Here is a 72,089-nt window from a genome sequence, read left to right on the forward strand (position 1 = left end):
ACACATGCCTATGAAGCCTAAAGACCCTGGTTCGATTCTCCAGGTCCCACATAAGCCAGATGCACATGGTGGCACATGCATCTGGAGTTCGTTTGCAGTGGCTAGAAGCCTGGTATGCCCACTCTCTCCCTCTTTCTTTCTTTCTCTCTCTCTCTCTCTCTCTCTCTCTCTCTCTCTCTCTCTCCCCTTTTCTCTGTCTCTAATAAATAAATAAAATCTTTTTTAAAAAGTGTTTTAGAGGTAATTACCATGGGATTTTTTTTATAATCATGGAAAATGTTAATAAAAATTAAAATTTTTTTAAAAATCAGCCAGAAAATAAATAAATAAATAAAAAGTGTTTTAAGGGGCCGGGCATAGTGGCACACACCTTTACTCCCAGCACTCAGGAGACAGAGGTAGGAGGATCACCATGGGTTCAAGGCCACCCTGAGAATGCAGAGTGAATTCCAGGTCAGCCTGAGCTATAGTGAGACCCTACCTTGAAAAAAAAAAAAAGTTTTTAAGGGCTGGAGAGGTAGCTCAGCAGTTAACATGCTTGCCTTCAGAGCCTAGGATCTGGGTTCTATTTCCTAGTACCCACAAAAAGCCAAATATATAAGGTTGAGCATATGTCTAGAGTATGTTTGCAGTGGCTGGAGGCCCTGGTATGTCCATCCTTTCTCTTTTTCTCTCTCTCTCTCTCTCTTTCTTACTCACTGTTTTCCCTCTCTCTCAAATAAATAAATAAAATATTTTTAAAGTTTTTTAAGGCTCCCCCAAGCTTCATTTTAAGTAGCTCCCCAGGTGATTCTTAGACACATGGAAGTTTGAGAAACAACCTCTACTAGATAAAGGAACGAGGACCCAGCCTTTTCAATTTGGCTGATAAGAACACTGGGTTTCTATATGAAAGAGCAGAACTCTACTCACTGTTGACAATAGATTTGGTATCACAGTATTCATAGTCATCTAAATATCATTGATGTGTTTTATTAAACCCTTGGCATAGAGATTGTTAAAACAGTCTCACTTTTTAACTTTTTATCAAACCTTTTTACATATTCAATAGGAAAATTACTAATGCCAAAAAGATATCAAATACCATTCACCCATTAAATTTGAGTTTACGTGATTCATGTCTTTTTCCAAAACCTTCTCCCTAGCACCACCTATTTCTTCCTTACTTATTCAACTATAACATTCTTTACATTTTTTTTTCACAGACTAACTCTCCAGAAGAAGTGTTACCCTACTTGATATTCAGTATATATTTTCTGGTGACAGCTTTATGGTACAATTAAATTTCATACATTTTTTCAGCCTTCCTGAATATGTATTAGAAAGCCAACTATCATAATTCTAAACCGATTGGCTTGATTTTCCTAGTTAAGCCCACATCCCACAGCCAGCAACAGTTCTGTACGTGCCATCCCCTTGCACATGCCAGGCCCTTGCCCACTCACTAATTTTGATACCAGTGGAGGAAGCCATGGGCCCTGGGTACTCAAAATATAATTTCCACTAGGAAGTACTCTGAAATATTCTGAATTTTAACATGCCACACCACTGCAATATGGGTTTAAACCAGGTCATAGAGGAAACTGAAAACTGATTGTAAACAGCAGATTGAACTCTGTATTACCAGAGTTTAGCATATAAGAAATTGTTATAGCAACTTAGCATAGGAGGAAAAAAAAACCTGATGTTTAGATGGACTAAGTAACTTAATAAGGCTCATTTGGATGCAAAAATAAATGAGCATCCAGTTAACATGAACTTTTAATGCTTGCCATTTTATGTTAATTCATATTTTTAAATTATGGTTGATTCTTTGCAATCAGTCTCTGGCTAATTATATCTCCAACATGTAAATATGATGAAGTACTGGGACCACAGAACAACAACAAAAAATATCCAACAAAGACCTTGGATACTCAGAACCGTTACTGATAACTGATAAAACCCCAGTCTACAGGGAAAACCAGGCTCCACACAACTGTCACCATTCCCTCTGAGTGATCAAAGCTGGTTTTGCTTAACTGTGGAAACCATATTGATGCATCCTGTTTGCAGGTGCTCCTCCTGGTATTTTTCTTTGTAAATGGACCTACCTACCCTAATACTTGAGATCTATGTGTTAGCCAGACACAGGCTGGATTTTTTGGAAACCTCCAAACAGAGAACATCTAAATAAGAAATGTGGAGTTAAATACTTTCTCCCACCAACGTTGAATCCCTGGGCTCTTCAATGACATCCAGGCCCAACTCTACTAATGAGGAGATGTTCTAAGTGCTTAAATAAAAAATAACACATACCATTAATGAGGGTCCTCCCTCAGCCAGGTACTTTGAAAATGCTGTTCATCTCACTTACTTGCCATAATAACCTCTCATGAGAAAACTGAAAGCCACTGACTAAAATAGTCAAGTTAGAAAATGGCCAAAGCAGAGTTTGGCTTGATAGTTTGGAAGATGTAGGTTGTTCAAATCCAGACACATTTAACAAATACTTATGTGTCCAGTAAACACTAGCTGTAAGACTCCATGTTCTGTGTTTCCCTTGTGCAAACACTGAAATCCACAGAAGGCAAACACTTTATCAAAGTCAATGCAGCCAACTAGTTGAAAATGCAAAAGCAGAGTGCAGATCCTGGGCTCCTGTCTGCTATGCGAGGATCTATCCTCCACATGAGAGCAACAGAGCTTAAAAAAGTACAATGACTCTTCTATGATCTTTTGACCCTGCAGGCCTCTAAGTCAGTATCTCTGAGAGGGGCCTGAGAGTCAGCCTTAAACCTGTGGAGCCCAAAAGCCAATGAAGCACACCACACTGCCACCATCACTAGTAGAAATAAGAAGCCTGGAGAAATTTATCAGGTCAGTTCAATTCAAAGACATACTGTTCATTTGCCAGCAAGGTGACCAACTCCCCTGGCTGGCCCAAGACTTTTCCAGTTTATACACTGAAAACCCACATTCCAGGATATTTCTCAAGTCCTGGACAAATTGGGACAGTTGCTGTATGTCAACGCCTTTGTATACCACAGGATAATAGTGTTAAGTGTAAAAGAAAAGTATGTGCAGTGTGGGTGAGGTAGACAGAGGCAAAGAGCCCAAGAGCTTCTGAGAGAGACAGCATGGCTGGCTTCACCAGCTGCGCCTGCCCAGTTACATAGGGACCAATACTCAGAAGCCTCACACTTTCCTTGATGCCCTTCTGTCAGTCACTATCTGGAAAGTCTGAATTTTTGTTGTCCTTTTGAGATCAGGTCTTATGAGGTAGCCCAGGTTAAGTTCAAACTTGTCATGTAGCTGGGGATGCTGCCTTGCCCTCCCAAGTGCTGGGATTATACTATCACACCCACCCTTAATAATTTTTATGAATATATAATTCATATACCATAAAATCTTTTAAAGTGCATAATTCTTTTTGGTATATTCAAAAATTATATAGCCATCACTACTCTCTAATTCCATAAAATTTTTACCACCACAGCTAAACCCAGTATCCATTAACTGCCACTTCCATTCTCCCCTTCCAGACCCTAGCAATCACTCATGATGTGCTCTTGGTCTCTATGAATTTACCAATTCTGGGCAATTTACATAAACAGAATCCTAGATATATAGTTGTTTGTGTCTGGTTTCTCTCACTTAGCACAAGATTTTTAAGGCTTATCCATATTGTAGCATATATAAGTTTTCCATTAGTTTTTATCACTGAATAATATTCTACTATCTGGATAACTGTGCACAACATATCTACTGCATTGGATTTGTTTATTCATTCATCAGAAAATATGATTCTTTCTACTTTTGGCTATTATGAATGATGCTACTATGAATGTCTCATACACAAGTTGTTATCTGGACAAATATTTGCCATTCTCTCAAAGCAATGCCTAAGAGTGGAAGGACTGGATTATTTGGCAGCTCCAAGTTCAACTTACTGTTTCTGAGAGTGACTGAATCACTTTGCATTCACACCAGCAGTATATAAGGGCATGAAATCCTTTAGTATCTTTGAATATTCCCATTATTTTTTTTTAACTCATGAACCTTCTATCTCAGCTTCCCAAGTACCAGAATCACAGATGTGTCTTCACACCTTGCTTATTAATATAATTTTAATTTTACTCAACACAGCAAATTAGAGCTGAGCTTAACTAGGACAAAATAAGTAAGAGGAAGTTCCAGCAGGTTCCACCTATGCCCCCAGGACCCACACTACCCCCTACTTGTTTTCTGCAGAGACACAAACCCCTGTGATATGGGAGAGAAACTCATTCATTGCTGACAGACTCATCAGGCACTCCGGAGCCAAATCTGGTTTCCTCAGAATAGTCCTACACAGATTTCAGTTCATTATTCCATATCCTCTCTCCTTCTTCCTTATACCATCCTCCTCCTTGCATTAGGTTTTCTTCATGCAGTACCACAAGCCAAATCTGACTCACTGAAGTGGAGTTGATTATTCACCTGTCAGGCACTGAGCTAGGTCCTCCAAAAATGCTCAAAGCTCTAAAAGACTGGAATTAAAAAGCAGCGTGGAATTTCCATGTCAATCGAAGTTCATTTACCTTAAATTAACATTCTGTCAATTAATCAACAAATATAAATGATATGAAACCAGTTTCTATTAAAGGAGAAAGGGGTAAGAGGACACATGGTTCTTCAGTAGGGGCAAGAGCTTTCTTCTAAAGAGAAATAGAAAATGGGAGGTGGAGAAACAGAACTTTGAACTATTTTAATGACTTGCCCAAGGAAGCTATTTGTCTACATCTGGGAAGGACAGAGGACCACACTGCTCAAAAGGGTTTTGGGTTTTTGTTTGGTTGGTTTTTTTTGTCCTACAAATGTCTGGAGGGAGTTCTGCCTAGCTTGATTTATGAAAGAGATTGAAGCTTTTTTTTTTTTTTGACACTGCCTCTTTCCCCGAGGATTTGTTAATTGAGGTATCACCTCTCAAGAATCATTGAGTAAAACGAATATATTACATTGCGTGCTTCTGATTTCCACCAGGGCAATTATTTTGCAATGTGTACAAGAAGGAAGTCCACACTCTTGAGAACATCAAATGGGAAGTAGTTTATTCAGGACCAGACAGGAAGAGGTTGATTTCCCCTAATTTATGCACTGAAATTAGACTTTATTTCATTGCTTTATACTATTTCTGGAAATTAAATCATAAATTCCTCCTGGCGGGCTGGCACAGATTAGTTCTAAGTGCTCATAATTCAGTTATCTTGGCATCATCTGACCAGCAGTCAGCCAAAGTCCATCACACTGCTTTAAACACCCAAAGTTCTTCCCCCTTAACCATGTTTTAGGATAGCTATGATCTAGGTGGTTTATACAATGACCTGCCTATGCTACAGGGACACCTGGACTCCTAACACTCAGGGAAGGTGGAAATAGTGGCCCTGGAATCCTTTTATGTTTGTGAATGTCTACTGGAAATCAACTCATTCATCTGCACCAGCAATACAAGGAGAGTTCCTTGCTTCTGGCTGTAGCTGCACATTCACCTGACACTATGGTTCACAAGCATTTGCTGTTAGTTATGATGAATAAAAATGTGAGTCTATATTCACAGTCACTTTATACACAAAATACTTCAAAGCCTGGGTACATGAGAGAGGTATAAATTACTAAATGAGTCCTTGGTATTGAAAAGTCTGTGGAAACCTGAAAAACACTTTAAAATATCAGAAAATTCTATCCCTTTTGTTTTCCATTCTAGATTTTATGTACTTTTAAATATATTTTATTTAAAAAGCAATTTTAACTTCACAACCAAACTGAACAAAAAGTACAGAGATTTTCCATAGAAAATTCTCTTCCTATGGGGCTGGGGAGATAGCTCAGCAATTAAAGGCATGTGTTTGAAAATTCTGTTCCTGAAGCAACTACCGCTTCTTAGTAAGCAAGCTCTGCTGGCCAGCCTGACCAGAGGGTTTGACCTCATCCCCCTCACTCCACCTGTGACCTAGAATCTTCCCAAGCAGGTCCTGTAGGGGGCTACACAATCCAAATGACTTACACTGTGGGTATATTTTCTGAGCAACCATGGGTCAGGTTTCATCTTTGAATATTAACAACCAGTTTTCTCTCTGCTCACCTGAAGGGCTCTTGCTCAGCAAAGTCTAAATGGGCATGCCTGCTCTGGACTGTTTGAACACAGATGCCTCTGGTTAACATAACCGTCTCCATTAGAAAGCTGGAAGAAGCACCAGGTTAGCAAACCTTCTTGAGTTAGGTCTTTACCAATTGCTTTGTAGTATTGTTTGGCATAAAGAGTCTTATAAGACTTAAGTTTAAATGTGTCAATCAAAGTCACAGGGAAGCAGGTCACACAGGAAAGGGATGGTCACACTGAAGGCTAGTAAGCCTTTACCAAGTGTGGTAATAACAATGAGGCACAAAGGAGCTCATGACATCTGTCCCCACCCACCATAAATGCTTCACCAAAAGCTCCAGTTTTACATTACCATCCCCAACAAAGATTATCTGAAGGGGTCTGTGTGTTCCAGGTGGGTGAGGTGTTCAGCTCATTTGGTGCCTGTGCACCCACTACATGTCTAGAGCCCCACAGTTCCCCCTCCCCAACCGAGGCCTCCTGCACCAGCAGATCATTTGTACCTTGGGCACTTCCTCTGATGATGCCAAGTCTCCACTCACCAACATCCCTGCTGACTCTATGAACATAAACACTAACGTGGTTGGTGGAACCTGGTGCTCCACGCACCCCTCCCTAGCCTCATGCCCCTGCCCACAACTGCTGGCATCCACCTACCAATGTCCCTTTGGAACATTGCTTCTGCTCCAGACAGAAAACACAAGGATATTTGTCAACCACCCACCAAGGCTACCAGTGAGTCCCTTACACCCTGCTCAACCGGGTACAGTAGGAAGCACGGGAAAGTGCTAAGGCCCCTCAGCCCCACAGGCAGGGCATAGCTGTAATTAAGGGCAGAAGAGACTCCAGATCTCCAACCACAAGTTTTATCTGCCTCTGGTCCAGACGACATACAGGTACATCTGTGGATACAATGCCATCCCACTCCAGTCCTTTTCAAACCCAAAGTAAAACACTCAATGAAGATCCTACAAGGGCAAATACTTGTTTCTTCCTAATAAAACACATTTACCTGAGATGGGTAGACCCTAATGCAAGAAAAACACATGACACAACAAACTAAAAGATCATCACCAAGGTTGCCTAGTCCTACAATGAAAGTCTCCAGTGAAAACACAGAGGAGACAAAAGAAATTGAATCTTAAAATGAAAACACAGCAAGCTTATTTGCCTTGATCAAGCAAATGGCTGAACATACAGCAAAACATCAAACATGCAACAATTGCATAAATGAGATAGAGAGGAATCATCACAGCACCCAAAGCTTTCATCACAAGGCTTAACGAATTAAAGAAAACCATAGAGACCTCAAAAGAGAGCTAAATGAATTGGAGGTGAGTCAGTAAATAGAGGATCTCAATAACCAGCTGAGTAAGCTTAATGAAGACATGATTAAATGCAAGAATGAATTCCAGGGCTGGAGAGATGGCTTAGCGGTTAAACGCTTGCCTGTGAAGCCTAAGGACCCCGGTTTGAGGCTCGGTTCCCCAGGTCCCCCGTTAGCCAGATGCACAAGGGGGTGCACGCGTCTGGAGTTCGTTTGCAGAGGCTGGAAGCCCTGGCGCGCCCATTCTCTCTCTCTCCCTCTATCTGTCTTTCTCTCTGTGTCTGTCGCTCTCAAATAAATAAATAAATAAATAAAATAAAAAGAATGAATTTCAGTAAGCATCAAGAAAATCAAATGATGACCTGAAACTGGAAAGAGATAAAGGGATGGATATGATACAGAAAAATGCAACAGAAAACAAAAACCAAATAGAGCTTATAAAAGCCTTTCTAGAAAGCCTCACTAAAGGAGTTAATCATGTGGAGGACAGAATCTCAGATCTGGAAGACAAGACAGAAGAAATGGTTTGGGAGTCCAAAAACTTTGATAATTGCAAAAAATCATGCAAACAGAATATGAGGGAATTGTGAGATATTCTAATACAAACAAACATCTGAATCATGGTATACCAGAAGGAGAAATTCAGACCAAAGGCATAGAGAATATATTCAAAAAAATTATTGAAGAAAACTTACCCACTCTCTCAAAAGATATCCATCCAGATACAAGAAGCTCACAGAACACCAGACTAAACCAAGGAAGAAACTTTCCAAGGCACACCACAGTTAAAACTCTAAACACTGAAAACAAAGAGAGAGTGCTATAAGTAGCACAATAGAAACAGCTCATAACATACAAAGACAATTCCACTCAAATTATATCAGATGTTTTAATTAATCTGAGAAAGCCAGAACAGCTTGGAATGGAGCATTTCAAAGTCTAAAAAACTATTGTTTTCGGGCTGGAGAGATGGCGTAGCGGTTAAGCGCTTGCCTGTGAAGCCTAAGGACCCCAGTTCAAGGCTCGATTCCCCAGGTCCCACGTTAGCCAGATGCACAAGGGGGCGCACGCGTCTGGAGTTCGTTTGCAGAGGCTGGAAGCCCTGGCGCACCCATTCTCTCTCTCTCCCTCTACCTGTCTTTCTCTCTGTGTCTGTCGCTCTCAAATAAATAAATAAATAAATAATTTTTAAAAAATTGTTAAAAAAAAAAACTATTGTTTTCAACCCAAACTACAGTTCCCAGTGAAAATATTCCTCATAATAGATGGTGAAAGGAAAACCTTCCATGATAAAAGTCAGCTCTATGTTTATATGAACACAGAGCCAAACCTACAGAGAGTACTTCAGGGAATACTCCACACAGAAGAGTCAACCAACCAACCAACCTCAAAAGGCTACAACAGAAAGATCTCAATAACCAAAACTAGAGTGAGCATGAAAATGTCAAAACTCCAGGAAGCACCAAAACACATAAAGCCTCCAACATGGAAGGGATTAAATCAAACCTCACCATTTGGCATGATACACAGAGACATTTCCTCCTACCCATAACTGAGGGCTAGCCCCACAATGCATGACCCATATACCCCAACAAAGAGGGGCCAGGGAGAGGGGGAAGGACAAGGGAGAGGCTAACAATAGTACCAACTTGACCATATTCACTGAGTTCAAGATGAATTAAACATATATACATACATACATATATATATATATATATATATATATATATATATATATATATATATATATTAAACTGTGTGGTTGCAGAATAAAACTGTCAGTTGCATCAAACAGCTGTCTGTCTCTCATTTCAGGGTTAGAGTCTTCCAGGTCTCCAGAGAAAATATCTCTGGCAGTCATGTGCCTGCAAAGCCTAAGGACTCATGTTGGATTCTCACTCCAGATCCCACAGAAGCCAGACACACAAAAGATGAGGCAAGTGCAAGATTGTATATATATCTTGTATATATATCTTGCTTTCTCTAAAAAATAAAAATAATTTTTAGAAAAATCCCAGCATCACTGGGCATGGTGGCGCATGTCTTTAATCCCAACACTTGGAAGGCAGAGGTAGGAGGATCACCATGAGTTTGACCACCCTGAGAATACAATGAATTCCAGGTCAGCCTGGGCTGGAGTGAGACCTTACCTTGAAAAACTAAAGTTAATTAATTAATTAATTAATTAATTAAAATCCCAGCAGCATTCCTCAGAGACAGAAAAATAATCTCAAAATTCATATGGAATGGCAAAAGGCCCAAGATGTCCAAAAATATCCTCAGTAAAAGAAACATCTCTAGAGGTATCACCATACCCAATCTAAAACTATACTACAAAGTCACAGTAATAAAAACAGCATGGTGCTGGCATAAAGACCAACATATAGACCAATAGAACAGAATTGAAGACTTAGCCCTTAGTTCAAGCAACTACATCTGATCTTTGACAAATAAGCCAACAATGTACACTGGAAAAAAGACACATCTTCAACAAATAGTGCTGGGCAAATTGGTTGACCACATGTAGAAAAATGAAACCAAAATCTATCAACAGGACAAGAGTAAATAGCTGCTACCCTGGCAGGAGATGAACCACCACTCGCACAGCAGCAAGGGCCCAGGTGAAACCACATTTAATTATTTTTAATTTATCTTCATTAGTTATAGACATATTTAGTATGTAAACAATACATGTTGGCACCATCCTTTCCCATATCCCTGACCCTTTTCCAAAGGGCTCTCCTCATTGGAGATGCAGATCATCCCCATGGGCATCTTGGGTTGTGCAATACGGAGGCACCATTCAGTTATGGGGAAGAGACAATATCTCTGTGAATAATATCCCAACTTGTGGCTCTAACAATTTTCCCCCACCCTTCCACAAAATTCCCTGAGCCATGTTGGATAAATTTTAAGTATATTAAGTGATGAGCACTGAGGAGCCTCTGGATCTCAGGTTTGGTAGGTGTTGAGTGTCCTCAGTGTCTATGTCCTTCACCTTTGTGCTGATGTCAAGTTCACCGAGAAAGCAGCACTCTTGCTCACTTACCCGGTTCCTTTGTGGTTTCAGCTGGGGTTGGGGTGAAGTGGGCTGGGTCATTTTGCTCCTCAGCTCCCACTCCCTTCTGAAAAAGAGAAACATATTCTCCAATGGAGAGTGAAGTCAGCATAGGTTAAATGGGATAACCATTATTAATTTACAGAGAATGTAATGGGTGTAGACCTTCTTATAATCCAAGATTAATTGGAGCTTGATATTAGAAAACAAAATTGTTATCTAGATATGATTCTGACTTGTTTCCCAGTTCCAGGCATGGTTTCCTTTCCACTGAGTGGATCTGTTAGCCAATCCAAAAGCAGTTGGTTACCCACCATGGCTGTGTGCCACTATTGCACTTGTGTGAGCATCACATCAGGTTGTTTGCTTCTTGAGTTACTGGGACAGATGTTGGCCACTTTACCCTAGTAGTTCATATAGTGCCTTCCAACACTGGACAGGCTAACTGGGAACTGGCTCTCTTCTAGATTCTAGCCAGGTCTCTCCATGCTCCGTACTAACAGCATATGGTGTCTTCAGCAGCAGGGTCTTATCACTAACCTCTGTGGGTAACCAAGTGCTCTGACAAAATTCTGTCTTGTTTTGGAAGACCTTGTAGTTCTCTCTGATCAACAGCTCATCGTGAGTGTTAACTGCATCCTGGTACTGGGAATTACAGGCCAGTGCCAAGGGACAAGAAAAAAGAAAAAGAAAGAAAGAGAGAGAAACTAGAGAAATTTAAGGTTAGGCTTCATTGCACCCTCTCAAGGGTCCTTCAATTCAGGTGCGTCCTGTTGAGGGTTCAACATTTTAGTCTATCTTCCAGAACATAGGATTCTATGGTACCAGTGCAATGTGGGTTCAGTTTTGTGTACCCCTCACTCTTCCCCTGCCCCTAAGCCCTACCCTTCCTATTGTCTAGGCCTTGAGATGCTTATCAGGTAAGTCAGAAACTCAGACTAATTCAGTTTAGGAGCTGCACATGACTGAGACCATGATACGATTGTCCTTCTGTGAGTGTATGAGATTGTTGAGTATGATCTGTTCCAAGTTCAACCATTTTTCTACAAATGTCACTATTATTTTTCTTATTGCCAAGTAAAATTCCATTGTTTAGATATACCACATCTTGGTTCCATTTGTCCAATGATGGGCACATGGGTTGACTCCAGTTCTTAGCTATTATGAATTAAACAGCTATAAACATGGTTGAGCAAATATTTCTTAATTGAGGAATGGAGCTTTCAGGGTAAATGCCCAGTAAGGAAATAACTGGATCTGTTGCTAACTCTGTATTCATCCTTTTCAGGAGCCTCCATATTGATTTCCACAGTGGTTGTACCATCTTACATTACTACAGTGAATGATGGTGCCTATTTCTCCACATCCTTGCCAACATTTGTTTGCATTTGATATGTTAATGTTTTCTATCCTTACTAGAGTACGGAAGAATCGCATTGTTGTTTTAATTTGCATTTCCCTAATGGTTAGGAATGTTGAACATTTTCTTAAGTGTGTGTTAGCCATTTCTAATTCTTCCTCTGAGAACTCCCTATTCAGTTCACTGCCCCACTTTTGAAATGGGTTATTTAATTTTTTATTGCTTAGTTTTTGGAGTTCTTTGTAGATTCTACATATTAGGCTTTTGTCAGTGGTACAGCTGGCAAAGACTTTCTCCCATTCAGTGAGTAATCTATTGGCTCTGCTAATGGTGTGTTTGTCTGTGCAAAAGCTTTTTAGCTTCATGAGATTCCATTGGTTGAGTGATTGTTTAATTTCCTGGGCTACAGGGGTTTTGGTCAGGAAGTTTTTCCCCACTCCTATATCATGGAGCGTGCCTCCTATTTTTTCCTCCAGTAGTTTAATAGTTTCAGGTCTTGTGTTGAGGTCTTTAATCCATATGGACTTGATTTTTGTGTGTGGAGAGATGAGAGGGCCTAGTTTAATTTTTCTACACATGCTCATCAAATTTGTCCAGCACCATATGTTGAAGATGCTGTCTTTTCTCCAGTCTACATTATTGGCATGTGTGTCAAAGACCAAGTAGCTGTAGTTACTTGACCTAAGGTCTCGGTCTTCAATTCTGTTCCATTGGTCTATGTTTCTGTTCTTATGCCAGTACCATGCTGTTTTTGTTACTACGGCTTTGTAATATAGCTTTAGATCAGGTATAGTGATAACCCTGGAAGCATATCTTTAGATTACCCCAAATTCCAAGGTATTAGTCCAGATAGAAGAGTTAGGTTTAAGTAGAGGGCAAGAGGTATACATAATTAAGTAGTCCTGCTCAAGGTGTGGTCCCACCATTATCGCTAGGTGCCAGTATTTCCTGTAAGGTGGCCTGACAAGTTGTCAGTACTGTGTGTAATCCCTCTCTGTGGGAGGCAAGGTTCTCCTCTGACTGGAACCAGTCATTGACTGTTTTGCCTTATAACATGAAATTCCTTGGGAAACTGGGTTCATTGTTTCAATAATCTGAGAGCCAGCCTGTGTTGTTTTCAATTATCTTCCTTCCTACCAGGCTGGTTACATTATTTTAACCTAAACCTCCTGTGGATCCCCAAGATGGGCTTGGTGGGGCAAGAATCACTGGGTCTCTGTGTTTCTCTTCCTAATGTGACCACATTAAATAAATCTCCTTTTTCTGCTTTTTAATACTCATTTATTTTTTAACTAGCTTATTGAGGGTAAGTGGCCCAGCCTGGCATGTTAGGGCTGCCAGAGCACTGGCTCCAACACTAACTCTTGTACAGATGTGGTCCTGAAACCACCCAGCAAACAAAATCACCTGGGACCTCACCAGAAGTACAGCCTTCCTAGATTACCCTTCTTCCATTAACAAGCCCCTAAGCCAATCAGATAATGCAGCTAAGGACACAGCTCCAGCCCAGTGCAATTATACACACAATAGTATTCCTAGCTACTCAAGAGGCTGAGACAGAAGGATTGCTTGAGCCCAAGAGTTCAACACCAACAAAGGTGAACAATGTAGCAAGACACTGTCTGTGGTGGTTTGATTCAGGCATCCCACATAAACTTATGTATTCTGAATGCTAGGTCCCCAGCTGGTGGCAATTTGGGAATTGGAGCCTCCTGGAGGCATTGCATTGTTGGGGCAGGCTTAAGGGTGCTATAGCCAGCTTCCTCTCGCCAGTGTTTGGCACATTCTCCTAATGCTGTTGACCACCTGGTATTAGCCAGGAGGTGGTGTCCTAGTTCTGCTCATGCCATATTTCCCCTTCTGTCATGGAGCTTCTGCTTGAATCTGAAAGTCAAAATAAACCCTTTCCTCCCATAAACAGCTTTTGGTCAGGTACTTTCTGCCATCAACAAGAAGCTAACTGTAACACTGTGCCTATGAAATAGAAACAAAACACCCTGGAGCAAGAGTTCACATACCTGTAACTTCTGCCGTAAAATGAATCACTTGTCTGGTTTTGAGCAGAGCTGCTACCAGCACCCTTTTCAGACCATAGATAGAAGGAGAAATATATCAGACCAGCCAGCAGCAAGACCTTGCCTCCACCAGGGATGCTCCCTTAATAACTGACATACTGTACATACCTGCTGGTGCTCCAAGCCCAGTGCTTCAGTAGCCAGCCACTCCACCACAAACAGCAGAATCAGTGCAGTGAGGCTGACCATGAGGACTGAATCAGAGTTAGTTTGAACTGGAAAAGCACAGCCTTTGACATTTATACTACCAATGGCCTTCAATAACATCTAGAGTGCCTAACAACTGTCCTGGTGTTTAATACTTCAAGGCTCACCCAGTGTGTTTGATGCTTCACAGGATAGAGATTCCATATCATCCTTGTGTTCTTAAAGCATGCATTTACCTTGTCCTCACATGAGCACCAACTGCCTGCCCTGACTCACCCTGGAGCCCATCCTTAGGCTTTTGCCCTCTCCTTATAGGTTAGGTTCATATGGATTTCTATTATTAAAACTTCTCCTTAATTACTGGTATACATGCAATTCAAGTTACTTTCTTGCAATTATGTTATTCAGCAATAATTGGATTTCCAGTTTTAATTGGGCCCTAAATTAACAATAGCTTTCAAGAAAACCATTACAGTGATTTCTAACTAGTTTTTGCTTTTTGAGTACATTATATTTCAAACAGAATGATTCACCAGGAGAAAAAGTCACAGCTGTGGTGAACACTTATATGGGATCCCACTAATGAATAGAAGGTGGGAATGATTCTGTTGGAACTAAACATTTTGTTGCAAATACTGTCCATGGAGCATGCTGTGCCACAGGGGAGGCTGCTCCCTGTTTAGTTTGAGATAAAGATGCAGACATGTGGCCACATATTTAGCTCAGCCAAGTGGGGAAGAGAATTTATTTCTTACCCCCTGCTACTATTGATAAACATTTCCAAGGAATATAAAATACTAGAAAACCAAACTATTCTTAAAGCTACTGAAAGTAAAATTTGGTTGAACCTACAGAATGCATAATGCCACAATTGTCTTCCTTTCCTACGTGGACTGTTTACTCAAAGCAGGTCAACAAGTATCTGCTGAGTACTCACTATGGTAGTTATTGCAAAGGTATAAAACTACTCAGAGGCAGCGGAGCGACATGGTTCCAAGGAAGTACTTTGGAGTCAGATTGTCTAGACTAGAATCCCAGCTCAATTCATTCCAGGCTGTGCACTCAGACTAGTTATTGTTGCTGTGTGGTTGTATTTTTGTTTGTGGAGTGTACTGTGGGGTTCCCCAGAGGGGTCCCCGCTCAGGGCTGTCTACGCGACCCCAAGAACACTCACGCAGGATGCTCTCAATGCAAACCGCACGAGGTTTGTTGAATCTGATGCATCGGGGCTCAACACAGATTCCTCTAGCAGGAGGTGGGGGGTGAAGAGCCCCTAGCCAGGAGTTTGGTCAGCTTATAAAGGCTAAAACCACAGGTATGCAGAGTCATAGGGGCTTTTCAGCCGTGGCTCCCTCTGATTGGGTGGGGCCCACGGGGTGGGCTCATGTGGGTCCCTCTGATTGGGTAGGGCGTACAAAAGGTCAGGTCCTCATGGTATACTTTTTACAAAATGGAGGCGGTTGCATACTTTTTACAAAATGGAGGCAGTTGCAAAATGGCAGTTCTGTGATTCAGTGCAGCAGCAAGCAAGCCATATTACAGAAGCTTAAAAAGGCAGGTTAGCAGAGCAGCTAGAAAACAGGGCAGCAGAAATAGGGCAACTTTTATCCTTTCATTTCCCCCTTTTCTTTGTCATAATTCCAATCATGGAATTTCAGTTTCTGCAAGAGACTGGTACTGTTGTTTAAGTATCATGACTTGGACGGTGCTGATCCTTTCTCTAATAAAGGTAACTAATCTATTTATTATGCATGGACCAAAGGTGAAGAGGAGAATTAAGATGATAAGTGGCCCTAGCAAGGTGGAGATCAAAGTAGTCATCCAGGGGGACCTGGTGAACCAAGATTCATACCAAGACTGGTTCTGTTGTCTCTCCCGTTTGCGTTGTTCTAGGCTTCCTCGTACTTTCTGCAAGCTGTTTTCTACTAATCCAGTCTTGTCTGCATAGAAGCAGCACTCTTCTTTTAGAGCTGCACAGAGTCCCCCCTGTTGTAAAAATAATAAATCTAGGCCTCTTCTATTCTGTAACACAACCTCTGAAAGTGAAGAAACCGAGTCCTTTAGGTTCTGCATTCCTGACTGTAACTCTTGTAGATCCTTGTCTATTGCTAAGCTGAGTGGTTGGAGGTGACAAGGGAAGCTATGCCGGTGCCTGCTCCTGCAACACCCAACCCCATTATTAAGGGTCGAAATGGGGGGTTGTCTTGTTCTTTTGGCAGGTCAGCGGCAGATGTTTCTTCTGTGCGAGGCGATGGTAGTAACCGGCTTGATTGCAGAATCTACCTGACTCTTAATGAAACTGGTTAGTCGTCTGAAGGCCCAGGGGCCAAAGGAGATAAGCAAAAGGAATCCAACAAAAGGGCCTAAAAGACTGGGAAGCAAAGTAGTTAGCCAGGGAGATGTGGAAAACCAATTTTTCCTCTAGATTTTTTTTTAACTTTATCAAGGCTATTTTGTATTAGCCCAGTCTTATCTAAGTAAAACAACATTCTTCTTTGAGGGCTACACAGAGTCCCCCTTCCTTTAAGAACACCAAATCTAGCCCTCTCTGGTTTTGAAGTACAACCTCAGAGAGCGAGGCCAAAGAATCTTTGAGATCTTGTATCCCCTCATGTATGAGGTTAAGATCTCTGTCCACTAAGGCACTGAGTTGTGAAAAATGCTGTTGGGAGGTTACCAGCAAGGCAATGCCTGTTCCCACTCCCGCAACACCAAGTCCCAGGAGCACAGTCAGGGTGAGGGCAGTTAAAGGCTCTCTATTTGGTTTAATGGCAATGCCTTGATCTATAGTAGATGTAAAACTTTCAGAATCATGAATGAAAAATCGTGGCAAAACTATAACTACAACACAATAGTCCTTAGTCTGTAAAAAGTCCTTGTTGACAATAAAGGGAGTCAGCCCCATGGAACAAGCAAGATAGGAGTTACTAGGGGCTTTAGTATATATAAAGGAGTCATTGATAATAGCAGTTTGGTTGCATACCGGTTCAAGAGTCAGAGGAGGGAGCATATCAGGGCCTAATAGACACAGTCCGAGGCCGGAAATGGATGCAAGAGTAATACCCCCCTCTGGGGCAGAATGCCAGAATAATCCCTCTGCACTGTTAGTAGACACAGGAGATGTAAGGATGGCAATTCCCTCATAAAAGGGAGGTCCTAGAACTTTTAATCTGTATGGCATTTCAACCAAGCTCTATAATTTTATTTGAGGAACTTTAAATAAACTTATTTTAAGTAAACTTTATCTATGACAACAGGAACGTATGGCATAGACAGTCTATTTCCCTTTTATTTCTCCCTCTCATGAGAAGACACTCTAACTGCTTTAGGGGACTGGGTCGAAGACATCAGATCATTTACTACTTCCTGCTGAACGGGACACGAAGTGGAGACTTGTTGCAGTTAGAGAATCTCTCCTAGAGAGGGGAACTATTTTAATGTACCCCAGAGTGTAGGAAGATAATCTTGAAAGATAACTTTGGAAAGAAAGAATAAAAGTAAGGAGTTACTGAGAAGTGAACACACAGCAAACTGGTCTTTTTGTAGACAGGCTTGGATCATCTCAGGACCATCTGAGGATGAGCTGGCTGAAATTTTCTTTCAGAACTGTTCATTAAATGGCACAGTAGTATTTAACATGGCTTGTAAAACAGATGAGATGGTAGCAGAGTTATCAGAAACATATACATAACATTTAATCTTAATAATAAAGAGCTATTTTTTTTATCTTTGGTTATACATTTCTCTCTGAGTGTTTAAGACCTTGTAGATAGCCAAAAGTTAATTAAGGATTAATTTTGGAGGTCATTAATGGCTCTCCAAAGAGACTTTAGGGACACAGGAGTAGCCCCATAGCTTACTGGTGTCTTTTGCCTGTTAGGATGAGTCAGGGCCATGCTGGCCAAGTAGTTTTCCCTTCTTTGGGAAGTCAGGAGGACTGATTGCTTCTCAATTGTGACTCTCCTGTTTTACATTGTACACCACTTTTGTTTGGGTCTCCATATCCTCCCTGCTCAGGAAGACAGGTGACTTACCAGGGGCCAGTGTAGAAGTGTCCCATCATCTCCAGTGGCCTCATGACATGGGAGCATAGGCCAAAATATTGACACTTTTTACTCCGATGATTCCAATTGGCTTTGGCTTCTACATAGGTGATTAACACACTTAGAAAGGAAGTTACACCAGCTTGGATGTACATACATATAGAGCACATTTAATTACTGAAATAGACTTAACTAAAGAATGGCACAGGGCTTCTAAAATCATTTTGTCCTATCTTTAAAATTTTTGTTGTACTGTGGTAGCATAAGTCATATATATATCTGAGGTATAGAAAGTAGGCACATCTCCCATTTTAAATATCCAACATTTATAAGTATAGGCAGAACCTGTTACCAGTCTTGAAAATAGTACCAGTTGATTTACAAACTTAACTTATTTAACCTAGAAAACAAGTAAGACAGTATAAGGTCTTAGCACCTGTGTGAAAACATCTTTGATTAGTTCAGATACCTGTGTGGGTACAAATTACCCAGAGAACATTGGAAACAGAACCATGGAGCTTGATTTTTTTTTTTTTTTTCATATGAGGACCATTGTTTGAGCATGAGGCTGTGCCCTAAAGTAGGGAATATGTCTTAAGGGTTAATTTTGTTATAAGCACTGGACTTAAGATGCCAAAATTGAGACAGTTACTTTACATATAACAGAGTAGAATCTGGTCTTTTCTGAGCCCAAACAGCTAGCTAAATATTAATATAACCCTTGATAAATCTTTTTGAAAGAAAAAAACATTATTTGACAAACAATGATTTTGGCTTAAACTTGATAACTATTGATTTCATGCACCACAGAAATTTTTATTAACATAAAACAATTTTATGTTTTACCTATGACTTAAATTTGATAAAGCTCAAACAAACTATCCCAACATACTTCAGCCTGAAAATTTTTTTTTATCACTGCAGCCAATATCCTATTTAAGTTCCTTTCTTGTCTCCTTTTCCCATTATTTTTTCTCTCTTTTGCTTCCTTTTTTTTTTTCTTTTTCTCTCTCTCTTATGATAAACCTTTTCAGCTTCCTTAATTATGTCTGTCAAAGCTAGATCTTGTAAACCCTCCAGATGTTGTAATTTCTTTTTAATGTCTGGAGCGGACTGCCTTATCTATGTCATTGTTATCACTGCCTGTTGACCCGGAGAAGTAAGGCCAAAAGGAGTATATCTCCAGGAAGCCTCCATCAAGCATTCTAAAAAAATAGAGGGAGGTTACCTTAGCCAGATTCGCGGGGTGGCGAGCAGCCCCCCTGAGACCTGCCATCAGAGCCTGGCAGTAGACTGTCAGTTGCTCCCTACCTTCTGCTGAGTTGTAATTCCATTCAGGTCGGGTGAGAGGGAATCCCACATCAATCTCATTTGGGAGCTAGGTAGGCTGCTCATTTGGGCCTGAGACATGCTAGGGTCAGGGGGAGGACCAAGGCTTATATGGTGGAATCAGGTCCTTCAGTTTCTAGTCCCTGCAGTGGGCCCATCTCCTCCTCCCTCAGCCAAAGCTGGAGCGGGGAGAGCAGGGGGCTAAGGTGGGGGAGATGGAATCAGGGCAGAGGGCCACTCGGGAGGGTCCTCTATTTCAGGATATATTTTGGGCTGAGCCGAGGGGTCTGTGGCCATTCGGCTTGGTTTTCTCGTGGCTTGTTGGGCCACTGCCAGGACTCGGGAGCCTGACCATGGCGGGGGTGGATCCAGGGCTTGACCCATGCCGGGGGATCCATCACTAGGCTCTCCCAGACCAGGATGTATGGCTGTTGATCTGGGTGAGAATGGGTCCCTTCTGAAAAACAATATTCTTAACAGCAGAAATAATGGTTAGATCAAATGCTCCCTCTGGCAGCCACTCAAAGGAGCAGAAAGTCTGTTATTTACCTTTTTTAATTTTTACAGATAAGTCATGAGCCTTACTTCTAACTTCAGAGAAATGAGATACCGTCAGAGTCAGGGGGGTCATCATAGTCTGTCCCATAATTAGAAACAAGAGTCCACAAACAAACACAAAATAGATACTGACAAAAAGAAACCAAAAACCATGATGCCTCCGATGTGTCCAGAACAGAAAACCAAACGCAGTTTCAGATGGAAGATGCCTCTGTGGTTTCTCCTGAAGGAGAAATACACAATCTTCCTTTACCAGATAGGAGACTGTCAGCAACCCTGACTCTCCTCAGATCCTGGGGCGTCCCCCAGGATTGCAGCCTGTGGTCCTGCCAACCACCATTGTCAGGTCCTCACGGTCCTGAACAACAGCTGCCCAAACCGAAATTAAAACAGATCAGAGCAACAGAAATCACAGAAATCACTCAGACAAACACTCAGACAAGCAGCGCTGCAGACATTTACATTGTTTACCTCCAAGGGGGTCTCCAGAGTCCTGGGTAGACGTGCAAATCCCTGGACGAGTCCTCAATTGAAAGACCCCCACAGGGAGACCTTCACTCAAGTCTCGAGATAGCACGCACCCAAAGACACACAGGAGACCCAACTTGCTGCAAAAGCATGAGGCTTTATTCAGGAAACCAGAGCTCTGGGGTCGACACATATCTCACGCAGGAGACAGAGGTGTTGACTCTTTGCCATTTCTTCAGTAGTAAGTTTTTGATTTAATTCTTTACTGACCCTTTGTCATTTCTTGGGATGAATGTTAGGTCCATCAATCATAAACCATGGACATGTCTTATCAACAAAAATAAAAAACTGTATAAGATCCTTTTTCTTTACCCGTATTCCTCGCTCTCTGAGAGAGGCTTTTAAATCCTTTATGAAAGAAGCCTCTTTAGACAATGAATGGCCCATCTTGATGGGACGGAATGAAGAGGGAAAACTTACCAGGTCTTGCCGTCTTCTTGGGCGGAGAAGCAGTGACCATTCAGGAACACTCTGGAGCTCATGTGCTGGGGGCTTTCCGTCCGGCAGGGGTCCGTGCCTCGAGCCACCATGTTGGGCGCCCGTCATCACCAGGGCCGTTCTTTCTGGCTTCCAACAGGATACCTTCCCTCTCCTCGGTCGTGAAGAGGGTCTGGAGTAACTGCTGGCAATCGTCCCATGTGGGCTAGTGGGAGAAAACTAGGGATTCCATGAGTGCAGTTAATTTTGAGGGGTCCTCCGAGAAGGGAGGGTGGTTGGCCTTCCAATTATAAAGGTCTGCGGAGGAGAAAGGCCAATATTGTAGGGGTGGCAGAGGTCTCTGAGTTGGATCATCCCCTGGTCCTAAAGGGGGTGGGGGTCCTATAGCCCTGAGTGGTAGGGCAATGGTAGTATCAGGAGACAGCGCTTGCCTACTTTGGGTCCCCGTGGCTGGGCCCCACTGTGCCCCCTCTGGTGAGGGGGCAGGAGGAGGAGCTGTGGGGGTGTGGGTTGGCGGGTAGGGTGGTGGTGAATCCAGGAGGAGGAGCTCCGTCTGAATGTCCGGGTAAATCTTCTTTTCTTCCCGGGGGGGGTCCTGCAATGAGAACTTTTGAGGTCCCCAAGGGGCTACTGTTAGTGGGCTGGGGAGGAATCCAGGATTTCAACCAGGAAGGCGGGTCTTGGATAAGATCCTGCCAGGTAAAAATGTAAGGCATCTGGTCGGGGTGGCCTCCGGGCTCCTGCAAGATGATCTGTTTAACAGCCTGAATAAGATCTGGGTTAAAGGTCCCTCCTCGGGGCCATCCAACATTAAACATAGTCCATTCTCCCTCACATAGAGTTTGCCATTTTCCCTTCTTTATTTCAACAGATAAATTATGAGCTCGGCTCTTAAGGTCAGTCCAGTGAGCTAAAGTCAAGTCCAAAGGGGTTGAGATAGTCTGTCCCATGTTAGGAGGGGAATAAAAGAGATAGGAGAACAAAAGGATCTGGAGAACACCGAGAACAAAGAGACAAAGGTGGCCCAATCGCTGCTCGAGTAAAAATGAAACTGAAGCAGATGGCGGCGAGCGGGACCCAGATGATATTTCCCGACAGAGGCGAACTCGATCCGAGTTCTTCAGATAGGAGACAGAAAAACCTGTCTCCTGGGGGCAATCAGGAGCATCCTCCAGATTGTTGGTTGGTGGTCCTCAGGCCCGTCAGCCCTGACTCAGAGCACCCAAAGGGAAGGCATCCAGATACTGAAACCGGTTGAAATTGAGAATTTTTCCAGAGGACAGAGATAAAAGTAAAGACGTACACAGACAAGACAGGAGGCGCCTCTTACCTCTGAGGGGTCCTAGATGAGGTCTGGGGTCTTGTAGAGTTTCCCGGCCAACGCACCAAATGTGGGGTTCCCCAGAGGGGTCCCCGCTCAGGGCTGTCTACGCAACCCCAAGAACACTCACGCAGGACGCTCTCAATGAAAACCACACGAGGTTTATTGAATCCGATGCATCGGGGCTCAACACAGATTCCTCTCGCGGGGGGGGGGGGGTGAAGAGCCCCTAGCCAGGAGTTTGGTCAGCTTATAAAGACTAAAACCACAGGTATGCAGAGTCATAGGGGCTTTTCAGCCGTGGCTCCCTCTGATTGGGTGGGGCCCACGGGGTGGGCTCGTGTGGGTCCCTCTGATTGGGTAGGGCATACAAAAGGTCAGGTCCTCATGGTATACTTTTTACAAAATGGAGGCGGTTGCATACTTTTTACAAAATGGAGGCAGTTGCAAAATGGCAGTTCTGTGATTCAGTGCAGCAGCAAGCAAGCCATATTACAGAAGCTTAAAAAGGCAGGTTAGCAGAGCAGCTAGAAAACAGGGCAGCAGAAATAGGGCAACTTTTATCCTTTCAGTACCACAAGGTAGTATGTGGGTAAAATGAATTACAGCTATCCTTGTCCATAGGTGATGCATTCCAAACCCCCAGTGAAACCTGAAGTCAAATACAGTACTGCCTCTATTCCTTTCTTTCTTTTTCTTTTCTTTCTTTCTTCCTTTGTTGTTGTTGTTTTTCTCAGGGTGGCCTTGAACTCTTGGTGATCCTCCTACCTCTGCCTCCCAAGTACTGGGATTAAAGGTGTGCACCACCACGCCCAGCTCCTATTTCTTAACTAAGTTCCTACTTATTCATTTGCAAGCAGAAAGAGACAGAGAGAAAGAGATAGACAGTGAGAGGGACTAAGCTCACCAGGGCCTCTAGCCACTGCAAATACACTCTAGATGCATGTGCCATTTTGTGCATCTGGCTTCACATGGGTACTGGGAAACTGAACCCAGATTGTTGGGCTTTACAGGCAAGCGCCTTAACTGCTAAGCCATCTGGCCAACCCCCTGCTGTCCCTATTTACATCATTATGTCCTATACATACATTAGAAGGAAAGATAGATATAGATAGAGATAGAGATGTAGATATAGATATAGATGATATAGATATAAATGATACAGATATAGATGTAGATATTTGACAGTATTTGTTGCACTTATCTTCTCACTGCTGGGACAAAGCACCTGACCCAAAGCAGCTTATGGGAAGAAAGATTTCTATTTTGGCTTACAGTCTTGAGGAGAAGCTTCATGATGGCAGGCAAAGATGATAGAGCAGAGGCTGGACATCACCTCCTTGGCCAACAGCAGGTGGAAAACAGTAACAGGAGAGTCAGCCAAGTTCTGGCAAGGGGGTGCTGGCTATAACACCCCTAAGCCTGTCCCCAACAACACACCTCCTCTAGTGAGGCTCCACTTCCCAAATTGTCATCAGCTAAGGACTAGGCATTCAAAATACATGAGTTTATAGGGAACATCTGATTCAAAGTACCACAGTATTTAATATATAAATTAAGCACAGTAAGAGATTAATGACTGCTAATGAAATATAACTATAAAATACCATAAGAGGGCTGGAGAAATGGCGTAGTGCTTAAGCTCTTGCCTGTGAAGCCTAAGGACCCCAGTTCGAGGCTTGATTCCCCAGGACCCACGTTAGCCAGATGCACAAGGGGGCACACACATCTGGAGTTCATTTGCAGTAGCTGGATGCCCTGGTGTCCCCATTCATTCTCTCTCTCTCTCTCTCTCTCTCTCTCTCTCTCTCTCTCTCTCTTTCTCTCTCTCTCTCTAACCGCCTTTTTCTCTCTCTGTCTGTCACTCTCAAATAAATAAATAAAAATAAATAAATAATTTTTAAATACTATAATAAAAGATATTTAACACAAACTATTTCTAGAATTTTCTACTTAATATTTTTAACTGAAATGTTGGAGAGCAAAACCACTGATAAGGAGGGATTGATTATTAAGCTACATGTAACTGACTTCTCAAAGTGTCTACTTTCACTACTTTAATTCAAGGTGACAGGACTTTATCTTGTCCATCTCTGTACTTCCAGCATTTAGAATAGTGGCTGAGAGAGAGTAATTGCATTTTTTGTCTCATAGGGGAAATCCAACAGTACAAGAAGTGCCCTACAGGAGAAAGGATTTAAGAGAGAGCAGTTGCATCTCATCTGCAGAGGTATCAGTCAGGATCTTGGTAGGAAATACATGGTGTATTCAAAAGAGACTTTAGGGGAATATTTTATGTGGTATTTATACAGGTATAAAGCAGATTAAGACAACCAAAATGTGAAACACCATGAAGCTAGCAATAGCAGAAAGTTATCACCAGCCATGACCTAATGGGGTCATAAGGGCCTGAGAGAATACCAGCCCTCCCCCCAACCCAAACACACACAAGAGAGGAGGCATTCAGCCAGGATAGAGAGAAACCAGGGAAAAATACACTGTGGACTTTCTCTGCCTTTATCTTTCTTTCTTTCCTCTCCTCTTTCTCTTTCTCTCTCTCTCTCTTCCTTTTTCTCTTTGACAATTACAAAAGGAAGCAATAAATGTGATTCTTTATTATTGAATTAAATGATAAAATTTGGAGATAAGTATAATAACAATTTTCAGGTGTAATGAAAGTATTGTAAAGTTTAAAATCTGTGATTTATATTTCAGAGAGCTGAGGGGTTTTGCCTACATTTATGTCTGAAAAATGCTAAATTTCATCTAAATTAAAATAAATATAAACACTTTCTCCAAACAAATTCATGGACTGATTGAGAGGGGGAGGGGATATGATGGAGAATGCAGCTTCAAAGGGGAAAGTGGGGGGAGGGAGGGCATTACCATGGGATATTTTTTATAATCATGGAATTGTTAATAAAAAAAATTGAAAAAAAGATTTAAAAAATTCATGGACTCCCAGAATTAAGTACTGCTGGGTTAAAGCTGGTGTCTTTGTTTTCATCTGTCCAGTAGCAGAGGTTACTGGGCACCTAGTTAAGCAAGATGCATGATGTTATAGATAGCTTATGCAGACCACCCGATCAGTCCACAGGCTGTATGAAGTGGATTCACTCATCCAACATGTATTGAGCATGCAGTCTGTGCTACCACTGTTCTCCCCACTGTGGATTTATCAATGAAAAAATTTAAATTCTTGCTTTGTGACATTTATTTACATATTACAAGATGTTAAAGGAGAGGTCAGATAATAAAAATTAATCACTGAATGGTCACCAATAGAGGTAGACATACCTTTAAGCCCAACACAAGTGACACAGAGACAAGAGGGCCACAAATTCAAGGTCATCCATGGCTACATATTACCAGTCAATGACAGCAAATCCGGGAAGAGTGAGCCAGGAGGGACCAGAATGCTCAGTACAGATGATACCATGTCTGGGAAGTGGGAACTGAGGGAGACCAGGATGCCCAATACAGGTGACGGCACATCCAGGAAGAGTGAAAGGGGGAGACCAGGGAGCTCAATACAGATAACACCATGTCCAGGAAGTGTGAACTGAGGGACACCAGGGTGCTCAGTGCAGGTGACGGCACATCCAGGAACACTGAACTGGGGGAGATCAGGATGCTCAGTTCTCTGCTTGTGCTGCATCCACACAATGGCAGGAAAGAACAGGACACTTTGGGGTGAAGTGATTCATTTTCCAAGCAGTGGAATTGCTTTATCCTCCTACAAGTCTTTCTTTTGCTTGAAAAAGTATATTCCTGAAAACAAGTTAAAATCACTAAATAGAAATTATTGGGATTTTAAATAATAGCCATTATTTGAAAGAAAAATTATGATGGTGTCACTTCTCACAACTGGCCATGATTTTGCTACCTCTTTTGGTTCTGTTTCATTACTCACACACAGAGGTATTTATGGTGGTGATAGTAAGTTTCAAAACATATCTAATGAAGTATTTTCTTAGGATTGTGAGTTCCCAGAATAAACAAGAATTGATTCTAGGAACAAATTACACAGAATCCAGGAGAGGAGGCTGCCCAAGAAGACACTGCGCATCCTCCCTCCCCTCGCCTTTCCTCTCCTCACCTCGACCTTTCCAGCAACATCTGCTCCAGACATCCCATCTGCCTCACGAATGACTCCAAACTGACTTTACTAAGGGGTGGATCATCTGATTACCCCCATTTAAAATAGTCCTTCAAACTTAGCCAAGTGCTCACCTGGAGGAATTTCCTAATGGGCATAGCTCCTCCGTATGGGATCCTGTTCAGTCAGCTGTCAGACTCAGCACAGCCACATAAGTGATTAGATTGCTCGCCCCATAAATATTCTACCACCACTGAAGAGATTTACGATATTGTATCTTCAGTTCAATTTTCAGAACAATTTACAGCTCACACACATCCAAAAACTTATTACCAACTACATTATTTGAAAACAAAGCGATAACTTGCTGTCCTCTGAGAGGACCACAGGAGCCGTGGGTGGTGCTCCTATCCATCCCCGCGCTTCCTCTGTCACTCCTGTTACTACAGCGTATATAACAAACATCGTGAGTGAAATTACAAAGCACACATGTTACACAGCCCATAGTAGTTTATGGAGTGAAAAGCCTTCTAGGATCACATATTTGTCTTCAAACTAGGACCATTGATAAGACTTTTCAGGAAATGGAGAAGCCTGAAGCAAAGGTTGTGCTAAGAAAAGATGAGTCCTGAAGGAGCACACTCCTTCTAATAATAACTGGCAGTTGAGAAGGTGACATGGAGACCAAGTTGACTCATTCTTAATCTACTACACTCCTCTGACTCAATGGATCACATGCTGTCCCTGGCCAAACCAGTGGGACCTTGCTGCCTGTCCCTCAGCCCCAGCTATACATTATTACTTCCAGAGAACTTTCAAAGAAAACTCATCCCTGGCCCTATGCTCAGTGATTCTGATTAAACTGGTCTCTGGTAGGCATTGGCTATCAGTATCTCTCAAACACAGGCTAGCCCTCAACCCCCAGATGACCCTAAAGAACAGCATCATTAGAACCTCTGACTTCATACTTGGGGCTTGAGCTTTCATGGTTTTGAGCCATATTTCCCACACACTCTTCTGAGTTGTGTGAATATATACACAGGTCATGTTTGTTGATGATCATGGCCCCATAACGCTTGGCATACATTAGTAGCTCAATAAATGTGGGTTGAATTCATCAGTACAGTGCATAAACACCACATTCTGAGCATAGTTCTATACCATAATCACTGATAAATGGCACCTAACTTTGTTATCCAAACTACTTTTTTTAACCTTAGAATTTATAGTTCTTACCCATAAAAATGTCCTTATTTGATTTTTATCTCAAAGGCATGGTTTCCCTCCTGCACCAGCTTTTTTTTAATTGCATTGTCACAAACAAGGGAGAACTATGAAATTAGGAGAAACAAGAAAAGTGCCATCAGCCAGTAGGGGCATCTCTTACCCTCAGATTTTTCCCTGCTCCCTTCTCAGTGCAGAGAGAAGAAATACTCCTTGTCTCCATGTACTATCCCTTATTTATGAGAGAAAATTTTCCCCAATGACTAAACTGAAAATCAAACAAAAAGGAAACATTCTTGGAAAAAAAACTATGTATGTTACAGAAGGAAACCCACTATTCATTTAGTTCCAACTGCATTAAATTCCTTTACAACCCAATATGTGGACAGGGTCATGTGTGCCCACAAAACGGACTTGACTATAGGGCACACAGCACTGTCTTTCCAGCTCACCTCTTCAATGAGCACTGCCATGTCAGTCCTGCTGAGAAAGCAACCCAGATGGTATGCACTGGTAAGAAAGGTGGCTGGAAGAGCCATGAATTTGAGGCCCCAGGTCAACCTGAAATAAAGTAAGACACTGCTTCAAGAAATAAAAAAAATAATAAAATAAGAATAAAGAGCTGTTCCCCTGCACTAAGAGCTGGGTGGTGAGTGATACAAATGCAGGCTCAGTTAAACCATAGAATTGTGAAAAGCTAGCAGGCAGCGTGGTCCTTACAATGAGCTAACCCCTTCTTGAGATTCATCTCCAGTTCCAGTTCCGCCTGCCAGCCTGGACTCCTCTCCTCTTCTGAGGCACTGTGCAACTTATACCAAAGCCTTCTAAAACCAGGTACTTCATTTGTCATGACTTAAAACTTTTAGTTTCACTGGGACTTGGTCCCTCCAAGAGCCAACTTCAGACTGCTCTTTAAAATGAGTCATTTTCATCTCCTCAACTAACCGAGTCTGCCCCAACACATTCTTTGAGGGGCTTGTTCCCCCAGGATTGCCTCCAATGCTTGCTTTTTTGAAAAATATCTGCAATAAAAATTCAAATAAATTCAAAAATGAACATAAATAAAACATAACTTCCTCCACATGATTTATATGATACTAAAACATTCCATTCCCTATCTGACGCTATCTCCTCTGGGCACTGAGCCCCTCCAACTCCCCTTTCTGTCTTCCCAGGCTGGAGCAAGGAGCTGCCTTAACAATAGGGAGCACCCAGAAGCCTGTCAGTACTCAAGAGTGTCATTTCACTTCACCCATCAAAGCTGCACATGAATTGTACCCAGGAAATGGAGCAATGGTTCTATATTTCCTCCTCAATGGGTTCTCACTTTTGAAAACATGTTCAGATGTAAAGATCTGTCAGGACAGCAACAAGTAGAGAGCAAGGGCATGACAAATCATTCCAGCATAATTTTTACTTTAGCCCCAGTGTTAGTGAGGGGCGCTGTGGAATACTTCCTTCCTCCACTCTTTTCCACCTTTATCCATTCCCTATCAACCCGAGCTGCAGCCTTGGTAGCCAGGAAGATACCTAGAATGGACTGATAGGGCTACCATGTACTCACTCTCCAGGAGCAAGGCTCCTGATAGAGTAGAATTGGGTGTGAGAATCTAAGGATATTACCAGGCTGGAATCAACTCCTGTGTGTTCTCGTGAAATAAACCTTCCTTGGGACTCAGGTGGAAATGGAAAATGGAGTTTGCTCAAGCACCATCACAATCCAGAAAAAGACTCCAAGGTCATGTGATTCCCAGGCTCTCCACCCCTCCCCCCTCCACACAGCTCATGCACACACACACACACACATGCACACACACACACACCTTGCAGGAAGATGCAGGGCACACCAAAAATGATTCAAAATAAACTTGAAAACTAGGGGTCAGCAGTAACAAATATTTGTTATGCATGCATGAGGGCCTAAGGCCAGCCATGTTTGATTCTTCAGTGCCAGGTAAATAGCTGGGTGTTGTAATACATGCTTGTCCTGTGCATCCCCAGTCTTGTGGGGAGTGGAGGCCAGAGAACCACAAAAACTATAGCTCTGGATTCAGAGAGAGATTCCATCTCAAGGAAATATGTGGATAAGTGATAGAGGAGGACATCCGACTTTCTCCTCTGGTCCCAATATGTGCATGCACAGGGCACACACGTCTGCATACATTCATATGTACAACACACACACACATAAATAATAAGTAAAAATAGATTTGTTCTTCCCGTTGAGTATCTCACAGGCCAGAGGAGTAGTAGGCACAAAAATGAACAACCAAAGAATGTGTGATTTGGAAGAAGCATGCCTACTGGGCATGTGGCCCATGCATGGACTCTGAGGATTCAGGATGTGGGAACAGGAGGATCAGGAGTTAAAGGCCAGCCTTGGCTAATGAGACTTTGTGTACGTGATATGCACACTTGTTTGATTTCCCCTTTTGATTTCTTTAACATTTTATTGATAGCTTCCATAAACAATATACCATAAAATTCCCCTCCCTCCACCTTCTCTTCTCTTTTACCCTCCCAAGTCCCCCCACCCCCCAGCCCGTCTACTCCCTGGGAGGTCAAGGATACCATAGCCACTTTGTGTCTTGGTGACAGTTTGGTAAGTACTCCTCCCCTTCCTTAAGCTCTTGCATTCTTTCTTTCACCTCCTCTACAATGGACCCTGAACCTTGGAGGGTATGGTGGAGATGTCTCACATACTTTTTAAAAAGTATTTGATTTATTTATTTAAGAGAGAGGAAAAGAAGCAGACACATAAAGAATAAGTATGGGCATGCTAGGGCCTCCTGCCACTGCAAAAAAACACTACTTTGTACATCTGGCTTTATGTGGGTACTGGGGAATCAAACCTGGACTGATAGGCTTTTTTTTAATAAAGTGACTTTAGCCACCAAGCCGTCTGTCCAGCCCCACTTTTTTCTGTGAGAGTCCCTGAACTTAGGCCTAGGAGTTAAGCAACATTTCAAAAAGGAGGTAAATCTAGGAGTGTAGCTTAGATGTAGAAAGTTTACCTAGTATGTAAGAGACTCTGGATTTGAGCTATGGCACAGGAAAAAAGTGGAGGAAAGAAAACACTAGACCCAGGGATGGTACAGTAAATAGAAGTAGAAAAGATGAAATAGGGAGTGTTGGGCGATCAAAGAAACAAATGCAAAAGTCAATTAAGGCATCTGAACCAGACAGGTGCAGCCATTCTACTGTGCATGAAGCCCAGAGAGAACACCTGTGTGCCTGCACTGAGGCAGGCTGAGTAGCCCCTCATGTTCAAGACAGCAATGAATAGCGGGCAGATCCAAAACCCACCAGAGTGACAAGAAAAGAAAGCCTAGTGCCTAGTACAAGATGAGACAACCCTATCACACCTCCCAGGGCTAAGGAAACATTACAGAGGAAGTAATGAATTAAATAGGAGTGCTACTCTCACTGCTAGCCAAAGACACTTCTCCAGGGAGGTAAGAGCACACACTAAGGAGACTCAAAATTCACCAAAGTGGAAAATAAGAGCCTGCTGAGAGCTCCACACTAAGGGAGACTCGTAACATGCTCTTCAATGCCCTGGCACTATTGCTGGGGGCAGAAAGAAAAGAGCCACAGGTGGGAAGATGTACAATGGATCACTTGCCCTCCCCACAGGAACTGACTGGTGTATTCCTGGCCCCACAGTGATTACCTATTCCCCACTGAGGCCCTCAGTGGAATGGTGGCAGGGCTGAGGGGAAAAAGAGGAAAACCCAAATGAGAATATGACCAACTTGCAGAATATTCATGTATTAAAGTTCCCAATTTTTTTTAAAAAAAAGCAAGTTATTGTTAACCCAGAATTTGTGAGACTAAAGACCACTGACCACAAATTATGGAGAAATTGAAGCAAGCTTGTTTTTTAAATATCTTTTTTATTATTTGACAGAGAAAGAGGGAGAAAGAATGGGCAGGGCCTCCAGCCATTGCAAGTGAACTCCAGACATGTGTGCCCCCTTGTGCATCTGGCTGATTTGGCTCCTGGGTAATAGAACCTGGGTCCTTTGGCGTTGCAGGCAAGCTCCTTAACCACTAAGCCGTCCCTCCAGCCCTGAAGCAAGCTTTTAATTGTACACAGTAGAGCATGTCCAGTGACTGCCTCCCTAAGGTGGGGGGGGGGGATGTAGAGAGCAGCCTCAAGTCAGCTTCTCCTGCTCCTTTTATAGGGCAAAAACCATAGAAATCACAGGGTAGGGGACATTCAGAGGCAAGCAAGCATGGTGACGGAAGCAGACCAGCCCTTAAGTTAAACTACTACCTGGAACATGAATACACAATCCTGGGAACAGCAACCAGGGAAAAATTTGTGGCCCCAGTTCAGACATAGAAACTTAGAGAAACAGAAACTTAAATTAGTCATTATATCAAAATTGCTCTTGCTGTCAAAATGGAGTCAGTTATCAGAGATTTTGAAAAGGTTATACTGATCTTTAAGTACGTTTGAAGAGTTTAATTATTCATTATTTGTTGCTATAGTAATATATCTGAAGCAGGTTGCTTTTTTAAAATGTTTATTATTATGATTATTATTTAAAAGATGTTACGTTTGGATACATCATGTGTTGGTACCCTCTTTTTCCTCATCCCGGTCCTGACTCCGTTGGGGATGCTCCTCAGTGAGGTTGCAGGTATTCCCCATGGGGTTGTGGTTTATGCATTATGGGAGCAGCAGTCAGTTATTTTGGCATGGAGGAAATGCTTCTGGGCCTGATATCTCAACCTGTGGTTCTTATAATCTTTCAGCTCCCTCTTCTGAACCATCGTGGGTGAGTTTTAAGTCTACTCCAGTGATGATCTCTTAGGAGCCCCTGGATCTCTGCTTTGGCAGGTGTTGAGTATCCTCAGGGTCTGTCTTCTCACCCTGGCACTAGTTATCAAGAACAGCATGGAAGCATCACTCATGCTTATCTCCCCAATTTCTCTTTGGTTTCAGCTATGGTTTGGCTGAAGTGTGAGAGGTAGTTTATCTCCTCTGGTCTTGCTACCTTCTGAAAAAAAAAGAACAGATTCTCCAACAGAGAGTGAAGTCAGCATAGTTTAAATGGGATAAACATTATTAATTTTGGAAGAATTTGATGTATGTAACCCCTCTTTTAGCCAAAGACTAGTGAGAGCTTGACACTGAAGAACATAATCTTTGTCTCCATAGGATTCTGATCTGGTTCCAAAGTCCAGAAATGGGTTCCTTTACACTAAGTGGGATCTCTTAGCCAACCAGAAAGCTATTGGTTACCCACTGAGGCTGTGCACCACTATTGCACTGGTGTGTACATAATGTCAGGGTATTTGCTTCTGAGTAGATTAGACCTCTGGCTGCTCAGACTGTTGTCCATTTTCTCCCAGTAGCTCATGTAGTGCTTTTCAATAGTAAACAATCTACGTGTCTGGGGACTGGCTTTCTTCTGCATTCCAACAAGGTCTTTCCATGCTCTGTGTCAGCAGCATACGGTGTCTGCAGCAATAGGGTCTTAGCTTTTGCCTCAGGCAAGTAAGCAAGTGTGAAGCAGGTTGCTTTATACAGAAAAAAAGGTGTATTTCATCATGGGGATAATGATCTTATCTAGTACTCATCACCAAAGGCCTTACCTGTAAGTACCATAATGGGATTAAATTTCCACCCTCTTAATGCCATAAACTTATGCCTTGGTGATTAAATTCTTTCATTTGTTCAGGAAGATAAACCATATTCAAACCTTGGAAGTATTACTGTCTTAGCAAAGTTAAATCTTCAGCTCTATGAGCAGGAAATGGCTTTCTGTTTATTGAGATCTGTTGAAACTTTGTAAAACTTTGTAGTTTTCAGAGCGTAAGTTTTGACTAATTTTGTTAAATTTATTCTTATTTTGTTCTTTTTGATATTACTATGAAAGGAACTATTTTACAAATTTCAATTTTAAGATTAATTCATTGCAAGTAAATAAAATACAATTGATTTATTCTATTAAAAAAGGAGATGAATTTTATTAGACTTCAAGGGAGTGTTTGGAGAGTCCTCTATATAAGAACCTAAATAGCAGCTAAGGAGTTGATCCTTAAAACAACTTAAAGATTCTCACATCAGGTCTGTGTTTGCATGAGACCAGCTTAGTGTTCTTTAGTCTAGTGCCCTAAAGCTGTCTATAACCTCCAAAGCCATCTAGGAGCTTGGAAAATGGAATAAACTCCATTAATTGGTTGGGAAATTGAGGCACAACACAGAGACTACTCAACAAGCTATCTGGAGGCCATTACAAGGGCAGAGTCTGCTCAGCTTACAAGAAGCTTTCAGGGGCAAGTCCCCAACAGGAAGGTTCAGAGGTGGACATGGGATGGAGAAGCTGGGCATCAGCCATGTGAGTGTTCCGGTGATATTGATGAGGCTGTGGAAGTATGCAGCCATGGAAATGGACCCAAACAGGGGCCACATCATCACAGTGATAAAGGGCAGTAAGACAGTGTAGGGATAAATTTTTCAGTCACAAAATGGGGTATACAGAAATAGAAATTTTAGGAAATTATTTGCCTGTAACTTGGCCTACCTTAGCTCTTTGATTCAGGTGTTCCCTCTAAGGTCCTGATGAGGGTTCATCCTTTTAGTCTGTCTTCCAGGATATAGGATTTTATCATACCAGTTCCATTTAGATCCAGTTTTGTGTTTCACCCCACACCCTAAGTTCCCTTTTTAATACAATTCATTTTACCAGTTGTGTTCCTCTCAAGAACCCTGACTAATACAGTTCTCAAACTCTATGTTACACTGTGGGCTAACTCCACAATGCACGACCCATATACCTCAACAAGGAGGGGCCAATGGGGAGGGGTAGGACATGGATGAGCCTAATAATGGTACCAAACTGCCTGCATTTGCTGAATACAAGACTAATTAAAAAATAAAAAATAAATTTTAAAAAAACTCTATATTATGTGAAGCAGAAAATTTAGCCTAGCCTAGTCATGTCCAGGAATGCAATCCAAAGTCACCCTTCTGTCCTTTTAACTACTCAGTCACAGATGCTCAAGCAGTGAGCACCTACTGGAAGCAAGCATGCTTTGCCCATTTGTCTGCTTTGGCCACAGGCTGTGTCCATTGCTAATACAACTGACTAGATGTCTTATCCTTCTGGTGCCAGACACTGCTGCAGCTCTTGAGCCATGCATGCTCCACCCTGCTTTCTGGGCACCAGGGCCATGCTAGTCATCTGAATGCTCCTTGTTTGTATGGTAAGGCTTCTTAGGCTTCCTGGCCACCTTACGCTGTGTCTTTGCTCCTCTCAAGAGCAGAAAAAAAAAAAGCTTCCTCTATTCATTATTCCACACTACTTGATGGTAATGAGCCATCAACTCTTTTCTATTCACACAAGCTTTGTGCCATTCTTAATCTGCTGGGGACTCTATACAGGAGTCCTATCTTAGGACCTCTCTGTTTTCTCAAGCTTCACCTAGGAGGTAAAGTACAAACACTCTTGCTCCAGAGCTTCCCTCCCCCATGCTTATTTGTGGTTTCTATTATCTAACCTTGCCAAGGATTCATCCCAGGAGGTAAAGGATCCATCCTCCATTACCATTGCTCTAGTGATGGTCCTTCCCCAACCCAACTCTTGCTATGAACCGAATGACTCCATATCTCTTTTTAAGCAGAAAAACCTAGTACTTAAAAATGTAAACTGCATCTATCTCCAAATGGTTTGGATCATCTTTATTGTCATTCAGTAATAATCTACTGTGTGTCAAATGCATTCTCAGCATTTTAGATACATCAAGAAACAAAACAAGCCGGGCGTGGTGGCGCACACCTTTAATCCCAGCACTCAGGAGGCAGAGGTAGGAAGATCGCTGAGAGTTCGAGGCCACCCTGAGACTACATAGTGAATTCCAGATCAGCCTGAGCCAGAGTGAGACCCTACCTTGAAAAACCAAAAAAAAAAAAAAAAAAAAAAAAGAAACAAACAAGTATAGTAGGTATACAAGTAGAGGGGCAGAGCACAGGGAATGCAATTGCTTAAGTGGAGTCAGGGGAGGAAGTGAAAGAGAGGAAAGGGCTAGAAAAGGGTTAATCAAAATTTAAGATGTGATGAATAAGCCATGTCAAAACCTACTTCTTTTCTAGCTAATTATATATATATATATATATATATATATATATATATATATATATATATATATAGTTAAAATTATAAAATATAAATTATAAAATATAAAATTATATATATATATATATTGTTAAAAGGAGAGAATTTGGACAGAAGTGTCCTATGGAAGTAGATAAAGGTGTGCCCAGAACTATTGGTTGTTACTGGAAATTTTTCAGTGCCAGGATTGAGATACCCTCTAGCAAGTTGTTGGCCAGGGAGAATCTCTGATGCTCCCAAAACATTGCAGGCTATTGATAAGGCTCTTGGTTGTTCACCAGAACTGGAAGGTAAGATCCTGTTGCTGCAGACTTTATGTGCTTGGGCTGCAGGTCCTGGAGAAATCAACCTGGAGCCAAACTGGAAGACCTGCCCCTGTTAACTAGCTGCCATACTGCTGGAAAGAGCTATGTGGCCTGTTGGGGAAAAAAAGTCATCAACAGTCTTGACTAGCAGGAGACCCTGCAAATTTTACAGCTGGCCAACCAGGCCAATGTGCCAATTTATGCAATGCTCTGTTATGGGGGAAACCCACTTCTCTCTGATTGGCCTGGAGTACCACTCCATAGGAAGGAATTCATGCTTGGTATTGAAAACTAGTCACAAGCCTATAACTGAGGAGGTCATAACCCTTGGAAGGGGCAGGGGACTAGTACCATTTTCTGTACTGTCTAGATGTATATATTATATCCACCAAATTGCCCTCTAAATGCTTATGGGTTTTTGTTGTTATTGTTGTTTTGGGTTTTTGAGGTAGTGTCTCACTGTAGCCCAGGCTGATCTGGAATTCACTATGGAGTCTCAGGGTGGCCTCAAACTCACAGCAATCCTCCCACCTATGCCTCCCGAGTGCTGGGATTAAAGGCGTGAGCCACTACACCAGGCTAAATGCTTATGTTTAAGCCCATATCTTAATGCTGCTCTAACTTTTGCTTAGAGAAGCTTCTCTTTTCAGATGACAGTGACCACTAGGGTCATTCAAAACTGACCAAAGTTCTAAGAAGAAGTGATAGTGGAGTGCTCAGTATTGAGACATCTATATCACGCCCTTTAAGGTTCAAGAGCTATTGCAGAAGATGTGGCAGAAAGAATGTAAGAGCCAAAGGAAGAGCCAAAGGATGGAAAGAACTGCTTACAATGCTATCTTCCAGACAAAAAGTCACCTTGAAATTCATGACCTCACTGAGGCTGAAGCTACTTACAAAAAAATTACATAATAGGAAGAAGAAAAACTGATGGTATCAAAATAGAAGAGAGTCTAGTTGGAAAGAAAGAATTCAGTGAAGTGGGAATTTGGGAGGAGGAAAAGAGACTAATGGGAGGAGATTATGATCATGGTATATTGTCTATAGTTATGAAAGTTGTCAATAAAAAGTTAAAAATTAGAAACAAAACAAATCTCTGTGATCATGAAGACTACATATGGGAGGAAGGAACAGATTAAAAAATTAAATATAACCCTTGTGATATTAATCCTTGACGATACTATGCCTACCATAAGATTATATAATATATGCACTGGTTACATCAAGTGGTAGAGGATCACACATGCTGTAAGGAAAGAAATGTCACTGTTAGAGACCAAATGCAAACCAGGAAACCATACACCAGTGTGCAGAAGCCTGGCACTGACATTTTCAAGTCTTTTGTGACATTTTTTTTCTTTTTTTAAATTCTTTTATTGACAGCTTCCATAATTGTAGACAATAACCCATGGTAATTCCCTACCTGCCCCCCATCTTCCCCCTTGAAACTCCACTCTCCATCATATCCCCTCCCACTCTCAATCAGTCTCTCTTTTATTTTGATGTCATCATCTTTTCCTCCTATTATGATGGTCTTGTGTAGGTAGTGTGAGGCACTATGAGGTCATGAATATCCAGGCCACTTTGTGTCTGGAGGAGCACATTGTAAGGAGTCCTACCCTTTTTTTGGCTATTACATTCTTTCCACCACCTCTTCCACAATGGACCCTGATCCTTGGAAGATGTGATAGAGATATTTCAGTGCTGAGCACTCCTCTGTCACTTCTTCTCAGCACCATGGTGCCTTCTGAGTCATCTCAAGGTCATTGCCATCTGAAAAGAGAAGTTTTGCTAACCAAAAGTGAGAGTAGCATTAATACATGGGTATAAACATGAAGAGAAGTGCTTACTGGCCAGTTTGGTGAGCATAGTATATATATTTAGCCAGATACCAGTAGAAGTTACACCTGTAGGGCTCATGACTACCCCTGTTGTATGTTTTCATTATCAGGGATGTATTCCCTCCCATGGAGCAGATCTCCAGTCCAATTAGAGAGTGGTTTGTTTCCCCCATAACAGACATGCCACTATTGCACCCATGGGCTCATTTGGCCTGGCTGGCCAAATTCAAGGCTTGCAGTGTCCACTATTGAGTATCTTCACTGGTGATTCCTCTCTTTCCCATTGAACTGCATGCAGCATAACGTTTCCAGCTTTCTGCCAGCTGGTCTACATGGAAAAATTTTTCAGCTCAGCAGGATTTCTCAGTGATGTTTCAGCCCAAGTATGTGGAGTCTTCAGCAATAGGGTCTTACCATCTATTCCTAGTAGGAAACCAATAGCCTTGGCAATGGCCTGTAATGATTTAGGGGTATCAGGGAACTCCCTGGCCAACACCTCACTGTAAGGTATCCCATCCCTGGCACTGAAAATTTTCTAGTAATAATTTATGGCTTCTGAATGCTCCATTGTCTAAAAAAGTAGGTTTCTATGTGACTTATTTATATTCTCCTAGATTTTGATTAGTCCTCCCTCCACCTTTCCTTTACTCAATCTCTTCCCCTCACCTCACGTAGGCCTTTTCACTCCCATTAATTTGTTCTTCTACTTACATATATATGTAATGCCATCCTATTAAGTCCCCCCTCCCTCCCTTTCTATTCCCTTTATATACCCTTTCTAGCTTACTGGCTTCTGTTACTGAGTTTTATTCCAACTGTCATAGAAGTCCAATCATTTGTAGCTAGGATCCACATATGAGAGGGAACATGTGATGTTTGGCTCTCTGGGCCTGGGTTACTTCACTGTGTGTAGCCAGACAAAATGAAAACCCCTGCCTTCATCCATGGAAATAACTCACATTTCTCCATGGGGATTCTTCTTTTATTTTCTTATATCATTTATTCATTGATTCTTTCCAGTAATTACTCAATGAGTTGCTACATTCTCTAACACAATTCCAAATCCTGGGGCTCCAGTGATGACAAAAGGAAGAAGTATTTATGCCATACCAAATGATTGTGTTTACCTTTTTCACATCACTTGAGTTTCACAACACACACAGCAGTCATTATTATTGTCACCATTTTCCAAGTGAGGAATTAAGCCACAGGTAAGGTAAGACACTTGTCTGAAGTTTCCATGTAAAAACTGAGTGACAGAGTGAGGACTCACATCCAGCTCTGGAAGATTCAAAAGACCTCTCTTATCTCTAGGCAAAGGCCTTACTTCATGCTCCCCCCACCCATTTTATTTCCAACACCTCAGGATGTAATTTAATGGATTAAATTTGAACAGCTCCAAATTGTGTAATTGATTACACTCAGCTTCCATCATAAATTGCTAATTGCATTCACACCTGCTGATCTGCCACCTGGAGGGAGTGCATAGAGATGGTGGGTGGTTAGGCTTTGTTGGTCTCCCACATATCTATGAATTAATTGCAGAAAATAAATGTTATTTAAAAATTTCAGATGGGTTATGGCCTGAGAATAGGCAGACAGCAGAGCCGTTATCACTTGCATGTCTGCAGGGTACCCTGTTTCTTCATGCTGTTGGTGACTGTTGTCCTCCAGTGTCTCCCATAGGACTCTCCAGCACTGTGAGGGCTAGCCAGGAAGAAGCTAGTTTCCCCTTCAGTTCCATATGATATTCTCATGTGACCACAGCCTGTGGTGTCTTCAGCAATAGGGGCTTACCTTTTAGCTCTGGAAGATAATCAAGTGTATTAGCAATGACCTACATTGTGTTGGGGACATCATGGGTCTCACTGGCCAAAAAAGCTAAAATGAGATTATCAGAGTGGACTCATCCAGTTTGAATGAGACACTTAGAAAAAAAAAACTTGGCTATATAAATACCAGACACATGCACATATAAGAAAAGCTATGTGTGGACACAGTGTGAAAGCAGCCATCTGCAAGCCAAAGAAAAGTCTCAGGAGAAACCACACCTGCCAACCTCTTGATCTGAAATGTGTAGCTTTCAGAATGGTGAAAAAACAATTATGTTGTTTAAGTCACTCTGTGTGGGAGCCATTGAAACTAATACATGTGTATATAAAACTGACCTATGCCTAATGTATAACAGTGCTGCTGGGGAACATCATAGAGCCTATGATGGTTTGAATGTAAACACTTCATACCTAGTTGTGGAAATTTGGGGAAATTGTGGGACATTTCTGGAATAGGCATGCTGCTGGGGGTGAACTTTGAACTAATATAGCCAAGCTGTAAACCCAATACTTGGACTACCCCCTTCCTGATATTGGTGAGATGTGATGCCCTTACTGTCTGCTCCTTCCATACTTTCCCTGCCATGAAGAAACTTCCCCTTGAAACTGTAAGCTGAAATAAACTCTTTCCTTCTATAAGCTGCTTCCAACCTGTGTTTTGTTCCAGCAATTAGAAGATAACTGCTACAGTAAGTTCTTCAAAGAACTTAAAACTCCTTATAAAGATAGTAAGTGAGTGAGACAATTAGAGACTAATAAGTTCCAGTCTGAAAGAAGGAAGTAAGTGTTCCACTAACAATTCAAAGCCAAGATAGACTGGCGTGGTTCTGAGAAAAATAGGGTCTCAAAAGAAAGGGCGGCGAGGAAGTGGCATTGAAGTGGACAAGATACTAAAGCTCAGCTGGCCATAGTGGTGCATACCTTTAATCCCAGTACTCAGGAAGCAGGGGTAGGAGGATCACTGTGAGTCTGAGGCTAGCCTGAGACTACATAGTGAGTTCTAGGTCAGCCTGTGCTAGAGTGAGACCCTACCTCAAAAAAAAAAAGAAGGAAGGAAGGAAGAAGGGAGGGAGGAAAGGAGGAAGGGAGAGAGAAAGAAGGAAGAAAGAAAATAAAGCTTCCCATGTGAACAGTGTTCTCCAGAGCAGTCACTGCTCATGCTGATCCTGTGACCTTTGCAAGACCACAGCAGTGCTATAGGAACAAATGTTCAGTGTAGATTATGCTCTCAATAAATGTAACAGAAGACTGAGAAGACAGTGTGAAAGTCTCACTCAGATATGAAGGATTTGGGCTGAGAAATTATGATAAATACTGGGCTGTCCTTATTAAGGACTTCAAACTAACCTAAATAACCCCATAAGAAAGATTTCTTCCTAAAAGGAAAATGTTGCTTCCAAATTAACATTGCCTCAAAATAATAACAGTAATGGCCATATAGAGAGTGTTTATGTGTAGCAGCATTACTTGAAATACTCCATGTATATTCACTTCTTACAGGCTCAGAATAATCCACTGTGGTAAACCTAATGTTTCTGTATGAATGGAGAATGTGAAACATAAAAAGGTAAACTAGTTCTGCACACAGTTGAACAGTTAACACCAGAAAGATCATGTCAATCCTATTTCAGAGCCCAATTTACACATTGCACAGCATTGTCCTTCAGGATGCACCGTGCTTGCTTAGGCACGGCATCAGAGGCCTTGCAGCCTATTAATGGTAAAGCTAAGGCACAGACTGAGGTCATGACAGAGTGACCAGATCTGAAGAGCAGGCAAGGGGCCGAGTTGGACCTCAGAAACTTGCCTGTGAACCCATATCCGTGCTCTTCTCTGACTCTTCCCTGGATCTTTGTCAGAATGTATGCTTTTCAGAATGATATTTTTCAGGTAGGAAAAAGGTGAAGTAACTGGCCAACATTCGCACAGTTGGTACCAAAAAGTGACCAAAGTATAGCATTCCTGCCCCAGCTCCACAGTAAACACACTTCACGCCCAGACTTTCTATCTTATCTTAAAGGAAGACAGAATATTATATCCAAAGATTCCTAGAGACCTTCACCAGACTCTATGAACCTCCTATTTTTCAGTGTGATTTGGAAAAAATCAGAGCAAAGGGAAAAGAACAGGAGTAAGGCATTTTTGAAATATGAATTCTCTGACATTATGGGCTGGGAGACAGTTCAGTCAGCAAAGTGCTTGCCTTGCAGTCACGAGGACCCAAGTTCAATCACTAGAACCCACATGAAAAGAAAAAATGTCTGGCACACATATAATCCCAATGCTAGAGAAATAGAGACATAAAGATCCCTGGGGATTGCTGGCCAAACCTAATTGGTGAGTTCAAGGGCAATAAGAAAGCTTATCTCAAAAAGATGGAAGCCAGCAGCATTCAGAAGGCTGAAATAGGAGGGTCACCATGAGTTTGAGGCCAGCCTGGGGCTACAGAGTGATTTTCAGGTCAGCCAAGACTAGAGTGGGACCCTACCTTGATAAGAAAGGGGGGATAGGGTGTTTACCTGAGGAACCAAACCTGAGGTTATCTTCTGGCCTCTACATGCATGCACATGCACACATACATATATCTGTATACACACACAAACATACATACACATTTTTTAAATACCATGACTACAAGGAATAAAAGAAAGTTTAAGTACAACTTTTCTTATGTATACATAGTAAAATCTAATAGCTACTAAGGTCTTAGCACATGCGGTGGTTTGATTCAGGTATCCCCCATAAACTTGGATGTTCTGAATGCTAGGTTCTCAGCTGATGGAGATTTGAGAATTAACACCCTGAAACTGAAAACCTACAACAGGAGTAGTCATGAGCCCTTGGGGTGTAACATTTGCTCCTGTCTGGCTAAATGTGTATACTATGCTCATCAAACTGCACAGTAAGCACTTCTCTTAATGTTTATACCCATATATTAATGCTACTCTCACTTTTGGTTAGAGAAGTTTCTCTTTTCAGACATCAGTGACCTTGGGATGACTCGGAAAGTACCATAGTGCTAGGAAGAAGTGGCAGAGGAACGCTCAACACTGAAATATCTCTATCACACCTTCCAAAGCTCAGGGTTCATTGCAGAAGGGGTAGCAGAAAGAATCTAAGAGCCAAAGAAAAGATAGGACTCCTTACAATGTGCTCCTCCAGACACAAAATGGCCTGCAGATCGATGACTTCACAGTGCCTGATACTACCTACACACAACCATCATATTAGGAGGAAAAGATGATGACATTAAAATAAAAGACAGACTGATTGAGAGGGGGGAGAGATGATGAAGAGAGGAGTGTCAAAGGGGAAAGTGGGGGGAGGAAGGGCATTACCATGGGATATTGTTTACAATCATGGAAGTTGTCAACAAATAATTTTTAAAAAGAACCAGTTCTTATCATTGTGGCAATATTTTTAACTCAACTACTTCCAGACGTAGGTGTCGAAACTACCTGGAGTGGCTGACGAGCAGGCAGGTTTCTCTGCCCACTGCTCAGCCAGTGAATTACAGCATGGAAGAGTGAGGCTCTAATCTGGATCTGGCAAGGTCAGTAGGGGATGTTGAAACTCACAAATGTTTTAGGGCACCACTCTTACATGATAATGCATGAAACTTTGTGTGCTAATTACATATCGTTCCAGGCATCACTTGGGGTCAAGCAAGAATGACACCAGCATCATGTGGACTTGGTCACAAAAACAGCTATTTCGCATTTCCCAGAAAATAAAATTTTAAATGTTCACTGGGTTCTTAGGTCCATCCACTGTAGCTGGGTTATTCATAACATGGCTTACCTGTGAAAACCAATAAGCCTTGGTCTTATAACTGGAGAAGCCTTATGTACAGAACACAGAAAGAGAGACATGTTAGCTCAAAAGAAACATATTTCCTCAAGTTTGTGTTTATTGCATATTTATGAGTTAGAGAGGATCTTTGCCCTCATGGCATTTCCATTCTAAACATATGGATGTGCAAGAAAGGAAACTGGACACCTGACATTTAAATCAAGCTCTGCAAGAAGCTACTTCTAAAAGCCAGGTGAATAACTCAAATTAGCATATATTTTGACTCTTGAGAGTGAGACCCTACCTCTAAAAAGGCAAAAGAAAAAAAAGAATATATTTTGACTCTTAGACAAGAAGAGCAGAGAAGGTATCTTTTCAATGGTATGTATGAAGCACTGATTTCCTTTTCTTTCTGACACAAGGATGCTCCATGAACTTCAGAGATAGTCCCTGAATGCAAACATGACTAAGCATGACAATCTGGTGACAAGTGTGCTTACAGTGAAAGAGACTAGAGCAGGGAAGACAGCTCTGCAGTTAATGGTACTTGTTTGCAAGGCTGCCAACCTGAGTTCAATCCTCCTCAGCACCCATGTCAAGCTGGACACAAAGTGGCCCATGCTTCTGTAATCTCAGTGCATATATGGCAATGGGAGGGGGAGCCAGGAGAATCTGGAAGACTTGCCACAAAACAATGACAGAGACCCTGCATCAAGAGAAGGAAAAGAGGGACTTCCGGTTAAGATGGCGGCGTAGGTACCACGCCAAAGCAGCCGAGGGGGGAAAAAGACCCAAAAAACTCAGCAAAATACACACTTTTACTAAAAAGTGAGGTGTATAGGAAATTGAAGCGGCAGCGGAGAAGTAGAAGAGTTATAGAGCATCCAGAGCCCGCACAGGCGGGAAAAGCGGCTCCGGCAGCTTGGCCAACTGCAGCAACCGCGGCGCAGCAGAAAGCCGCCAGACTCGGCTCGAGCCGCAGGAAAAGCCAGGTGCAGGATTTTCCCCTCACACCGCGCTCTCCGCAACTCGGAAAATGTGAGGGGAGAGCGGCAGCAAGCAACGGAGGAGCAGACCGCAAGGTAGAAGAACACGTGGAGCAGCGAGAGAACCAGAGCAGCCGCGGCTCCCTCCCCTCCCCCACCGCCTGAGCCCAGCTCCAGCGAACAGAGCAGCGGCCCGGGACCCAGCCACGCCAACTTGGGCTGACAACGGGACCCAAGCAGGAGCAGAGTTCGGGAGCAACATCAGCGGCTCCAGCACCAGTACCAGCGGCCCCAGCAGCAGCAGACCCCGCAGCAGCAGCTTCAGGGGGAGCAGCGGCAGTGGACACAGCAGCAGCAGCTTCATCAGCAGTGGTGGAGTCAGCAGTGGCAGCTACAGCAGCAGCAGAGGCAGCAGCAGCGGCTCAGTTTGCCCCATAGGAAAAGCAAGTACCCAGCTCCATAAATCAGAACAGCAGCCCGACGACCCAGGCAGCAACTTGACTGAGACCAAAATAATCCAAGGTAACTGGGATTGCACCAGGGAAGGGTCTCACTTGGTCACAAGCTGACTTGGATCCCTCAACAGACCAGAAATCTTAACCTCTTTGTTGATAGAGGATCTGGTTGTTATAATAACTACTCTTGCATACATACTTGGGGATGTTTTTGATTGAATGTGTACAGTATTTAGATAACTTTTAGAATCTACCTACCTGTATTTTATTCCACTAAGCCTACTTGAACACTCCCATAGCAGGGAAACTCAACCCCTAAGAACATCTTTGTAGATACTCTGAGAGTCTTAAGAGCCACACCTAATACCTTAAGGTCCTACCCTGAAAATATATTACATCAAATCAATTGATACAGCTAAGAATACACAGCTAGCTAGAAAATCCAAGCATTAACTTAATCCAAGATGCAAAAATATATACATTATAACACAAGAAACACAAAAAGCAAGATGATATAAATCCACCTAAAAGTATTAATGCATCAGAAATGTCCTCCAGTGAGAAAGAGTTAGAGGAAATGCCTGAGAAAGAGTTCAAAAGAATAATTATAAATATGTTCAAAGAGGTCAAAGAACACATGAAAACAATCAAAGAAGAAATCAAAGAGGAAATCAAAGGAATCAAAGAAGAGGCAGGACATCAATTTAATGAAATAAAGAAGGCAATACAAGACATCAATAGGGAAATAGATATAATAAAGAAAAACCAGTCAGAATTACTAGCAATGAAGAACACAGTTAATGAAATAAAAAACTCTGTAGAAAATCTCACCAGTAGGATGAATGAGGGAGAGGACAGAATATCTAAGCTAGAAGACCAGGTGGCAGACCTAATGCAGTCCAACAAAGACAAAGACAAACTTATAGAAAAATATGAGTGGGAATTTCAAGATATTCGGGACACTATGAAAAGATCCAATATAAGAATTCAGGGCATAGTAGAAGGAGAAGAACTCCACTCCAGAGGCATAGTAGGCATCTTCAACAAAATCATAGAGGAAAATTTCCCCCAAATTGGGAAAGAGGTGCCAATACAGATACAGGAAGCCTTTAGAACCCCAGCCAGACAAAACCCAGAAAGAACCTCTCCTCGCCATATTATAATCAAACTTCCAAACACACACACCAAAGAAAAAATATTGAAAGCAGTTAGAGAGAAAAATCAAGTTACCTACAAAAGCAAGCCCATCAGGATTACAGCAGATTATTCAACACAAGCTTTTAAAGCCAGAGGGGCTTGGAGTGATATATTCCAAGTTCTGAAAGATAGCAACTGTCAACCAAGGTTACTTTATCCTGCAAAGTTATCCATTCAAATAGATGGAGAAATAAAGACATTCCATGACAAAAGCAGGTTAAAGGAGTATTTGAAGACAAAACCAGCTCTACAGAAAATACTTGATAGAATCCTCCATGCTGAACAAAAGGAAAAGCACGCATATAAGGAACCTAGAAAAAACAAGCTATACTCAAATACCAGTTAACAGAAGAGAGCACAGGTAGAACCAGAAACACACACACAAAAAAAAATGGCAAACAAAATACACACCTTTCAATAATATCTCTTAATATCAACAGCCTCAATGCCCCAACGAAAAGACATAGATTTGCAGACTGGGTTAAAGAGCAGGATCCTACAATTTGTTGTCTCCAAGAAACTCACCTTTCTACATTGGATAGACATTATCTTAGGGTGAAAGGTTGGAAGACGGTGTTTCAAGCAAATGGGCCTAGAAAACAAGCAGGGGTTGCTATCCTAATATCAGACAGGGTAGACTTTAGTCCAACGTTAGTCAAGAAAGATAAGGAAGGTCACTTTATATTGATTAAGGGCACACTCCAACAGGAGGACATTACAATCCTAAACATATATGCACCTAACATGGGGGCTCCCAAATTCGTCAAACAAACACTATTAGAATTAAGGTCACAGATAACACCAAACACAGTGGTGGTGGGTGACTTTAACACCCCACTCTCATCAATTGACAGGTCATCCCGGGAAAGAATAAACAGAGAGGCATCTGGACTAAATGAGGTCATAGAAGGAATGGACCTAACAGATATATACAGGACATTTCATCCAAAGGCTGCAGAATATACATTCTTTTCAGCAGCACATGGAACATTCTCTAAAATAGACCATATATTAGGACACAAAGCAAATCTTAACAAATTCAGGAAAATTGAAATAATTCCTTGCATTCTATCTGACCACAATGGAATTAAACTACAAATCAGTAGCAAGAAAGGCTATAGAGCATACACAAAATCATGGAAACTAAACAATACACTACTAAATGATGAGTGGGTCAATGAAGAAATCAAAAAGGAAATCAAAAAATTTATAGAGTCAAATGATAATGAGAACACAACATACCAAAATCTCTGGGACACAATGAAAGCAGTTCTAAGAGGTAAATTTATAGCCTTAAGTGCCTATATTAAGAAATTAGAAAGGTCGCAAGTAAACGACCTAATGCTTGCCTTAAAGCCTTGGAAAAAGAAGAACAAGGCAAACCCAAAATCAGTAGACGGGAAGAAATAATAAAGATTAGGGCAGAAATTAATGAAATAGAAACAAAAAGAACAATCCAAAGAATTAATGAAACAAAGAGTTGGTTCTTTGAAAGGATAAACAAGATTGATAAACCCTTAGCAAATCTCACCAAAAGAAAGAGAGAAGAGACACAAATTAATAAAATCAGAGATGAACAAGGTAACATCACAACAGATTCCAGAGAAATTCAAAAAATCATAGGGACATACTATAAAAGCATATACTCCACAAAGTATGAAAAGCTGAAAGAAATGGATGATTTCCTTGATCTGTATGACCTACCTAAATTAAATCAAAATGAGATTAATCACTTAAATAGACCTATAACAAACATGGAGATCCGAACAGTTATCAATAATCTCCCAACTAAAAAAAGCCCAGGCCTGGATGGATTCACTGCTGAATTTTACCAGACTTTTAAGGACAAGCTAACACCATTGCTTCTTAAGCTTTTCCAGGAAATAGAAAAAGAAGGAATTCTACCAAACTCCTTCTATGAGGGCAGCATCACCCTGATACCAAAACCAGGCAAGATAGAACAAAAAAAAAAATTACAGACCAATCTCCCTCATGAACATAGATGCAAAAATTCTCAACAAAATATTGGCAAACAGAATACAAGAGTATATCAAAAAGATAATTCACCCTGACCAAGTAGGCTTTATCCCAGAGATGCAGGGATGGTTCAACATACACAAATCTATAAATGTAATACATTACATAAACGGGTTGAAGGACAAAAATCACATGATCATCTCATTAGATGCAGAGAAAGCATTTGACAAAATCCAACATCCCTTCATGATAAAAGTCCTACAGAGACTGGGAATAGAAGGAACACATCTCAATATAATAAAGGCTATTTATGACAAGCCTACAGCCAACATATTACTAAATGGGGAAAAACTGGAAGCTTTTCCACTAGAATCAGGAACAAGACAAGGGTGTCCACTGTCCCCACTTTTATGTAATATAGTTCTGGAAGTCTTAGCCATAACAATAAGGCAAGAGACACACATAAAAGGGATACAAATTGGAAAGGAAGAGATCACGTTATCATTATTTGCAGATGACATGATTCTATACATAAAGGACCCTAAAGACTCTACTAGCAAGCTCTTAGAGCTGATCAAAACCTACAGCAGTCCTCCTCTACATCTCGGACTGGGATCTGGACCCGGCCGCTGCTACCGCGTCACCTGGTTCACCTCCTGGAGCCCCTGCTATGACTGCGCCCGGCACGTGGCCGACTTCCTGCGGGGGAACCCCAACCTCAGCCTGAGGATTTTCACCGCGCGCCTCTACTTCTGCGAGGATCGCAAGGCTGAGCCCGAGGGGCTGCGGCGGCTGCACCGCGCGGGGGTCCAGATCGCGGTCATGACCTTCAAAGACTATTTTTACTGCTGGAATACGTTTGTAGAAAATCGTGAAAGAACTTTCAAGGCATGGGAGGGGCTGCATGAAAATTCAGTCCGACTTTCCAGACAGCTTCGACGCATCCTTTTGCCCTTGTATGAGGTCGACGACCTTCGAGATGCATTTCGTGTTTTGGGACTTTGAAAACAACCCCTGGAATGTCACATACACTGGAATGCCTGATGAAATGAGTGGACAGATGAGCAGTCCTTCAAGTGTCTGTTTTTCTTCTTCAACTCTCACTTTCTTAGAATGTAGAGAAAATGTATTTTATTGATTTTTAAAGTTATCCATGTCTACAAAGTAGAGAAGCTACAAATGTCCCTTCAAGAATGGTGCTACAACTGTGTTGAATGCAATGTCATCCTCTGCTGGAGAATAACAGAATTTCAAGACTTTGAATGGTTCTAAAGTGTCCATGTTCTACGACCTTAAAGCAGATGAAAGCAGAAGGTTTATGCTTAGAAAGCACAGTGAGAGGAGCAAATGCTTTGTTCGCTTGAATTGTTCATGGTATCAGACGCAGACTTTTCTACTCCTTTCCTCTGAGGTTCATTTCCAAGTAACCTCTTCTGTCAGGCCATGATCCTGATGAGAGAATCTGGCCTATTGAAAGCCCAAGCCCTCTCTCAAAAGCATTAATAAGCAAGCCTGTTGTGTATATTTTCATTGCCTGGTATGTTTTTATATCTGTATGTCAGAGGATTCAGGGTTGGGGTGTGAATATGCATGACCACCTTCAGGTGATTTTAATAAAGAATCTTAAAATGGAAAAAAAAAAAAACCTACAGCAATGTAGCAGGATACAAAATAAATACACAGAAATCAGTAGCCTTCATATATGCTAACAACAAACACACAGAGGATGAAATCAGAGAATCACTCCCATTCACAATTGCATCAAAAAAAATAAAGTACCTTGGAATAAACCTAACCAAGGAAGTAAAGAATCTCTACAATGAGAACTTTAAAACACTCAAGCGAGAAATTGCAGAAGACACTAGAAAGTGGAGAAACATCCCGTGTTCCTGGATTGGAAGAATCAATATCGTGGAAATGGCAATCTTACCTAAAGCAATCTACACATTTAATGCAATCCCTATCAAAATTCCAAAGGCTTTCTACATGGAAATAGAAAAAACAATCCAAAAATTCATTTGGAAACCCAAAAACCCTGAATATCTAAAATAATACTGAGCAACAAAAAAGAGGCTGGTGGTATCACCATACCTGATTTTAACCTATACTACAGAGCCATAGTAACAAAAACAGCATGGTACTGGCACAAAAACAGACATGTAGATCAGTGGAACAGAATAGAGGACCCAGATGTAAGCCCAAGTAGCTATAGCCACCTGATATTCGATAAAAATGCCAAAAATACTCATTGGAGAAGAGACAGCCTCTTCAGCAAATGGTGTTTTGAAAACTGGATAAATATCTGCAGAAGGATGAAAATAGATTCTTCTCTCTCGCCATGCACAAGAATTAAGTCCAAATGGATTAAAGACCTTAACATCAGACCGGAATCTTTGAAACTGCTAGAGGAAAAAGTAGGGGAAACCCTTCAACATATTGGTCTTGGCAAAGACTTTCTGAATACAACCCCAATTGCTCAGGCAATAAAACCACAGATTAACCACTGGGACCTAATGAAATTACAAAGATTTTGCACCACAAAGGACACAGTGAAAAAAGCAAAGAGGCAACCTACAGAATGGGAAAAAATCTTGGCCAGCTATATATCTGATAGAGGATTAATATCTAGGATATACAAAGAACTCAAAAAGTTAAATAATAAGGAATCAAACAAGCCAATCAAAAAATGGTCTATGGAGCTAAATAGAGAGTTCTCAAAGGAAGAAATACGAATGGCATATAAGCATCTAAAAAAATGTTCTACGTCACTAGTCATCAGGGAAATGCAGATTAAAACTACATTGAGATTCCATCTCACTCCTGTCAGATTGGCCACCATCATGAAAACAAATGATCATAAATGTTGGCGGGGATGTGGAAAAAAAGGAACCCTTCTGCACTGCTGGTGGGAATGTAATCTGGTCCAGCCATTGTGGAAAACAGTGTGGAGGTTCCTAAAACAGCTAGAGATTGATCTACCATATGACCCAGCTATAGCACTCCTAGGCATATATCCAAAGGACTCATCTCATTTCCTTAGAAGTACATGCTCAACCATGTTTATTGCTGCTCAATTTATAATAGCTGGGAAATGGAACCAGCCTAGATGTCCATCAACAGATGATAATGAAGATGTGGTACATTTACACAATGGAGCTCTACTCAGCGGTAAAGAAAAATGAAGTTATGAAATTTGCAGAAAAATGAATGGACCTGGAAAGTATTATACTAAGTCAGGTAACCCAGGCCCAGAAAGCCAAGCGCCACATGTTCTCTCTCATATGTGGATCCTAGCTACAGATGACTGGGCTTCTGTGTGAGAATGAAAATACTTAGTAGCAGAGGCCAGTAAGTTGAAAAGGAGACATAAAGGGTGGAGAAAGGAAGAGAGGAGGATACTTAATAGGTTGATATGGTATATATGTAATTACAATGATTGTAATGGGGAGGTAATATGATGGAGAATGGAATTTCAAATGGGAAAGTATGGGGGTGGGGAGGGAGGGAATTACCATGGGATATTTTATAATCATGGAAAATGTTAATAAAAAAAAAAAAGAGAAGGAAAAGGGGCTGAGAAAATGGCTCAATGGCTAACAACACTTACTTGCAAAGCCTGCCAACCCAGGTTCAATTCCCAAGCCACCCATGTAAGTTGGACACAAAAAGCAGCACAAGTGTTTTGTGCTTGTTTGTAGCAACAAAAGGCCCTGGCACTCATGCACATGTGAGCGTTCATGCACACACACCCCAAAAATAAATAAGTTTTTAATAAGATGAAAGGAAAGGAGAAGCACTCAGAGGCTAACCTCTGACATCCACATGTGTCATGGCATTGGAGTGCGCGCGCACACACACATGCACACACAAATAATAAAACCTGTTCTTTCATCATTAATGAATATTTATTGAGCAGCTACTCTTGACAAGGAATAAATGATGAAATCAAGAATAACAGTATGGAAAGGAGTGATTAAAGGAAGTACTTACAGAACTTTGGCAACATTTAAGAGTTGCTTTTGTGGCACTATGACCACAATACCTGACAGAAGCAAAACAGGAGGAAAGATTTATTTTCGCTCATGGTTACTGAGGATTTTAGTCCATTTCTTGGCTTTATGCATTTGGACAGGACAGTATGGTAGTAGAAGTATGTGAAGAAGAAGAGGTGCTCTTATCAAAGCAGACAGGAAGCAGAGAGCAAGAGTGAGCAGGGACAAGCACCACGGCCCATCTCCTCCTAAGCCCCCCTCCTGAAGGTTCACAGCCTCTCATAATAGCACTAGCTGGAGGTCAAGCCTTTAAAAGACGACCTGGGGAGCATATTTCAGGTTCAAGCCATAACAGAGAGCTGCTGTCAAAAGAATCATAAAAACACCTGAATGTGAGTTTTCCTCAATGCCCCAGCAATGGCAGAATGTGGTGGTTATGAACTGCATCCTCCAGGTAGCCTTCTCTCTTGCCAGAGCAACCATTATTGAACAAATGGCTCCTTGGTTCAGACAGTGACCATAGAAAATTTTTAAGGAATAAAAAATAACCATGCATCCTAACATATCCCTAATATATTATTTTTTATAATTATCTAATAATACACATTGTGTTACTGAAGCACCACATGGTCCATATAAGTGTATATATATACACACACATATGTATACATATACATATATTGGTTTTTCAAGGTAAGGTCTCACTCTGGCCTAGGCTGACCTGGAATTCACTATGTACTCTCAGGGTGGCCTCAAACTCACGGCAATCCTCCTACCTCTGCCTCCCGAATTCTGGGATTAAAGGCATGTGCCACCATGCCCAGCTTAATTTTTTGTTTTATATGGCAGTTAAAAAACACATGCCTTGGGCTGGAGGGATGGCTTAGTGGTTAAGATGCTTGCCTGAGAAGCCTAAGGACAAAGGTTTGATTCCCCAGTACCCACATAAGCCAGATGCACAAAGTGGCACATGCTTCTGGAGTTCATTTGCAGTGGCTAGAGACCCTGGCATGGCCATTCTCTCTGTCTATCTCTCTTCTCTGTCTCTGTCTCTGTCTCTGTCTCTGTCTCTCTCTCTCTCTCTCTCTCTCTCCTTGCAAGTAAATAAATATAAAAATAAAAATACTAAAAACAAAAACATGCCTTTAATTCCAGCACTTGAGAGGCCAAGGTAGGAAAATCACTATGAGTTCAAGGCCAGCCTTAGACTACATAGTGATTTCTAGGTCAGCCTGGGCTAGAGTGAGACCCTATTTCAGAAAACCAAAAATAATAGCAATAATTAATTAACTAATTTGGCCTACAGCCATACTATCCTAAATGCACCTATCTCATCTGATCTTCGAAGCTAAGTAGGGTCCAGTGTGGCTAGTGTTTAGATGGGAGACCACCTAGGAATACCAGGTTCAATAGGTTTAAATAAATAAATTTGAAATTTAAAATAACTCCTACCATATCTTAGGGGCTAGTGAGATTGCTCAATGGTTAAAGGCACTTGCTTGCAAGGCTGCTGGCCCAAGTTTGATTCCACAATACCCACATATCACTGGGCACAAAGTGGCACAAATGTCTTTTTTATTGACAACTTCTGTCATTATAGACAGTAAACCATGGTAATTTCCTCCCCCCAACTTTACCTTTGAAACTCCACTCTCCATTACATCCCCTTCCCCTCTCAATCAAAACTCTACTCTCCATTATATCCCCTTCCCCTCTCAATCAGTCTTTCTTTTATTTGGATATTATCATTTTTCCTCCTGTTATGAGGGTCTTGTGTAGGTACTGTCAGCACTGCAAGGCATGGTACATGTCTCTTTAATCCCAATGTGTCTATGGCAATAGGAGGTGGATCCAGAAGAATTTGGAAGCTGGTGGGTCAACTAGACTGGTGCACATGAAGAGAAGCAAGAGAATTTTTTTTAAAAAGCAAGAGGAACTTTGGGAAAGAGGGAAAGGGCAAACACACCTGGTTGCCCTCAGACTTGAGTGCCATGGCATGTGCGCACCCCTACAGCATGCATATAGTTGTACACACATAATTTAAAACTGGGGGGCTGGGGAGCTACTTCAATGGATAAAATGCTTGCCAGACAACATGAGGGCCTGAGTTTGGATCCGCAGCACCCATATAAAAGCCAGGTGTAGTGGCAAGTAGGTGGGGGGAGACCAAAAAGATGCCTGAGACTTGCTAGTCAGCCAGCATAGCCAAATCAAACTAAAATACACTTTGATGAGAGGTATTATAAATTGGTATTATCTTAAAATGACTGGCATTTTATCAACCACTGCAGAATCCACATTGTCCATACACCTAGAAAACAGTCCCATTGCGTACCACACTCAGCCATGAGCAGTGGGAGTGTACCTAGGAACCTGCAAATGACGGCGGTGTCCTTGGTAACCTGAAGATCCTTTCATCACGTCAGTGGCCCACAGCAGAGGCTGCAGTCTTACAAACTGAGGTCTCTTGCCTCACCCTGTTGCTTCAGAGGTGTTACCTCCCAGCTCTTCCTAACTGGTTTCTGGAAACAGGGCCCCTGTGCCCTGGCAAAAGCAGAGGTTAGATGTAGCAGAAAACATGGGAAACAGGCGCTGCGGATGGCTGTCAACAGCCCTTTCTCAAGCAATCAGGTGTCGGCCATGGTTAGACGACAGACCCGGCCTGAGAGTCTGTGAAGATGTGATTTCTGAACAGCGAATACCCTGCCCAGCACAGAATACGCGTAGTAAAAGGATCAGACAGAGCAGCAATATCAAGCAGGTCATAAACGTTCATTCAATTCTCACTAAGGCAAGGATTGTCCGTAGGAATGTTTATGCTATAAAACTCTCAGCAGCAAGAAGGAGGTTCAAGCGGATCATTCGTAAGGTTTATTCCTCAAAAGTCAAACATGATTTCAGTTTGGGGTCATTCACCAAGCATGAAGGTTGTGGATAACAGTATTATTAATATTCCATAAATTCTTTATATGGTACTCCATGGAAAATCATCATTTGTAATATTTATCTGGTGCTTGAATGAGAACATGTGATAATATGACAATTCAATTTTCTACTTTGACATTTCAAATATGACCAAGTCATGACAATCAATCAGTAATACATTTATCATCTGCACAAAGCCAATTATGCACCAATAATCAGGGAAATTTTGAACTTGTAACCTAGACCATGCATAGTAGTGGCAATTAAGGTAGAGACACTTGCTGTGATTATTATTGCTTCTAACAAAATATTCTGTACCTGAAAGGGCAGAAATGCTTCCAGAGCCTGTGTTCCTGACTGGCTCTCTAGTGCACACTGCCTTTTGAGTCACGAGCTCTTTAGAAGGGCAACATCAGGAGCAGTCACATAAGACAACACAGACATGTGCCTAAGAACCAGGTTTAGAGTGTGCTTCAAACCCAGCTCTGCAGAAACTGAGTAACTATGACCAAATAAGCCTCGGTTTCCCCATCTATAAGTAATAATCACCCAGCAGGGTTGCATAAAGATAGGCCATGACATAGGACACACGTGCAATAAATAAATATGTAATGATATTAAAACAAAACAACACAAACAACATAACCAAAACTGAAAGCTCTTTTTTTAACTTTTTATTGGCAACTTCCATAAATAGAGACAATATAACATAATCATCTCCCCCCCCAAGTCCCTTTTTCACACTCTCATATCTTCCCTCCACTGAATTCCTTCTTCTTTTAAACTAGTCTTTCTTCTATTTTCATGTCATCATTTATTTTCTTTCTCCTATTATGCAGGTGTTGTATAGGTAGCTTCAGCCACTGTGAGGTCATGAATACCAAGACCACTTTGTGTCTGGATGGCAGCATGGTAAGCCCTCCTCCCCTTCCCTTGGCACTTACATTCTTTCTGCCACCTCTTCTGCAATGGTCCCTGAGCCTTGCAAGGTGTGACAGAGATGCCTTACTTAATGCCAAACACTCCATTGTCACTTGTCAGCACTATGGTGACAAAACTGCTAGTTGTAAGTTATCTTTGCAAAAGATTAATTTGAAAAATTTTATGTAAGTGAACTGATGCGGTAGTAAGAGATATATTTAAAACATAGCACCCATTATAATCAAGTATCTTTTTAAATATTCTGATTACTAGGCAGCAATTACATACACTACTTTAATAATGACATAAAACAGTACACCTAGTTTTTTGTTTATTGTATTCTGAAACCTCATATTAAAATTTCAGGATTTAGGACTTTCAGAATGCTTATGGAAGGCACCTACTAACATTGTGTAGCCTGAATATTGTCCTTGGAAGGAAAAAATATACAAATAGCTGCTTCTTTCCAATGCTTCACACATATACATAATGTGCCTTTCAGATCATCTAGATTGTGTGTGTGTGTGTGTGTGTGTGTGTGTGTGTGTGTGTTTCCTATGTGCACTTGCATTTAACTCAACTCCCCATCGCATCTCATAGGCATTTTCATTCCCTTTCTAGACAATTGAGAATACTGTCATTACCTGGATGGATTTGCAAATTAGAAATGTACACAGGATGTATCACTATAGAAAGCTTTCCACAAACCTCCTCTCAGGTCCCAGAGAGCTCTTCCTGGGTTCAAGGTTATTTTCAGGGATCCTTGAGTCAGTTATCCACTACGTGCACATACCCAACAGCATGCTATCACACATAGATGTATGTTTCAGTTACCTATTAGTATATCACAACTCAAAGTTTGAGGCTTAAAGAAAAAATTACTGTCTCCTAATTCCATGGATTGATGGTAGTCAATCCATGGAAAAAGTACTACTCCAGTATAACATCAGCTGAAAGTTACCTGTGTGCTTGGTAAAGCTGGAACATCCAAGATTGTGAACTCACATGGTTTCTGGCTATCAGCTCTTACAGGGGTTCAGCTTGGCAGGGTTGTTTTACCTATATGCATAATCTACATGTACAGGGGGCTTCTCATAGTGACTAGGCTGTAAAAGGTAGCACCAGAAAAGTAATGTTTTGTAGGGCCACACAAAAGCAACAAGGCTTCTTATGGCCTCAACTTGGAAGCCACTGAGTTGTCCCATGGGACAAACAAATTATAGGATCAGCCTGTGACTCAAGGAGAGGGCAATTAAATGTCAAGCCACTGTCATTCAAGTATCTTTTAGTGCGCTATTGTTCGAATACAAATATTTTTAAATTGTATTGAATTCTTGGTAATACACATTAATAAAAAAGTAAGAAAGTTTATTGAACTCTAAGCAAATTGCAATTGCTATTTCCTAAACAATTCATGAAAGCATAGTCTAACAAGATGATAAGAATTCAAGTTCTACTGTCAGGTGAGTCTTGATTCAAATCCCTTACTGGCTGCATAACCAAGAAAAAAAATTACTTATTGCCAATTCCCAAAACTCAAAGAAGCAACAGAAATAGAGTGCACAGAGGAGTTGCAAAGAAGGGCCATGATCCCAGCTCAGTGATAGAGTGCCTACCTAGACCAGTTCCAAGAATGGCATGAGAAAATGCATGGTAGACACTTAGCATTCAGGGAAAGTGAGCTGTAACTGCTGTGATGGCAGGAAACATCTCTAGCTAGCCCTCCCTCCTCATCCAGTTCCTGCCCCACCCAAATCCTTACCTTCCTTTACCTGGTGTTTATGTGGGCGGGATTTCTAAATGGCTGACACTGCTCTGTAGTTGGGAGATATCCATATCTAGAAACTGACTGGAATGGTGTATTTTGTTTATGGGGGAAAAAAAAAAGTGAGCCGAGCATGGTGGTGCATGCCTTTAATCACAGATTACAGCCTGTATGGCTGGAGTGACCAGCACAGGTTAGTCTATGCAGCTGGAGTGGCCAGTGCAGAGTAGATAAACGAGAGGCAGGAAACCAGGTGGAGGGACAAGGTCAAAGCTCAAGAGAAAGAGCACTACTGGACCGTGGAGCAGTTCCTCTTTTCATCTGTTCCTAACAGGCCTTTCCCACTCAAAATGAAAAGAAAAAAAAAATAGAAACTATGAGACCTCTGATCTAAGCTTAGTCCAAATTCAGCTCAGATAGTATCATGGCAAACTGAGAGCCAAATGCAGATTTTTTTAATGGAAACTTAGTTAAATTCAAATATTTTATTGCCCAAAAGCTGACCATCAGGCTATAATGTTGTGCAATGAGCTCTAACATAGCACACCCTCCAGAGGAACCCTGACTGTTGTGGCCTAACATCACCCCCTTATCAACACAAAGCAGTTAGGCGTGGTCACCGCTCCATTTCCCCAACAGTAGTTAGAGTGGCTTCTGAGAAAGAGGGTTGAAACAGTATAAGAGATAGACAATAAACAATTCCCTTGGCTAGACAGAGAAAAAGGGTAGGTAACGATATTCTAACCCAAGGTGGCAAAGTAGCTGACCCCACTTCTTCCTTCTTCCTGGCCTAAGTGGATTTTCCTGCTGTTGAAATGGCTTGTCAGGCTTCCTGAGACTTACGCAGTACCAGATGCATCATGGATCAACTAATGCCATCACCTTTGTTCAAGCTGACCAGTCATGCATGGATGGGCCAGCTTCCCTCGATGAAAGTCCAGTTCCCTTGCTGGATGTGGTGGCGAATGCCTTTAATCCCGCACTCAGGAGGCAGAGGAGGAGCATGGGTCTGAGGCCAATCTGGAACTACAGAGTTAGTTCCAGGCCAGCCTGGGCTAGTGTGAGGCTGTACCTCAAAAAAAAAAAAAAAGTCCAGTTCCCAATGGGAGGGCAGATTTCTCAGCTCTGGAATCCCCTCCTCACTGAGGAGTCTGTTCGCTGCTTTCTTTTCCTCTTCCTTTGTAACAAACTGTGTGTGTGTGTACATTTATGTATGTATGCTATAGGAAGTAAAGGAAAAGGGTCAAAACCTTGAACTATGCACATGACAACCTCACACAGGGAGCTCACACAGAATGTATGAATTTCTCTCCCATATTCTGAAGCCAACAAGACTTATGTACTGAAAGGAGGGAGCTACAGGATCCACTTTATAAAGTGCTCCAAAGTCCTGAGGGTGAATTAAGCAAGTTAAATGAGTGGAGCCCCCCTCTAGAGACACAAGTCTGTCATGCCTTGGTTGAAATAATATTCTAACAAAATTCTTCTGGTGTATCCAACATAAAGTTTCTTTTTAAACCTGCTAAATGTATCTGCCTATGTCTGCATCCTACACTGCAGAAGGCTGTATTATATATGAGACCCAATGCACAAGGCACTTCCAGTAGTAATATTTCTCTCAGCTCTTTGTTCATACTTTCAAATTTGCTGAGCTTCCTGTATTCATTGCTCTTATGTTTGAGCTATATATTAATGCTGTTAAACAATGGGTTTGTAGAAAATGCATAACACTAAAATTAGACCCAACGACTTTCACAGCTTACTATAGTATTTGTCATACTATTGGGAATTGGCCCTTCCTTAATTTATAAGCTAGAAGGGAGAGCCATCATTTAGTACTCCTGGAGGTACATTTCAAAACCTCTGGCTAGGCCTGCCGGGCCCTTTGAGAGTGTCTTCAGTTCATTGACAGTGAGAGAAGCTCTCTAGTAAGACTCAGATGTGTGCTTATGTGGTTTTGCTGAAACTGAAGAGATTGTAGTTGCATGATTGCATGGCTCTGAGGAGTCTCATTGCTTTTGACCTCCTCTTCCCTCCTAAAATTTCCCCAAAATGTTTACTCTCCAGACTACTTTCATTGAAAAGAAAGGCCTCTGTTGGGTAACAGGCTACTTGCCTGTGGTAATCCTCTGATGAAACTCCAGCAGCTATCCCATGCTCTCAGAGAGCCATTTACTGCTTCAAACACGTCATAGAAACCTCAATTCATATCTCAAGAAACTAACTTCTGCTGACTCCTTCCTGCCAACTACTTGCATTTAAATGGGCACTTAATTGGATGAGAGTTTAGTCAGGCAAAAGTGGTGCATCTGCAACTGTCAGACCATGTGGAATTGACTGCCACTGATTAAAGATATCCTTAAGATAAAGATTTAAATCTACTTCATTTCCTTGCTCAGTATCACTAAAGTAAATAGGACGAAGATAGGGAATTAAAGGAGATTTCCCAGCCAAGAACACTGACTGCTAAAATATAATCAGTTTATAAGATTTATAATGCTATTGACTTTTCTTTTGCATCATAAATTTCACTGCTGACTCTTGACTGGGTTTTATTATAATATCATATCATATTAGGGAGATCAACTTTGCTGGTGACAGATGAGAATTACTGATATGAAAAAAAATTCCTATTATCAGCTCATCACCTAATCATATTAGCATCTTTGTATCCTATTATCCACTTCTTATAGAAAAATAGCATTTCCTAATGACAGGATTGCACTAATGCTGTTTGGGTGGTGTTCCTCTCATTTCGGGCTGTCTTCATCATATACATCCTACTAGAAGGCAGAGTATATTTGTTTTCTACACGGACTTGGAAAATGGCAAAGAGTCCTAAAAACGCAAGCAAGAACAATGTTTTCTGGAGAAACTATTCTCTTGGTTACTGGTGAAGGCCCTTCAAAATTTGATCCCAATCTGGGTGTGGTGGCTCACACCTTTAATCCCAGCACTCAGGAAGCTGAGGTAAGAGGATTGCCCTGAGTTCAAGGCCAAACTGGGGCTACAGAGTAAGCTCCAGTTCAGCCTTGGCTAGAGTGAGACCCAACCTCAAGAAAACCAAAAATGGCAACAAAAAAAAATTGATCTCAACCTTCAAGTGATAATATGATGACTCCAAAATCTGAAGACAGTTAAACTAGATAGAAAAAAAAAAAGACAAACTTCTGACCTACTGAATGTAAAGTAGATCATGTATACATATATCATACATACATATATCATACAGCATGTCTTTAGTTAATTACGCATGTAATTCTCAACACGAAAGCAGTTCAGTAACTAAAGTTGATTTCCAGCTGAGACCTCAAATGTTCTCAACCACAGGTTTGTCAGTGTCATTGGTAAGAGAACTATACCACTTCTTAGCAAATGCCCAACTTTCTTAACATGGTAAAACCTTGCAGGATAATACAAATAGAATTTCTGAAATTTGGAATTTGTGGCTATATCTGAAACTTGCTAAACCAGCCAGCCAGCTGAGCCAGTCTGTGTGACAACCAGTCAGTACAGGAAGAAAACCCACGTCATCAGCTCATTGCACTGAACAGATGTCGGTGGGCACCTGTGTAAAAGTCCTATGCAGCTTCCTGTCTTAGTACCGCATCTACTTTTCTCTTATAGTCATAAAGAAAGGTTCTCATCTCATCACAATTTCCACAAAAGGGTAGGCTTAGTGCTTAAGTGCTTGCCTAAGAAGCCTAAGGACCCGAGTTTGAGGCTCAATTCCTCAGGACCCAAGTGATGCACAAGGCGGCACATGGATCTGGCATTTGTTTGCAGTGGCTGGAGGACCTAGTGCACCCATTCTCTCTCTCTCTGTCTCTCTTTCTCTCTCTCTCTATATATATATATATTCCTCTTTCTCTGTCTGTCGCTCTCAAATAAATAAATAAAATAAAATAAAGGGTAGTCTAGGCTGGGTCTTTCATGGACTTTTACGTTCCCCAGACATCTGGTACCCAATTAGGCTGTACCAATTCAAGCCCAGAACCCACGTGGCATATTCCTAGCTTACTTGATAAGCTCCCTGCCTACCCTGCTCATTCCATTTCAAATTCATAACCAAATTTTTGTCCCTACTTTGAGAACACAACCCCACTGTTTCACAGCAGACCTCACCAGGGAGCTTAGGTTCTCACTGTAGAACCTGCAAGTCCAGGGTCAGCCATGAAGCTCCAGCTGTCCTAGAGTGATGGCATCATCTCACTTGACTTCTCCACTGATCTCCTCACACACCACAGCAGAAATGTCTGTCACTGAAATGGAGGGATCACTCTATAAAACTATGGCTGGCAGACCTCAGAAGTTATTACACTGAGTGCCTGGACTTACTAATTAAGATAGTGGTGCCCAAACTTCAGTTGGCTTTTTCTGCCTTCTTTTTATTTTATTTTTATTTGAGACATGGAAAATGGAATGTGAAAGGAATGAGATGAGCCCTCTGTGCAATGTACCATGACCTCCCTGTATCTACTTGTTTCTAAATATCTTTGGGATTACATAGCATAGAATGTTTCTTGCCTCGGTTCTACCTATGTGACCTATATAACCTTGTGACTTCTTGTAATAGCCCCTCCCCCCTTGTTTAACAGTATGTAATTTTGTGGTTTAGCTCCAGAGCCTATTTTTACTAGAAACATCACTCCAAACAACACTCCAAACAGTTCAAAGCTGCATTTTGAGATCCCAAACTCTGGGATGCAGACCTGGTGCACCAGCTTTCTTCTTTTTCTTTCTTTTTACCTAATAAAGCTTTGCCTTACATTCTGTGAGTCAATAGTCTTACTTGTGTGACACTGGACCCCGTATCAGACAGAGAGAAAGAAAAAGAGAGAGAATGGATGCACCACAACTTCTAGCTACTGAAGACTGCAAACAAACTCCAGATGCATGCGCCACCTTGTGCACATGGCTTACATGGGACCTGGAGAATTGAACCTGGATCCTTAGGCTTCACAGACAAGCACCTTAACAGTTAAGCCATCTCTCCAGCCAGTTGGTTTTTGTTTTCATTAATCACTGGAAACATTTTTTAATCTTGATTTTTGCACTACATTCCCAATATTTCTTATTTAAGTTGGTTCAAGATTGAATACAGAGATAAGAACCCTGACAAGAATTTCAGCTGGCTGACATGCTTTTAAATAAAAGCTGTCTCCCACCAACCTGACTTGTTATTTACTTTTAAAAAAACTATGAAAATGTTTGGTGCAAGCAAAATTTTTAAGCTAACACAATTCTGCAATAAACATATTTTCTTTGCAATGGTTTTGAAGCATTAATTGTGTAAGCCTAGGAGAATAGCCAAGCATCTCAAACACATTTCTAGCTCTTTCAGTGTAGATTAATTAAAAGACAACTTCTAATATGTAATAGTAATATGAATGAAAATATTTTCACATAGGACACCCAAAAGTCTTTACACATCTCCCTACACTTGACATCTCTGAGTCACCTCAGTTTCTGCACATTTCCTGTCAACTAACTGAACAAGAAAACATGCAAGAGTTTCCTGAAGTTCCACATTATAGAAGCCTGTGGGTGTGATCAGGCAAGCCAGCAATCATAGGAAAGAGAGAGAGAGGGGAAGGAAGCAGGCTTTGTGAAATCCAGGGTACAGAAGGCTAGAAGCTCAACATTGTCACCTGCCTGCTGTTTCTCATCTTATGCCAAGAGGTCACATCCTATGCTGTGCACCTGGCTCTGCATGTGTCTGTAGCATGGTGTTTTGTACAGTAGGGTGTGCTCCGCAGTCTCTACTGGGTGACCAACCAGGATGTGCCTCTTACTGGCTGGGTGGACCGGGCAGCTTCTCCCTAACCCTCAGTATCCTCCTCTGAGAAATGAATAATAATGTCCCTCAGGGGATGGTTATGGGGATTAAATCTATGCAAACTACCAAGTGAATTTGCACTGTCAATGTTCTATATGCTAGCTCTTATATATTATTATTTAGTCTTGGTGTCTACTGGAGCTTGTGATCAAAAAAAAATGGAATTGAAGACCTGTTACCCATCCTAACACAGGACCCTGAGGAAGAAAGAAGACAAGGTTATGGTTTACCACTCTCTACGCTAAGTGCTTGCTGACAGCTTCCACGAAATATTAACCTGTTTTGTGGACCAAAGCCCAGAGCTCTGGGACCCCTTTCCCAGGCCCACCCTTTCAACTCTTGAGATTGTGCCACTTAGGAAAGAAGACATAAGGAAAAGGGAAGGCATGGTAAAGGTTCCCATGAGGAAAGTGTGCCTTAAGTCACACTCCTGGGTAGTGTGTATGGAACATCCCTGACATAATTATTAATAACAGACCTCTGTCACTCATGTACAGCTTCAGATGATAAATTCCTGGGCCATCCAACCTCCAAGCATTGGAAGGAAAGAGTGTCTCTAAGTAAGTTGGGCAGATTCACTACAGCTCCAGCCCCCATGAACTAACAGGAAAGAGAAGCAGTCAGGGAGAAAAAAAGAGCTCCCCAGATGTGAACAGCTGCCCTGCCTTGGGGCCCAGATGTGTCCTCAGGAACTTCTTTGACCCAGGACCCCCACCCAAGCCCCTTTCCTCCAGGTGGGAGGGAGCCCAGGGGAGGCTGCATTCACAACAGTGTTCTTCTTAAGTCTCTCACCCAGTTCTCTTACAGGAGCCCAGTCAGGAAAAGAAATGTAATATAAAAACCTTGAGACTTTCTACAAAGACTTCCCATACATTTAAAAGCTATCATGGTTTAGATGCTCATACTATTCTTGGATAAGGAACACACAACTAATAGCTGTCTGTGGCACAGTGGTTTCAGGGTATCAAAAGTATACGGCAAAAAAAAAAAAAACATTGGCCACAATCACTAGCTTCAGTCAAGCAATAGACAAATAGACATTGGCAATGTGCTTCCACACATGCAACTTCAATGAGACATTGTCATCCTAAAGTGTGCACTAGAGGAAAAGGCATCGATAAAGGTTAAGTGCTTTGTCCAAGTCACACAAGAAATAGGTGACAGATCTGGGTCCTGAATCCAAGGTGTTTTATTCCAGGTTTTATGAATATAACACAAAGAGTTGCATCATGTTTAGATTAGCTTGAATTTAATACACATTTGGGGGGGTAGGGAAAAACCTAACGAAAAGAAAAAGCAGGGGTGAAGAAACTAAATAGCAAAGGCAACATCTCAGAGCCATACTTTTAGTGCCCACATGTCGTGGAATTGGCAAGTAGTTGAGCCATTATGGCACCAAGTGGGCTCCATTCCATTCTCAGATGTCCTCGTAACAGCAGAATCTCACCTCTCCAAATGTGATTCTAAGACTTAAAGACATGTATTTAAGGACAACACAGCCACCAAATACAGATGAGCACAATTAGTTCATTTCGTGCTCAAGCCAGGGAAACAACCATCCTAGTGAGCCTCACTGGTGGCTCCTCCATCACCCAGCATGCCTCGAGAAAAGTAGTGTTCTTACCCTCCATCTCACCCAACCCTGAACAGACCCACGAGAGAGAGGTAGGGCCAGTGTCAATGTCCCCCACCTCCGTCCTTCCCTTCCTCCCTTCATTCTCTCTTACACTACAAGGAAGGAGATCCAGGCAGTCAAAACTCCTTCAGATGAGGATCCCAAGTGTGGGACTTGCAGGGCTGGGCAGCACCTGGACATGGTCCAGGAGTCACAAGACACTTGCCACTTGGGCACATGGCTTGGACATGCAGACACCAGCTGTGATCATGCTGTACAGAGGCTGGACAGTCCTCCTCATAAAGTCTCCCAGGTTCTTATACATGTGAGGGATTTGAAAGGAGCCCAGTGATGGCTGTCAATAAATTCACTGCTCACTCTAAAAATCAGATAATCACAATCACACATCTGTTGGCTTTTCTTAACATGAAAAAATATGAAATCTCTGGCAGACCTTATTTTTGTGATTGCCAAAACAAGCTGATGAACATTCATATAACACTACTCAGGTACACAAGCTGATCGTGTTTGGAATGAGACATTAGGCCAATTAGGTAAGCTATTGACTAATTTGTGGCTCCCTCTGTGTTTCCCGTATGACTTTGGGATGCCCTGACCTTTCCTGGCTTACTAGATTGTCTCTAGTATAAGTTGCAGCATAAGAACATGGTGCCAGAGCAGCTGGTTTGGCACCTTGGAGGCCCCCAAAAGCATGAGTTCCCAAAACAATGATTTCTAACCAGCATTTGTGTCCTGGTACCCACACCCAAATATAAATCATAGCTCAGCTGTAGGGAATGGTTTCCTGTCATTTCTAAATATATATATATATATATATATATATATATATATATATATATATATATATATATTTGTTTGTTTATTGGAGAGAGAGCACACCAGGACCTCCAGCCACTGTAAACAATCTCCAGATGCATGTGCCAACTTGTGCGTCTGTACTGGGGGCTCAGACCTGGGTCATTAGGCTTCACAGACAAGTGCCTTAAGGACTAAGCCATCTCTCCAGCCCTTCCTGTCATTTTTTATGTGTCATAAGGGAAATAATGTGACTACACGCTCCTGCATCACAGCTGAGAGCATCTTGCTGCTCTGCACTCTTGCACAGCACACGCCGTGCTGGCTTTTGCATCTTTAGCCTCCAAGGCCTTCTTTTCACATACTAAAGTCCAAGTGCACATTTCAGAGCCTTGCTTATATTTGTGTGATCAGAGCCCAGGGAAGGCTTCCTGCCACACACAGTTGTGCCCGGTTCAGGGTTGTCTCAGTCAAAAGCCCATTCATTAAGTCAACACTTGGGCATGCTTTCCGATGTCAGGCACTATGCAAGGCACAGAGGACACCATCCACCATGAAGCAAAATGGCTGCTCCCAACAACTTCATTGCCCAGAGAAGGAGACATGGTCCATCACATTAGGGCTAAGGCCAAGTGCAGCGGTGAAGAGAAGGAATCAGGAGCAAAAAGAAACAAAAGCAGAGAAGGACTTGTTCCAATGGCTCTGTGACAAGTGACCAGCCAGCCAACTGCCATCAACGTGTCAGTGAAATAAGCTACCTTTGGCTTGGCATTTATGAGCAGATCCTGTTTTAGAATACCACAGAGCACAATCCTTATGCTTCACCATCAAGAGCCCTGGGTCAGATCCTCCCCCTGCCTCTGTGGGAGCCTGAATAAGGGGTTACACAGTAGGGCAGCACATTCTGGCCAAGGTGTTGGGTGAGTTCAGTCCATTGCTGGTAGGTTAGATCTCTACAATCCCATCAAGCTGAAAACTGCACGATAATTGTACTTTGCAGCCTTTACCCACTAACACACACACACCCATTTTTATTAAGTGTCTTAAGAAAATAGAGCTTACTATATCTGCTTGCCAAAGCCAACACAGGCTAATTTAGCTAATGTAACAGACCAGAAGAAAGAAAAGGCAAGCAGGAAGGTGAACACTGGACACGATCAACAGTCACGACAGGAAACGAGACTGGTTGGGTGTAGCCAGCGAGTCACCTTCGTGGCCACAGAACACACCTCCTCAAGTGCAGCCTAATACGGACCATTAAGGAGTCTTTGACAAACTCTCACGTGTGGGCGTGGAAGGGGGCTTCATCTCCTGGGGTGTGCTGGGGTTTGCTGGGAGCTAGCGGTCTATAACCTGCCCAGCTACCATGAGATCCTCTTCAGCCCAGCAGCCCCTTGCCTTAGAGGTTACCAGCGCTTTAATCCACACAGAACTCAAGGGTAACAAGAGCTGCTTGTCCTGACGAGGTAAAATACTATCCTAAATGTGCGTAATCGTTTTTACTTCGATTGCTCACTAAGTTCTGAATACTGCTGGTTTCAGTCCTCAGCTCAGCTACGCAGCACAGGACCGCGGCCCGCAAAAGGGGGAGCGCAGCGCCACCTGCTGCCCACCGCTGGGAGAGGCCAGGTTGCTAAGGGTTGCCAGGAAGTGTTGACGTTCTGTCAAGGAATATGTGAGATTTATTTGTTAGCAGTATATTTAGCACATATGTTTATTTTATTTTTGCCCCATTGACTACAAGAAATCTTATCTAATTTCAAGCAAAAGTAAATTTAAAATTTAAATCCCCGTTTATATCTTAATTGATTCAGTTCATAGAACCACAGCAGGCATTTTGTAACAATGTATCTGACCCTAATTAAAATGCTTTCTTCCACATTCATTTTAGGTTCTATAAAATTAATTCCTTGTACAGCTTAAATATACACAAATATAAAGGGAACTATTAAGGAGGAAAAACACTCAAACAATGTTGTAAAAGAGATGACACAAGTTATTAAGGTAAATATTTTAAGTGAGCATATTGAAATTAAAGGCAATTAATTAAAAGTAGCCTTGATTTCCAGAAAAGGCTGAAATTTGCATCGAGTGCTGATTTTTCTTTTATTTTTAGGCTGGGTCTCACTCTAGCCCATGCTGACCTGGAACTCACTCTGTAGCCCAGGCGAACCTGGAACTCACAGAAATACTGAGCACTGCAGCCCCGCCACGCCCGGCTTGAGTGCTGACTTTTCTGCTCTAGACTCAGCGTTGACTCCACTCTGACGCAGCCTGCTCGCAGGGTGACAGTGCGCTTCAAGGGCTCTCCGCTGTGAACTAGTAAACGCTGCTGAGGGCCAGAGACCAGCTTTCTACCATGGTTGGCATGAATCTTGTAAGTTTTAACCAGGATGTCAAGGATTGCTCCACAAGTCTCAAAATTCTTCTCCAGGTAATGCCAACCCTAGTTTCTGGGTCACAAGCACCATCAGACCTGGGCAGCTGTGCCCAGAAGCAACCTCCTGTGGCCACCTCCTCCCAACAGTGAGTACAGTTGATATTTTATTGAATATCTATACTTACAATTTGACATTGAAAGGATAGGAAGAGATACAATCCTTGGGCTGGAGAGATGGCTTAGTGGTGAAGATGCTTGTCTATGAAGCCTAAGGACCCAGGTTGGATTCCCCAGGACCCACATAAGCCAGATGCACAAGATGACACATGCATCTGGAATTGTTTGTAGTGGCTAGAGGCCCTAGTGTACCCATTCTCCCTCTCTCTATCTGCCTCTTTCTCTCTTTCTCACAAATAAATAAATAATTTTTTAAAATAGAGGCAAACCCAACAGTCTGGCCTTTTTGTTTTTATACAAGAGAGCAAGGGTGAGAGAGAGAGAGAATTGGTGTGCCAGGGCCACCAGCCACTGCAATCAAACTCCAGGCATATACACCCCTTGTGCACATGTGCGACCTTGCACACTGTACCACTTTATGCATCTGGCTTATGTGGGATCTGAGGAGTTGAACATGAGTCCTTAGGCTTTGCAGGCAAACACTTTAACCACTAAGCCATCTCTTAAGCCCAAATAAAATATTTTTAAAAGAGATGTTATTCTCATTTTTATTGCAACTATATCCAAAAATATTGAGAAAGAACATAATACTAAAAATAGACTCTTGGCCTGGAGAGATGGCTTAGTGATTAAGGCACTTGCCTGCAAAGCCAAAGGACCGAGGTTCCATTCCCCAGGACCCACATAAGCCAGATGCGCAAGGGGGTGCATGTGTCTGGAGTTCTTTAGCAGTGGCTGGATGCCCTGGCACACCCATTCTTTCTCTCTACCTGCCTCTTTCCTTCTCTCTATCTCTAATAAATAAATAAGCATAATATATTTTTAAAGTAGACTTTTTATACACACATCAAAAAAATTACATGTTTAGCCATAAGAAATTACTGCTCCTGAAGCTTGGGAGATGGCTTAGTGGGTAAAGTATTTGCCACATAGAGTGAGGACCAGAATTTGGATCCCCCAAACTCATAGACATACTAGGTGAGCCTGGCAGCCCACCTATACTCCTAACATTTGGGAGGCAGAGACAGGAGATTCCCCAGGGCAAGCTGGCTATCTTGACAAGCTGAATCAGTGAGCCTGAGAGACCCTGCCTCAGTAAAGTAGGGTGAAAAGCAATTGAGGAAGATACCCGAAGTCAACTTCTCTTCAAAAACATGTGTGCGCACACACACACATACACACACATTACTGCTACTCATTTTTTCACCTAAACTAAAGCCATTTTCTGTCTCCACTTCTCCAATAATACTTAGGAAACTCAGCAGTAGGTACACTAACAAGGATGTGGCTAGGGAAAAATATCCATTGTGAATACAATTTTTAATGATAAAGAAGGATAGAGACTATGTCTATGGATAAATTTGCTCAAGCTCTCACACAGACCTGTTTGTGAGAAAGCTGTCACACAGACCTGTTTGTGAGAAAGCTGTCACACAGACCTGTGTGTGAGAAGTTAATGCAAACGTCTTAGCTTATTATGAGTCTAAAAGTAGCATCAGTGTTTAGCATGTGCTGGTTCAAGCAACCGCCTTCAGCCACTGAGCCATCTCTCCAGTCCACATACACTGGTGTAAAGGAGCCTCTGGTGAGAGCTGGCAGTTTGGCTGTGCTACTCAGCTTCCACCACAGTGACAAACACCTGAGACAACCTGCTTAAAAGGAGGAACAGTTTGTGTTGTCACATGGCTTCAGAGGTCTCTGTCCATGGTCACTGGGCCTGTTGAAAAGCAAGGCATCATGGCAGGAGCAAACAGAGGAGGTTTGCTCACTCATATGTCCCCCATAAGCTCATGTCTTTTGAATATTTGGTCTCCAGCTGGTGGCAGTGTGAGAGGTAGAGCCTTGCTAGAGTGTTTCTGGGGACTAGCTTGAGAATGTTATTGTCAGCTCCCCCTTGCCAGAGCTCAGCTTACTCTTGCTACAGTCTTCCACATGCTGTGACAGGGAGTGAGGCCCAGCCTGCGCTTTACCATCTTTCCCTTGCCATCATGAAGCTTCCCTTCAAGACTTGTAAGCCAAAGTAAACCCTCTCTTCCCACCAGCTGCTTTTGGCCAAGTGTTTTGTTCCAGTAAGGTGAAGGTAACTACAAAAGCCCTCAACCTGACTTGCACTAGGCCTCACCTATATAAGATTTCACTGACTCCCAATAGCACCCCAGGCTGGGGACCAAGCTTTTTTATACATGGCCTTCGAAGGGTATTTATAGAAACCATAGTAGAGCTGGGCGTGGTGGCACACGCCTTTAATCCCAGCACTCGGGAGGCAGAGGGAGGAGGATCACTGTGAGTTCAAGACTACCCTGGGACTACATAGTGAATTCCACATCAGCCTGAACTAGAGAGAAACCCTACCTTGAAAAACCAAAAAGAAAAAAAAGAAAGAAAGAAACCATAGTTGTTGCTAAGGTAGTTTTGCAATCTTATATGACAGTTTAGAATGTGGCAAACTCTTCTGACTTTATATATAGACTTTGGACTTTGTATAAATTTAACTTTTTGTAGGTATAGGTGTGTGGTATGTATGCATTACAGTGGAAGCTTTCCTCAACAACTATCCACTTTATTCTTTGAAGCAGGGTCTCATTGAACCAGAACTCACCAGTTCAAGCAGACTAGCTAACTAGTGAGCCCCAGGAAGATCTTGACACTGCTTGAGCACTGGGATTAGAGGCATGTACCACCAGCTTCACACGGGTCCTAAGGATCTGAATTCAGGTCCTCATACTTGTACAACAAGCACTTTACCCATTGTACCCAGTGAGCCATCCCCACAGCCCCAAAACTTAACCTTTTTTCTTCTAATTTTGGCTTTTTAAAATATTTTTATTTATTTGAGACAGAGATAGAGAGGGGAAAAGAAAGAGAAAGAATATGGGTGTACCAGGGCCTCCTGCCCCTGCAAACAAAATCCAGACACATGCCCCACTTTGTGCATCTGGTTTTACATGGGTTCTGGGGAATTGGACACAGGCCATCAGGCTTTGCAAGCAAGAATCTATAACTGCTGACTTATTTTGGCTTTTTTAAAGGCAGGGACTCACTACATAGCTTAGTCCGTCCTGGGACTATCTATGTTGCTCAAGATGGCCTCAAACTTATTATTCTCCTCCCTCAGCCTCCTGAAGACTGGGATTATAAAAGTATGACACCATGCTGGACAAAAGTAGCATTTTCTTTCCTTCTTTCCTTCTGTATTTCTTTCTTTCCTTTCTTTCTTTCTTTCTTTCTTTCTTTCTTTCTTTCTTTCTTTCTTGCTTATATCCATATATTAATGCAACTCTTACTTTTGGTTAGAGAAGCTTCTCTTTTCAGATGGCAGTGACCACTGGAGAGACTCAAACCTCACCAAGAAGAAATGGCAATGGTGTATTCAGCACTGAAAGAAACATCTCTATCACACCCTGCAAGGCTCAGGGACCATTGCAGAAAGAAGTGCAGAGAACACAAGTACAAGAGGATGGAGATGAGTGCTTTGGAATGCTTCTTCCAAACACAAAGCGAACGTTTCATTTATGAC

At 42.0% G+C, this 72,089-nt stretch overlaps 1 pseudogene; it reads left to right on the top strand.

The window, feature by feature from the left end:
- Nucleotides 1-33,957: 33,957 nt before the first annotated feature.
- Nucleotides 33,958-49,772, top strand: LOC123461521 (annotated as a pseudogene).
- Nucleotides 49,773-72,089: the final 22,317 nt, after the last annotated feature.

This window comes from Jaculus jaculus, chromosome 6, assembly GCF_020740685.1.
Source record: "Jaculus jaculus isolate mJacJac1 chromosome 6, mJacJac1.mat.Y.cur, whole genome shotgun sequence".
Classification (NCBI taxonomy): Eukaryota; Metazoa; Chordata; class Mammalia; order Rodentia; family Dipodidae; genus Jaculus; species Jaculus jaculus.